At 38.7% G+C, this 63,125-nt stretch overlaps 1 protein-coding gene across 2 annotated transcripts; it reads left to right on the top strand.

Moving 5' to 3' along the window:
- Nucleotides 1-672: 672 nt before the first annotated feature.
- Nucleotides 673-57,235, top strand: ANO9 (anoctamin 9). Of its 2 annotated transcripts, none has more exons than XM_083348977.1 (24): nucleotides 673-891; nucleotides 9,491-9,547; nucleotides 18,096-18,212; nucleotides 18,529-18,680; nucleotides 19,465-19,517; nucleotides 21,333-21,391; nucleotides 21,788-21,870; nucleotides 25,496-25,630; nucleotides 27,301-27,397; nucleotides 32,532-32,592; nucleotides 33,319-33,401; nucleotides 35,695-35,799; nucleotides 37,926-38,090; nucleotides 38,169-38,205; nucleotides 38,541-38,652; nucleotides 39,838-39,895; nucleotides 40,413-40,510; nucleotides 42,344-42,498; nucleotides 42,970-43,122; nucleotides 44,502-44,649; nucleotides 47,445-47,552; nucleotides 47,958-48,051; nucleotides 49,543-49,655; nucleotides 54,984-57,235. In XM_083348977.1, exons 1-24 carry the CDS (start codon nucleotides 886-888, stop codon nucleotides 55,009-55,011), a joined length of 2,277 nt encoding a protein of 758 aa, XP_083205103.1. In that variant the 5' UTR covers nucleotides 673-885; the 3' UTR covers nucleotides 55,012-57,235. The 2 variants fall into 2 exon arrangements, with proteins under 2 accessions (XP_083205103.1, XP_083205104.1); XM_083348978.1 differs by lacking the exon at nucleotides 673-891 and adding an exon at nucleotides 1,021-1,136.
- Nucleotides 57,236-63,125: the final 5,890 nt, after the last annotated feature.

Consider the following 63,125-nt stretch of genomic DNA (forward strand, 5'->3'; position numbering starts at 1 on the left):
ACTACTCTGAGTCCTCGTCAATTCGAACCAAACAAAGGGTGTCAGTGCAGGCCTGGCGCAGAGCGCTTTTGCGCAGGCATCAGAGGTTCAACAGAGCCCTCTTCTTCACCTTCCCTTTAATGTAGTCCAACGCGGCCTTAAACTGGTCCTGAGCCTTTTTACAGTTCCGTGTGATGCGAATCCAGTTTTTTAAAAAAAATAAGTAGCTCCTGATGCCGTCCCCGAAGTCAGATTGATTTTTTTTTTAAAAAAAACTTTTGTTCAGCTAGTTAACCCGGGGGTGTGGAGAGGCGGGAAAGCGCTCCTGCGGTCTTCTATTTACAGGGGTCTTCAAACTTGGCCCTTTTATGACTTGTGGACTTCAAGTCCCAGAATTCCTCAGTCAGGCATGCTGGCTAAGGAATTCTGGGAGTTGAAGTCCACAAGTCATAAAAGGGCCAAGTTTGAAGACCCCTGATTTTACGCTGTCAGGAAGCAAAGGCTCCCGCGGGGCGCACGCCCCCGTCCCTGAGCAAGGCCGCAAAGGGCTCGGTTCGCCCCACCCCCCGCCCGGCTACTTTTTCGTATCTTGGTTAAATCTGGCAGGGCGGGAAATTTAGGGCAAGTCTGTCTCGCTCGCTCTCTGCCTGCGGTAACAGCGGCAGGTGGTGGTTCTGGTGCCGGGAGGCGCATCGCAGCCAATCAATCACACGCGGAAGTGCGGCCGCCTGGAGCGCTCCGTGAGCTGGGAGCCTGAAAGGACGCCCCAAAGCAGGATGCGGCGGAGGGGCTCCCTCCGGCACAGCTCCTGAAGTTCGGTTAGCGGGCGAGGGCGTCGTAGATCCCAGCTAGGAGCGCTGGTCTCCGGGGCCTGTGGCACGAGAGGAGCGCCGGTCTCCCTCCACCATGCCGGTAAGAAGGCAGAAGGGAAGGTGGAGTGCGCGCAAAGGTAGCTTGGCGGGGCGGCAGCCCTAACTGGCTGAGCCACTTCGGGGGACTCCCGCTACCCCGGCCGAGTTGTCCCTTCAATCCCGGTGGATCGGGGCCCAGGGATCGTGCGGAGCGCGGCGAGGTGCCAAACACAAACGATTTGAGGTTCGGTTGAAAGTTTGGCGGGGACGGAAGTGGCGAATGAGATAAATAAGGAACTCCCGCAGGTAAAATGAACCGCGTCGGGCTCTTCAGGTATACCTTCAGATAGCTAAGATTGTGGCCTGCCGGTAGGCACCTGCAAGACGGGAATTGAGCTACGGCCCTATATTCCGCTTTTCCTGGAAACCAATCCACCCTGAACCGTGTCGGAATTACTACATCCGACAGCAGACACGTTTCTTGCGCCTTTTCGGTCTTTCTTCCTTCGCGTCGGATCGAATCCAGGACACATTTTGCAAGAATTTCTTTTCTACGTACTTGTTTGTAAGCAGACTTTTCGAGAGCCGGTTTAGAGTAATGAATGGTTAAGGCATCGCGCGGCTAGGCACTTTCTTTCAGCCTTAAGATAGAAGAAGGCAATAGCAAACCGCTTCTTAGAAATCTTGCCAAGAAAACTGGAGGGACTGGTCGAGGCAATCTCTGAGAAAGAAGAAAAAAATAAGCAGAGTGAAACATTTGTTACAGATACTTTGGTATAAGACAACTGTTGGAAGTTTCTCCCCGCCCTCAAAGTTCATGTTCTAGTTATGGCTGAAAATATGAACAATATTTTACATTTACTTAGAAAATTCTTTACTTAGGTTTCATATTACAACCGGAAGATTTTATAGAAAGATACCATTGGTTTATCATTTAAAACTATCCAACTGATTGATCATTCCCTGGAGAAAAACTATTAATTATGTTTATCAAGACAAATGCCATAGCTTACAGCTTAGAAGCTAGATTTCATTTGAATTGAATAGCTGTGCAGTCCAATCTTGCACATGTTTCCTTAGTTTGGTGAGTGTTACAAAAGTTTATTAGTTGTTTCACTATTTGATTAGCTAACTATCGTGATTTCAGGGAAGGTGACTGTTGATCAGAGGAACATAAAGATGGTTATCCACGCATGCAGTTAAAATTTCCCAAGAGTTTCATACCATTTTAGGCTGAGTTGGTGGTTTACATCACAGGCAGGTTCCTGAGGCTATACTTACTCTCTATTCTGGGCTATCTAATCCTTATTTGACACAGAGCTGTAGGAGCAGTCTGAAATAATAATAATAATAATAATAAAAAACAAAGTTTATATAACTAGAGATCAGTGTACAAAACCCAGTCTTAGTAGTATTTCCTTTTGTTTGAATCATCTTTCTGTTAGAAACATTGGAAATCAAATAGCATTATTACACATTGCATTTATATACCATACTAGGGTATAATTACTCTTCTCACCAGCACTAAGACTATCATATCTGCACTGCAAACATTCAGAGGCTCAAAAGATGGCAACAGAATTAAGCATATATTTGTAGAGCTCGCTTATTGGCTAGTTGTTTTACAGTCATTTGAAGTTATGATTGCCACAGAACAGGTGCTTTAGAGCAGGGCTTTTCAACCAGTGGTACGGGTACCACCTGTGGTACATTGGCACCTGGCAAGTGGTACGTGACCATCCTAGAAAAGTGGTAGTGGGGGAGGGGAATGAGCTGAACCAGTGGCAGCACCACACAAGCCTGGAGCTGCAGGGCTGTTAGGGTTCAGTGAAAGCACCTGGATCAGCACTTCTTTGGGGCTGTCAGGGCTCAGTGGAAGTGCCAGGATCGGTGCCAGGCTCCAGCTGGAGCTCGGTGCTGATCCTGGAGCTTCTGAGCCCAGAAGAAGCACCGATCAACTGCAATGTTGCAGCATCTCCAGGGTCTTGTGATTTACATCAGGTGCTTGGCAACTGATTCATATTTATGACAGTCACAGTATCCCAGGGTCATGTGAAGTGACCAAAACCTGCTGCAACCACCCAGCAGACGGGGGGAATAAAAACCAAACACCCCCACCCCACCCCTGCTGCCCATCCTCAACAGAAATGCTCACAATGAAAATCTCGGACAGGAGGAAGAGTGCCGCTAGGCGGGCACGCTGTGCTTAGCTGTGGCTTGGGGGGCACTTTTTTCAGTGCCATTGTAACTTTGAACAGTCACTAACTGAATTGTTGTAAGTCGAGGACTATCTGTACTTCATCACTTTTTTTTACTTTTTTTTTGGTCATCAAGTTTTTGACACCTTGCTAGGCGACTGGTGGTACTCGGATGTTGCCATATCCTAAAAGTGGTACAATGGGTGAAAAGGTTGAAAAGCCCTGCTTTAGAGCCTATTTATTATAGCCCATCTGGCTGTCACGTGACCACAGATTGGGTGAGTCAGCTTTATGACCTGTCAAGGCATTCCATGGTCATGTGACCAGGATTTATGATTTTTTTTGTGCTGGTTTAGATTATCCTCTAGAACAATATTTCTTAAACTTCTTTGAGGACTCTTTCTTATTTTTTAAAGTTTTGGAGGACCCCAAAAGAGGTTAATGTGGACATTAAACTACTCTTCTCCATGGATTACCAACTATAACAGCTAGCTTCCTGTAATATGCTAACACACAGGGTAAATATGCTAAAATGCATAGGGCAAATATTGGCTCAACTATTTTGCAGTTTACCTACAGATAGATTGTAAATTGTAAATCAGATTATACCTGATCAAATTACAGTGGTTTATAGAACAGTATAATAAATAGCATGCATTTTCCATTTTCAGTTTCACTTTATATTATTTTAATCATGTTTGACCTACCTTCTCATAACTTTCTCATCTATCCTGCCTATAAGCTTTGAACTGTGTTATGAATCTCAATTAATTTAACACATTTTAGCAAATCTTGGTCCTTTGAGTCACAGAGAGAAGGAAATATTTAGTTTTGAATAGAAATTGGGTTCAAATGATAAGCTGAAATTATGAAAAGTTTTCAAGGTTTAAAATAACCTTTTAAAATACAATTATTAATGGAGACTGATGAACGATGGCCAAATAAAAACTCCAGACAACTAAAACACCTACTATATTTTGTACTTTAGACACAAAGTAGGCAAAATATTGAATTGCTAACAATAATACGTTTGCTGAATAATTGAGAAAGCCAAATATTATCTTTAAAGAAATTTATTTGTATTTCATTGATTATAGAAGGGTCTTTGATTGTGTTAACCGTGTCCATCTGTGGAATGTCCTTAGGAAAATGGGAATCACAGAACATCGAATTGTCTCATGCAAAATCCCACACCCAGGATGGAAACAGACTGGCTCCTGATCAGCAAAGGAGTGAGATGAAGCTGTGCACTCTCTCCTTATTTATTATATTTATACTCTGAATATATATAGAGGAAAGCTGGACGGAAGAAGATAAACAATGTGATTTTAATTCGGAAGGAAGAAACAGGAATAACCTGTCCAATGCTAATAAAACTACCCTGATTGCTGAAAATGCAAATGAACTGCAAGTTCTAATAACAAAAACCAAGGAGCATAGCAAGAATTAAAATTAAATACAAATAAGACCAAACTAGTGAGAGCAACATAGCAACAAGTCTAAGGAATGATAATGAAGACCTTCTCATGGACCTTCTGATTTTTAGGATGACCTATCAGCAGTAAAGGAAAGAAATATACTAGCCATTAGTATAGTTTGGTAGAGTGGCCATGAAGGCCTTGGAAATAAATACTTAGATGCTGTGATGTCTCTATGTCTACAAAGATCAGAATAATTCAAGCAATAGTTTTCCTGTGACACTCTGTAGAAGTGAAAGTTGGACTTTGAAGAAGTAGGATGAAAAGAATATTAAAACCCTTGAACTTTCTGTTGGGAAGACTTCTGAAAATAGCATGGATAGCTAAGAAAACAAAAAGTGATTTATATAACACTAATCAACCCAGAATTTTTACTTAAGGCACAAATGACCAGGCTAAAATTATTGTACTTTAGGTGCATTTTGCAAATTTCTTGAGAAGTTTAAAAGGTGAGGAAATGTGGAAGGAAAGAAGAGGACAATCAGCATTATACACCCAGTGATGATGTGTGTATATCAGTGGAAGACTGATTTGGGACACATGATCTGGACAAGTTTTATGAAAGTGAGCATTAAGTGTTAATACTGACTTGATTCAGTCAATGAAAACAGCATGGTGGTTTGCAAAAGAGATTGATGACAATTCAGAGAAACAAACAGAAAATAGACTTTAGCTACAGGAAATCATAAATCTGGCTCACACTGGTCGTACCTTGCTTATAATTCTTACTCTGCTTGATGCTTCGTTGCTACCCCAGTGACTTTTTCAAGTATCAAGTTTTTCTCTTCCCTACACGTGTAGTCTCCCAGCATTCTCTACATCTAGTGCCTGAGTGTAAAAATGGATGAAATAATCATTTAAATGTTGAAATGGATTACATGTCCAAAGTAAGGTTGATAACAATTCAGTTCTATCTTTTGAAGATCCCAACACCACCGCACATCTCACCAAAAGTATCAGAGACATCATCTCTACACATTGTTCAGCTATTCTTTTCTGGCACGGCTGTCAAACTTGATAATTGCATAAGAGACAGACATTCCCAAAGCAACATTTCCTCTGAATTCATAATACTAAAAAAAATTCGATACTGCTATAGTAACTTTTATCTTAATTGTAGTAATTAGTTTAAATGCAACCAGACTTGTTTCTCTAACCATAGATCACAGTGCTGATGATAATTAAATGTAGTTATTTATTTAGAGAGACCTACTCACAGCCAGCTTGCTAGAGGATATCTATCTTGAGATTACACAATGCAGTGGCTGCATCATCTATTGTTTGCTGCAGTGTTCCCCTTACACAGTGCAGTGGAGTATAGTCCACTAAATTTCATGAATCAGAAATTTATTAAAGCCAGTGCACACATAGGGACACAGCAATATTATCCAACTAGATAAGTCGATAGTGAACTGAACTTCTTAGCATACAAAAGACATAGTTTTATAAAGACTAATGCAGTAGTTTGATAAAGACTAATGCAGTAATAATAGCAATTATTGTTCCCTAAACCAGCATGTGATTCTGAAATATAGAAGAATCTATAGAAATATAGAAGAGAATCCCCTAGCAATGAATTGCTGAAGAGAGTTCTTCTAATCTCATTTTCTGTCATGGTATCCCTCACTTCCCCAGCCTTTTTCTTACACTTGGTGCTAAGCTGTGAAATAGTTTGTTTATTTTTTCTTGACATCTTGGTTCTTGTGAGAAGTTAGTTATATAGTACTTCATGATAGTTAAGTAAATCATCACTTAGTGCAAGATGTACACTCAGCCACCCATCCCTAAACAGCTTTCTGTGTTTCTCCTGTTGCAGCTTCTTCATTTGTCAACTGGCCTGTCTTGGGATTTTTCCCGATAGAGTATTTTTCATCAATTCAGTATTTTCCCCCCAAAATATTATTATTATTATTATGTGATCCTCAGGAGAAATTCAAGCCTTATCTCTTTCTTGGGTGTGAATGGTGCAATTTTGCTTACACAAGGAATTTTTCAGAGAAGCAGCTTGCTATTAATCATACAAAAGTCACATTTTCAAAGTGTTCTTGTCCAAAGTATTCTTATTCATAGTTCATGTCATATATTTTTTTGCAGAATTTTCTATTTTATTTCATCCCATTCTACTCTATTGTATTCCCCCATTCTTTTCCTGTTTCCCACACTAATAGCTGGGCAGAATTTCATGCTTGCTGATTTTGCTCTGTACTCAGTAGATTGGATCCCTCTCCCCTTAACGAAACCTGCCATTTCCACTTTTTTGTGTGAATGGAGTATATAAATACTTATTATATGCTGGAACAAAACAATGTCAATGCAAGTTAGTATATTCTCTTTAAAAATGTGCTCTATAGAAGAAATGAATCATTGTTTCTCAGGAATAATTTCTGTTGCATCCTATTTCTATTCATCTTAAAAGAAAAAAAACACAAATGTCCAAACAACAAGGAATATGGGTGTGGGCAATCACTTGCTGAGCATAATCTGAAACTGCTCTATAAGCAACTGGAGATGAGCCTATCAAGAGGCCAAAGAGGCATTACGGTAATCTGGACACATTCTGAATACACGATACATTCCCCATGTAGCCCCTGGAAGTGGCATTCCTAGTCTTTATGCATTCTGTCAGGATTGGCAAATGTCCCGAATGAAGCTCGAGATCAGCCCTCCCAGAATACTGTAGATCAGTTAGCACTAGAGGTGGGAAAAGTTGAAGGACAAATCTTTTTGTCATCATCTGATAGTGTCTCAAAGATCTTTAGGGCTTCTTGAAGGCAAAGCTGTAGAATAATGGTTCTGATTGGATGAATCTGCTCAGTGGGTTAGGACGCTGAGCTTGTCGATCAGAAGGTTGGCAGTTTGGCGGGTCGAATCCGTGTAACAGAGTTAGCGCCTGTTACTCGTCCCAGCTTCTGCCAACCTAGCAGTTCGAAAGCACGTAAAAATGCAAGTAGAAAAATAGGGACCACTATGGTGGGAAGGTAACAGCGCTCCATGCGCCTTTGGCTTCTAGTCAAGCCGGCCACATGACCATGGAGACATCCTCGGACAAGCGCTGGCTCTTCGGCTTTGAAATGGAGACGAGCACCGGCCCCTAGAGTTGGAAACGACTAGCACGCATGTGCGGGGGAACCTTTACCTTTACTTTATTTTTCCTAAGTGGTGGGTTGTGGGTTATGTGATGTTGGCTTGGAAGAAAGCCTCTACATAAGAGATCCTGGTATGCATAGAAAACTTTGACTGTGCTTGGGGAAAAAGTGGAATTAGTTGCCCTTGTGGCATTGTGGTGAAAATAAATGCTCAAACAGAGTGATGTGTAATTGACTATATGCTGGAGATTATATTCATAGTTTCCAATTTACGTAAGAGGATTTATAATGTAGCATCTTATGTGGATAGATATTTTAATCCAATACATTTCATGTCATTTCTCAGAGAATTTTATGAATGCTATTTTGATGTTCAGAAATGCCATTGTTATCCTGGAAATGGCATTGCCTGCTTTTTGCTTTGTATTTTCTGCTCAGTTGTATATCTGCCCCCCAAATAATAAATTGCAAACCAGAGAACCTGGTCCTTTCAAAGGGAAAGTGATTTTTCAAAGATGCAATTTCCTGTTTTATAAAAAATGATGGTCAAAACATTCTTTAGGTAAGGAAAATATATAAAACATTATTTTAAGACTGTTGCTGGGTTCCCACATTGCACTACTACACCATTCATCAAGGCTTACAGAACTTGACTCATAACTGAAGTTCATGTAATAAGCTCAAACTGCACTACAGTCAGCAGGATATATGAATCCAATATGTAGCAAAACAACAACTACAAAAGCTTATTCATTGGTCACACTGTCCCGCAATTCTGAGAGTTCTGATCTCAGTACAATTTAAGAACCCTAGATGAGAGAAAGTTCAATAAAATCTGTTTGAAATTATACTGAAATAGTGATTGGGCTGCACAAATTCCAACAAAAGTAATCAATAATAAACCATACTTGTTTGCTAAGATCTAGTGGGGTTGGACTAGACTCCAAGGTTCCTCCCAACTCTGTTATTCTATTCTATTCTATTCTATTCTATTCTATTCTATTCTATTCTATTCTATTCTATTCTATTCTATTCTATTCTATTCTATTCTATTCTATTCTATTCTATTCTATTTTTCAGATCTGATACTAATAGCCATAGTAGTAGCCAAGACAAGTGTAAGTATAGTTCAGATACTAATAATACTTGACGGTCCTGTTTTGGCAAAGCAATACATCAAGTTATAGTTGCCAACATATAATATAAATATAAAATGATGTAATTTTTTGCTGATACCTTTTCTTCCTAAAATATGTTTTGACATTTGGTTACTATCCTTATTTTTGCTGCAGTAACAACTGAGGGTGATTTAAAAGAAGTTATGTTCAAGTTGTGGGCATACATATTTCTTTCATATCAGATGTGCCGAAATAATTTGTTTTTGAAACACTGCTAAAGTAGGGTAACATTCAATGTTTTGAAAACAAATTTCCTCTGGAGGACACTTTCACATTAGGGCTGTTACTTGCAACACTTTTGTTGTGCCTGCTTCTTTGTTTTTTTTTTTCATTAGAAGTGTTCTCCCTCTAACAAGCAGATCTTTCTGATGCAATCAAATATGGTAGGCTGAATTCTTACATCACACACAGTGTGGTTTCTTTGGTCTGAGTTTTGTAGGTTAGTGCTGTGGTTGCAAATCAAGATTTATGGTATCATGCATTATGTGAAACTAAATGATTGAATGCAATATGTAGATCAGGCTATTGAGATGAAACCAATGATATCTGCTTAGTAAGACTCAGCGAAGACTTAATATAATACCTAGGAGTAAAACTTTGCCGGGGGGAGGAAAAAAGTGGGCAATTATGGTTGGAAATGTTGTACATCAAAACAAAACTATGACATGGATACGGTTAGCATAAAAGAAAAACTTCTTTGACCATTGCTATCTTTTCCAGGATGAAATTCCATTGATGCCTTTATCCCCTTCGCAAGACTATGAAGGACTGATACCAGTAAGTTATAGATCTGCGACTTTGGTTTAGAAGCCTTTAAAAATAATTTTGAAAGTGGATCTAAGGAACACTTTTATTCTAATCTTAAACATAGATTTAATTCTTTATCTGCATATTCATTCATTCATTCATTCATTCATTCATTCATTCATTCATTCATTCCCTGCCTTTATTATTACTACAAGTAATTCAAAGTAGCAAACATATTCAACACATCTTCCTCCTCCTATTGTCTCTACAACAAGAACTCGGTGAGGTGAGGTGAGCCGAGAGAGTGACTGGACTGGAGATTGTATATATTTCAAATTGCATTTAAAAAAAAAATTGCAGTTATGATAGGGATCAATCCAAAATATTCTAATGCAATTATTTTGGCCTCACTTGTTTCACAGCTGCTACTGTTTTTAAACTGAATAGAAATTACTCAACTGGAATGCCTGTGTCATTTAATTCAATTCACTGCTAGGGACTCAAAGAGGGACAATACTTTCAAAGGGCAGCACTTTGTTGAATTTATCATGCTAATTGTTTGGACTTGTTTCTTAACGTTTTATAATGTTGTTTTTGTAATTGTTCATAATTGTTTTCCACAGTCCCAGGCAAGGCAGTTGCTATTCAATGTGTAATGTATTGGGCTTGCTTTGTTGGGGGAACACCACATGGTAATTGCTGGAAGGCTGTTTGAGCAGGGAAGCTAGCTAACGGCTCCCAGCTCCTCAGACAACCAGTTGGTTGCCCCTAGGGTGGCAATAGGTTGCTTCAAACCTATTGGCCGCCACCTAGGGGCCAGGGTATAAATTGCTGCATCTGCAGCCCTGTTTTCTAGTTCAGATCCTGCAAGCAATAAACCATGGTCTTTGCTGAACTCACTTGCCTCGTCCATTCCTGCGCAACGAACCCAGTACACAACACAATGAATGATGGTATTCATGGGAAGTCCTTTAATGAAGATCTGAGGAGTATTCAGTTTTCTTATGTGCAAAAAAATCTACAATTTGCTGTTTCAGATTTACTTTCTACCTGTAAAACCAGGGTTTTTTGGCACATTCTCAGATTATAGTCATTAATTTTATCCAGGAGGTACTTCAGGTTATGGGAGGGATGTTAAACCTAACCCTGTAAGTAAAATATGTGGGAAATGGAAAGAAATAAGTATGTGTTAAGATTTGTTAATGCGAGGGTTAGCAGGCAAACTGTCTGAATGCACTGACTTGGTAGAATTTCCATCTTTTAAAAAAGGTTAACATCTTATTCAACCCAGAATTACACATTGTACACTATATAATGGCAGGGTGGTTATATCATGGCTTATCTTTACAAGGCTTACTAGACAAACCTCTCCTCAACTAGGAATTCTCAAAGTGTAAGTCATGACTTCTGGAGAACTGCAAGCAAAATGAGGGAGCTGCAGTTCCTTCCCCTTTGCTAGAATGCAGAATGTAGACACTGGTGCTCTCCCTCAATGTCCTTTATGCTCACAGCAATAGTTTCTCCTGAGTGCTACCAGTAAGGCAACTCAACCAGAGCCAAGGCCAGGGGTCTTCAAACGTGGCCCTGTTATGACTTGTGGACTTCAACTCCCAGAATTCCTCCCAGAATTCCTCAGCCAAGGCATTCTGATCTAATCTCAGTTTCTCCTTTCCTAGGTGTGGCTCTTTTCCCTGAAAGATTGCACAAGGTACCAAGCCAGCACACTCATTCTAGAAAGCAAAACTATGCTGGCCTCATGACGTGTCAGCCTTCTCTGAGAAGCAGAACAGTGTGCCTGAAGTGGCTGTGCAGGTGCAGGAGCAGGACAGAAACTTTCTAATTGGCAAAGGGGAAATTTATAGATACTTAGACGTACACATGCACAAGTGCAGCCCTGTTGGGGCAAATGAATCATCATGAGATCAAACCAAGGGTGATATAAACACAGAAGTATAAACCTTCCTTCCCCTTCCCCATTCAAGGATGGTAGACAAGAGAAGACAATGAAGGTAGAATATAAGTTTAAGTTTAAGTTTATTGAATTTATATACCGCCCTTTTCCCATAGGACTCAGGGCGGTTTACAAAGTATTTAAAAGCATCAATACAATACAAGAGTTAAAAACAGTTAAAATAATTAAATTTGATCCCTGAAAAAAAACAAAAACCTCTCAGCCTGGGCCGGAAAGCTCAAAGAGCCAGGTCTTCAGGTCCCGGCGGAATGACCGAAGGTCAGGGGCAGTCCTAAGCTCCACGGGCAGCTGGTTCCAAAGGGCAGGTGCACCCACTGAGAAGGCCCTCCCCCTGGGTGTTATCCTCCGGCAGAATGTAGATAACACTTACACACATATCATACAATGGAAGTTACATGGCAAACAATAAATAACAGAAACCTTAGCTTAGCATTCAAGATACAAAACATGTATAAAACTTCCACAACTACAGGAAGTATGAATACTCGGACACATGGCACAATCAAATCCTGCATCCAACCATTCGCAGAGAATTTACCACCTCAGGTCATATATTTGTGTGTATGTGTGTACTGAGAAGTACAGGGCAGATTGCCAATGCTCCACTTTAGGATATGTGAAAGAAGGGTCAAGGGATGGGGCTTTAGACTGGAGCAATTGCTAACATTCTGGACCACTACAACTGCCTCTCCCATAGGGATGCATGAGGACATTTTTCAGGATTTTTTTCTCCGAAGACACAAGCCTGATCAGATATAATTTCAAACTCTTTCTTTGTTTTGCCATCTCCCCTCCCCAAACAACAACAACAACAACAACAACAACACACACTTATTCCTGGTTGGGAAAAGTTATTGTACCATCAGATTCTGGATCATCTTTACATAGTTTATTTCCAAATGTTTGTTCAGTGGAAAAGAATAAAAAGGCTTAGAACTAAGGCAGACATGTCAAACTCGTGACGTCATGTGACGTCGTGCAACATATCGGAGCATTTTCACCATTGCCGGCAATGGGGTGGGTGCGGCTTCTAGATGACACATCCAGCCCACGGGCTGGCAGTTTGACACCCCTGAGCTAAGGGAATTCATCTGGATTTGTTAATGATGAGGGTGTTCAGGCATTGTCTGCTACATCAATTGTGTTAGAGAACTTGGAATTCTGCAGCTATCTGAACACCATCTTTAATTCAATCAGAATAGAGAATTCAGTCAGAATAAAGCTGGAAGGGACCTTGAAGGTGTTCTAGTCCAAACCCCTGCTCAATTAGGAGAACATATATCATTTCAGACAAGTGACTGTCCAGCCTCTTCTTAAAAATCTCCAATAATGAAGCACCCAGAACATCTGAAGGCTAGCTGTTCCACTGGTTAATTGTCCTCACTGTTAGGAAATTTCTCCTTAATTCCAGGTTCCAGTTTCCATCCATTGTTTCTTGTCTTGCCTTCTGGTGCTTTAGAAAAATACCTTTACCTGTGCCTTGAATGGCTGTACATTCCATCTTAAAGATAAGTCAGAAATCACAAAGGTCATAGCTTCGGGCAGTGATTAATTCTTTCTCAAGTTTCAGCTATATTGAAATTACTGGATGTTGTCTCTCCTGTACCTTGATTAAACAAGATTAAAGAACCAATTTATGGGCTATTTTTACACTACCATTAACCTTGGATAGATTTCGAGAATCACTCACAGAATTTTATAGGGCACTGATCTTCCAGCTGGAACATACCCTTAATTGGTAATCCATGTTTCCATTTTTTCCTTACCAAGAAAACTCCCTTAAGATATTGAGGAAAAGAAGCAATATCTATGCAATGCATTTGATTGGTAGCACCAATACTTCCTCAGATAAGTTTCATCTAGATTTAGCACTGTATCCTTTGGAATTATTATTTTAAAATTCAAATTCATTTGTTTTCCCCAGAGAGAATTAGCTCAAGATACTATGACCCAAGGGAAAAAAATAAAAATAAAAAATACTTCCCCAATTTTTCATTTTTAAAAAAAATCCCTAAATAAACCTCACATCATAAACCTTCTAAGTGTTAAGATATCCATTAAATAATAGTTTTCTATTTTAAAAAAATGACAATCATTTTTATAATGTTGCTATGAAAACTACCCAAATGTAATTGCCATTAGGAATCAAGCTTGGCTGCAGAAATCTTTACTTTTTAGCTTGATACTCTTTGTGGCTTTTAAAAATGGCTGAAAAGCCTCAGCATAAATGTAAGAAATCTAACCAGAGTATTTTGCCATTAAATAAAGGCTTTTTAATTACTTACATATAGTACCATATCTTAATTGATCATACGTGAACCCACTAATTCTTATAAAAATCAAGGGAATGTTCACTTTTTTGACATTTTGCAAAGAAATCCTATGTAGCAAGAACTATATTACATTCCCCCCCAAAAAAGAATAGCTGTCAGACAAAAATTTCCACTCTTACGGGCAATTCTTGGATCTTTGAGTGCTATACATCATCCATAATATATTTATTTCTTCTTTAGCAGTTCATCTATCAAAATGAGACCATTATTGCACTTTTTGGATAAACAAGAAAATCCACTGAATGTCAATAAAAATGATGGTATACTGAATGTTCTATTTCAATAAATATAGCATCATCGTAAAAAATAATTTTTTAAATTAAGTATTTTTTGGATTTTTAAAAATAAAGCAAAACAACGTCAGAATGATTTTTATCATTTCCTCAGGGATTTCTATGTATTGGCTGTTTGAATTTTAAAAAAGGTATGAGCAGGACTTGCATAGGTTCAATTAATCTATTCAATGCTTCATTAAATATTTTGAACTATCATGTTGGCTTAGTTTGCTTGACATTCTCATGCTGCACTGATATTTTACTGATTTTACTGATATTTTATTTTGCATTGAAAAAGAGGAACTAATTATTAGGAATGGATGAACTGCTGGCAGGGGGGTTCAAAATCTGCAAGATGGAAGGAGCATTAAGGAAGTCTGCCCCTTTTGTATATGTGTGTGGTGTTGTTCTGTTCACCATCTTACAGGTTTTGTCTCTCTCCTAAATACCCTTCCCAGTAAGAATCTTTAGTGAAGAAAATATGATCTGGAGGAATATAACGCTCAAGGTTGAGAAGCAACATCATGTAGCTCAGTGATGGTGAACCTTTTAGAGACCGAATGCCCAAACTGCAACCCAAAACTCACTTATTTATCACAAAGTGCCAACACGACAATTTAATCTGAATACTGAGGTTTTAGTTTAGAAAAAACAACTCATACATTAACATCTTTTGTCTTAAAAGAAAAACACAATAACAAAGCTTTCAATGATACAAACAACTTTTTACTGAAAGGTAAAAGTTTGCATTTGGCATGCTTTTGAACAATTAACGCGATTTTTGCTGTTCTATGCATGCTGATAATTTGTCTAACCTTGGCTTATACTTTGTAAGTTTGAGAGCAACACATGCAGCACTCAGGTCATATGTTAGTCTGTTTCTGGTGTCAGATTTGATATAATTCAAAGCTGAAAACAGAGCGCTCACTCCAGAGGCTTGTTTTGGCTAGAAAGGGGCTTGAGAAATGGCTTTTTCCTGAGAAAACGTAGCCAAAGAGTGAGGCGTGTGTGCCCACAGAGAGGGTTCCGAGTGCCTCCTCTGGCACATGTGCCATAGGTTCACCACCACTGATGTAGCTTTTTTAGAACATTCATTTTTTTTCTGAAAGGAGCTAGGGTTCCTCATGTGGAAGAAGAAATGTAGCAATAAAGTGAGACAAGACAGATGGAAGGATGGATTATTTAAATAAATGGATGGAGAAGAAATGTTTCACTTTCCAGTGATCTTTTCTAGCAGCCTTTTTTGAAGGGGAAAAAATGAAGAGAGAAAAAACTTCAATAAAAGAAATGCATTTCAAAATATTTTGCAGTTGCAGAATAGCAAAGAAGAAAGAATAAGAAAGGTGACAGTTAGAAAGCTTTGATAAATGGTTCTGATTGGAAACCAGTAATATAGATATTTGGGAGAAATGAAGATATCTCGAGAAGGTGGGTGGGAAACTAGACAGAAATGACTTTTCTGACATCAGAAATAGACTTACTTGTAATCTATACACGCTCCTTTGAGAGTTATTCCATGGAAACTCTTTAGAATTTGAATGGGAATACATATTGTAATGAAGTATTATATTTTGATTATATGAAATGTAATCAGTTATGGATATGTGTATTCAAATTGTTTGATTAGATATTATCTTCTAGAATAATTCCATTCTCCTTTCACTTTTTTTTCAGTTTCTTCCTTGTATTGGTTGTCATTGTATGCTTATTCAGTGCGCTGAATTTTCACAAGATTATTTTCATACACCACCCAAAAAGTTATTGTTTGGTTGATGATCTTTCTTTCTTTCTTTCTTTCTTTCTTTCTTTCTTTCTTTCTTTCTTTCTTTCTTTCTTTCTTTCTTTCTTTCTTTCTTTCTTCTTTCCTTCCTTCCTTCCTTCCTTCCTTCCTTCCTTCCTTCCTTTCTTTCTTTCTTTCTTTCTTTCTTTCTTTCTTTCTTTCTTTCTTTCTCTCTTTCTCTCTTTTTTTCTTTCTTTCGAGTTTGGAAACCTCAGGGCTTGGTTGATTCTAAGCTAGTGAGACTGTAATTATGTATTCTAATTCAATCTGCTTTAACATGTTTTAAATCATAGTGCTTCTTCTTTCTTTGAGGCATAGTCAAAAGCTGACCCACTAACATCTAAATCAAGTCAGCAATAAGCTCTTCAGTAATTCAGACCCTGTGCCTCTTTTTTCTTCCTTCATTAGTGAAAGTGGCAATGGCCCAGGGCAAGGCAGAAGGACATCTTGCTCTGACATTTGGGAGTTACTGTATATGTCACCGCTTGTCCTCTGGTAGCATTCTGATACTCTAGATCAGGGGTGGGGAATAATGGCCTTTTATGACTTGTGGACTTCAACTCACAGAATTTTTGAGCTAGCCCTGTTGGCTCAGGAATTCTGGATGTTGAAGTCCACAAGTCATAGAGAGGGAATCACAAATAAATAGAACTAATAGTTGTTTCTGCAAGAACTTAGTAGGATGTTTACTAAAGATGGAAAAATGGACAGAGCCAGGTGTTGTTTTTTTAAAAAAAGTGGAAATGTTGATAGAAAAGCTGTGAATAGTATGTGGCCTGCTCAAAGGAATACATGTTTCTCCAAATAAAAAGTGGAAAAAAAAACAACTGTGGAAGAACTTGTTTCTGTCAATGAATCAATGTATGAAACTGATGGAAGGAAAAATGATTTGCAAGGAGAGAATGGGCTACAAAACTAGACAACCTGTGAACTGTTGGGTTATCATTTCAGAGGTATTTCCTCACCTAAACAAAGAAACAGAATAACCAAGGGCAAAAAACTAGTAGAAGTGGGAGCAACTTCCAACTTTCTGCTGACTTGATTACGGCTGATCTTCAGCCAGTGGTCCCACCCTAACCCTCTGGAGGCTGAGTAGGCTAGTCCCACCACTGACTGCTGGAGGGCGAACAGCCATAATCAAGTCAGCAGAAAGTTGAAAGTTGGTTCCCAGAATGCAGCCACGTGAGTTGTTATGGGAGTTTCCCGATACTCCCGTGTAACACCTCTTCTCCGTGAGCTGCATTGGCTTCCGGTTGCCCTCCGGGTGAGATTCAAGGTGCTTGGGTCCGGATTATCTAAGGGAACACCTGCTGCCGGCATCAACTTCCCATCGTCCTGTGCGCTCCCACAGGGAGGGCCTTCTCAGGGTACCGCCGGTTAAGGAATGCCGGCGGGTTATTCCCAGGGGAAGGGCGTTCTCTGTGGGCGCGCCGGCCTATGGAACCAACTTCCCACGAAACTCAGGACTGCCCCCGACCTTCGCTCATTTCGCCAGGACTTGAAAACCTGGTTCTTCGAGCTGTTTGGCCCAGACTGAGGGGTTTTAATTTAATTTAGTTTAATTGGGTTTTAGTTTAACTTCAGGGACTGTAATTTAATTAATAGTTTTAATTGATTTTAATTTTGTATACTATGTATTTTAATTTTCCCTGTAAACCGCCCTGAGTCCTACGGGAATAGGGCGGTATATAAATTTAAATAATAAATAAATAAATAAATAAACTTACTAAGTTTCTGTTAGCTTTGTTCATCAAGGAGTGATGAAGGCCAACTATATTTAGCATGATGTGTTGATGAATAAACATTGGAAAGAAAATGAATTATAGGGGTTTTTTTACATGTGGAATTGATTAATGAAATCATGTGGTCAGAAATACAAAACAGAAGTATTAGGGAAGTATTTTGGAGACTGAATTCTAGAGGGAAGGTGCATTCCAGTGTTATTTAAAAAGGAAAAATTAGATTATTGTTTCTTTGTTTATTTTATTTTATTTATTTATTCATCAAATTTTGAAACCACCTGTCTTTCTCAGAGGGACTTTATTTATTATATATGTGCAATGTATGCATAATATATTATACATACACAGTTAGTCTCTGGGGGTTGGGCAGCATATATATTGACTATAGTATTATGATTGTTTCCTTCTGTGAGACAAGGAAAACCACTTATTTATTTTCTACTAGTGGATTCAATTGATTGTTTTTCTCTGACCAGTTCCCTAGTAAATGGGACTTTGTCCTAGTTTGTGATGATCACAAGAGGAACAGTGTGAAGGATCGCATGAAAAAGAAGTTTCTGGGAGAACTGCACAAGAAAGGGTTCATTATCAAGGTAGGACTAACATCCCTTCCCTCTCCAAAGCTGACCCGACATTCCTGAATATCAAGCTGACATGCTGGTTTGACATGCTCTTGTTTACAAGAGGACCACAGCTTTCCTTGCTCAGGATGGAGCTGATGTTGGGTAGCTCACTGACAACACAACAAACTCATGCTTTGATGCAGTGGATGTAATTTGCCTAACAGGCTTTTTCTCGAGCATGGTCATAACGCTTTTGCATCAGTACACAAGTATGAGAGTTGAGGATTCCTCCTAGACTGTTGTCTTATAAACATTTGTATCATTTATTTTTCTATCAAATTGTTAGCCAATTCAGGACCAAAAGCTCTTTTATGGAGTTCATGCACCAAGTGGAATCTTCCGAAAATACCAGTGGCTTCTGAATAATCCTGATAATGAATTGGGGGATCTGCTTCCAGAGCAATTAGATTACCAACAGTCAGCAATCACGTCAACAAGGTAAAGTATCCATCCATCCACCCATCCATTTAGTCCCAGTCTCAGTTCTTTACAGAATCTGCCACCACTGGGGGCAACTGGTGCATACAGTTTGTGCTCAAGCGAAGCTCAAGTGATTAACAAGTCATGAGGTCATAAATTAATGGAAAAATTGTTTTGAAAAAAATGTTTGGATTGGTACAGAGAATATTGCTTTTAACTGAAAGCTTCTAATTGTAGCTGAGGGGTAAGGATTGGTGGAGAGTGACTTTTTAAGCCATTTTGAAACTGCAAAGATATCAACACTATTCATTTGAAGATAACTTTAAGTGATAGATTTTTGTTAAGGCATTTGCACTTACTAGATAGTACGTGGAAACTAAAATTAATTGTAGTGCCTACTGAGCAGCTACAGTATATAGATTACTGTGTAGGATACAGAGAAAGAACTGGATGCTTTTTAAAACAAAGCAAACAAACCAGACCAAAAATTTCAGTGAAGTAGGGAGGTCAATCCTGCAGCTTCTTCACTGGCTATGCCCTGGTGAGCTATTGCCTCTTTTGCCTAATTCTCAGAAATGGATCTATTTGCTCTTGTTTCTCTAAACGGCATAAAGTAGGATAAAGTAGGATCACAGTTAGGGATAGAAGGATAAAAGCTTTCAGGATAAAAGTTAACAGCTTAACAGCTCCATATCAGGGAAAACAAAATACTTTTCTATCATGGACAACAACAGTTGTATTTATTCCTGCCCCTGAAAAGTTTACACTAGCATTGCTGTTTCTCAGTTCTTGTATGTTTTAGGATACGTATTGTGAGCTTTATCCTGCAAAACACAGAAATTCCAAATACCAAAGGTATGAAAATATCTTTTTCTTTATTAGTGTAAATATAATTCATTTGTATTTCTTTTTCACTTTGCAGTGTCCTTTTTGCAAATGCAGCTCTGAACATCAGTCAGTTTTACTGTTCACAGTGAGGCACACCCCACTGTGGGGAGGCTTCATCCGTTATTACATGTAACCATACCTGCAAGCTGACCCATCTTTCTGATGAGTAGTAATGATGTGATGAACTGGAAAAAAAACTTTGTTTTTTTTTAGGAGTGTCACTTCAGACAAACAATCTGATGCTGTTAGGACCCAATGTTTCATTTGTATTTGCAATGTGGTGGATTGGAGGAAGTGTGATGATGTTTGTAGGATGACCAAGGTTCAAGTTTCACTCAGAAATAGCTTGTGCTTTATTACAGGAAACATTTTGTACACTGTGCAAAAGTCTTGGACTGTCATCTAATGATTGTTCAAATCTTTGTGGTGCAGATTTGATAGCCCAATCACTCCCTATGTTCTTTCTCTTGTGTTATTTCTTTGTTGCAGCTCCTGTGGAGGGGGCCTGGATCAGTTTTGTTTCTGAGGAGGGGGGAAACCAAACACACACACATATACACAAATTTACTTGTTTGGTTATTTTTAAGAGAGGTTCTGGGGCAAAAAGAGACGCCAAAGAGGTCACCTATCTAGGGAGCTAGTGTGATGTAATAGTTAAGATATTACACTAGGAACAGGGAGAGCCAGGCTGTAGTTCCCCCCTTAGCCATGAAAGCTCCCTGAGTGATTTTGGGCCAGTTCAGTCTCTTTCAGCCCTCCCTCCCTCTGTTGAAGCAAACAGGAGGAGGGTACACTATATATGCCATCCTGAGCAACTGTACAAAAGACAGAATATCAATCAAATAAATAAATTCCTGCGTTCATTGTTGAAGCCACCTTCCCCTACCTGACATTTCCTGTTTTTGTGGACCACAATTCTCATCACTCCCTCCCAATCAGCAGAACTAATGACTGAGGGCAACAGGAGTGATGATTTGTCATCTGTGGATTGCAGGTTCTCCATCCTCTGATTTAGGGCTTTAGTACTGAAGACAGGTTAATTACACCTGAGAATATTCAGGAAACAAAAGCTAGAATGCAGGTCATATTAACCTGTTTTTAAAGTTGGTGCCAACTGTCTTTTAAATCATCGGAAGCTCCTGAGCTTTTTTCAAAGGCAGATTTAAATGGTTTGTTTTGCAGTAATCCAGTTTCTCTCACTGAGGCACATATCACGTAATCCAGTCTGCTTTTTCCAGACATAGCTACACCTGCAGCTGACTCAACAGCCCCATTTGGGTAAAAGTAATTTCTTTTGTCATCACCTGAGAATTGACAAATAATTTACGCCATCCCAAGCAAACCAAATCATTACCATGGAATTAGCTGTCAAATGACCAGGAGGCAATATTTTATTTCAAGCTGTTTAGGTCCAAAATTAAAAATGTTAAAACGATCTACAAACAATCTGATAGTTGTGATGTCTTGTAGTTGCCCGAGAAAAGGCTGGTGTATTGTATTTCAGTTTAATCTATTTTTGTGAATTGTTTATTTAGCTACGGTGCTGCTGTAGCTCTAGAAGGAAGAATGTTTATCAAAATGAATGAGTAACAGAAACTAGAGAAGAATTAGCCTTAATTGACATGTACATTCTACTATATATGCATGCTGCTTTGAGATACATATGCTTCAAGGAGACCCTTGCCTGCAAGCCTTTGTATTTGAAAGAAATACTCTGGCAGAACTGCACTTTTTTGGGGGGGGGGCAGAAAGGTCTTGATCTTCTTTCTCTTCTGCTATTAGAGAAGCTTCGTGACCTGATAAAGAAGAAAGTGTTTGAAACTGCATTTCCTTTACACGAGGTGAGGAAGCCTGAATGCCAACCTAAAGCTGATGAATACAGATGTTAAATTAAATAGCAGTTGTGAACTTAGGTTGAGGAAGGGAGTTGAGTCTTTACCTTGATTCCTGGATCCAGAGAGATACACCATTATACATTACCTCTGTGTATTAGGGATGGTGGTGGTGGTAAGGAAAGTGTTTAATTAGAAGAGGAGGCTAAAATAAATGTCAGAAAGTACAGTTGCAATGCATTAATATAACCTGTAGAAGAAAAGCTTTGTTTGACAACTGTGTCCGTATACTGTATACCTATCTATTCAGCATCTTGTAGGTGTTTATTGCTCAGGGCTGAAAAATTGTTTATAGAATATATCACCTTTCAGTTTTACCATATTTAATTGCATTATTTTGTCTAGAGAGAAAATTTGGGTGGATTTCTGAAAATGAATTGGGCTCAATGGAGAGATCTCTTCTGTAGGCAACCAATTGGAGAAATCAGGTAAGGGACAGAGGATTTGGAAACATTGATGAATATGCTTTGATATATGACATTACTACAATAAAAACATCACCATGTTAATTCATATAGATTTTTGTGTTCTATTTCCTTATCTAAAGGAAAGGAACATTTAAATAAGATTTAAATGGTATTCCTTTTTTGATTCTGAATTGAGATCATGCTGTCACAAACTGAAATGATGTCCTGCATTTCAGTTAACAATCTGCTTCTCTTGAAGAAGAGATGGTTCGTTGATATTTCACTGTCTGATCTGAAGATTAAACCCTGCTACAGATCTTGCCAGTGTTGCTCAATTTTTGAACATATTTTAATAATCTAGTACTGGATTTCACCAAAGTTCAGTGCAATCTAATAATAATAATAGATTAGATTAGATTAGATTTATTGAATTTATATGCCGTCCTTCTCCCTAAGGACTCAGGGCAGCTCACAACAAAAAAATTAAGAAACATGGAATACAAAATTTAAAAAAGAATTAAACAGTAAATGTAATAGATACATGACAATTTAACAATAAAAGCCAAATTTAAAAAACATAGTCAGTCCAGACCCGCTTGTTGGAATAACCAAGTCTTCAGGTCACAGCGGAAAGACCGAAGGTCAGAGGCTGTTCGCAGCTCCGGAGGCAGTTCATTCCAGAGGGTCGGCACGCCCACAGAGAAGGCTCTCCCCCTGGGGGTCGCCAGACGGCATTGCCTGGCTGATGGCACCCTGAGGAGGCTGACTCTGTGGGAGCAAACCGGCCGATGGGAGGTTGATAATGGCAGCAGGTGGTCTCGCAAGTACCCGGGCCTAAGCCATGTAGGGCTTTAAAGGTTATTACCAGCACCTTGAATCGCACCTAGAGGGTAACCAGAAGCCAATGCAGTTTGCAGAGGAGTGGTGTAACATGGGAGTATCGAGATACTCCCATAAGCACCCGTGCGGCCGCATTTTGCACCAGCTGAAGCTTCCGGGTGCACTTCAAGGGCAGCCCCATGTAAAGAGCATTGCAGTAATCAAGGCGAGAAGTGACGAGGGCACAGGTAACCATGCATAGGGCATCTCGGTCCAGAAAGGGGCGCAACTGGCGCACTAGGCGAACCTGTGCAAAGGCCCCCCTGGTCACGGCTGTTAGATGATCTTCCAAATTAAGCCGTGAATCCAGGAGGACACCCAAGTTGCGGGCCCTTTCTGAGGGGGGCAGTGCCTCCCCCCCATCAAAAGAGATGGAACCTGTTGAACCATACGAGATGCCGGTATCCACAGCCACTCAGTCTTGGAGGGGTTAAGCCTGAGCCTGTTCCTTCCCATCCAGACCCGCATCATCTCCAGGCACCGGGACATCACGTCAAGGGCATCACTGGGTTGGCTAGGGGTGGAGATGAACAGCTGGGTCTCATCCGCATATTGGTGATACCTCACCCCAAATCCACGGATGATCTCACCCAGCAGCTTCATATACATGTTAAACAGGAGGGGGGAGAGAACCGACCCCTGAGGCACCCCACAAGAGAGGGGCCTCGGGGTAGATCTCTGCCCCCCCTGCCGATACAAACTGCGAATGGCCCGAGAGGTAGGAGGAGAACCACCGTAAAACAGTGCCTCTCACTCCCAACCCCTCGAGCCGTCGCAGCAAGATACCATGGTCGATGGTATCAAAAGCTGCTGAGAGGTCAAGTAGGACCAGGACAGAGGAGCAGCCCCTGTCCCGGGCCCACCAGAGATCATCAACCAGTGTGACCAATGCCGTTTCCGTGCTGTAGCCGGGCCTGAAACCGGACTGGTACGGGTCCAGATAGTCCGCTTCATCCAGGAATTGAGGGAACTGATGTGCCACAACACTCTCAACAACCTTCGCTACAAAGCGGAGGTTGGAGACAGGACGATAGTTATTCAACGAGGCCGGGTCCAGAGCAGGCTTCTTGAGGAGGGGCCTCACCACCGCCTCTTTTAAGGCGGAAGGGAAGACACCCTCTATCAATGAAGCATTGACAACTGCCTGGAGCCAGCTCCTTGTCACCTCCCCGGCGGCTGAAACCAGCCTGGAGGGACATGGGTCCAGTAAACAGGTTGTAGCACTCAGTTTACGCATAATCCTGTCCACATCATCCAGAGTCACAGGGTCAAACTCACCCCAAATGATATGATCAAGACCTGCCCTCTCCACTCCACCGGATTCTGCCCAGTCGGAGTCCAAACCAGTCCGGATCTGAGCAATTTTGTCCTGCAGATACTGTACAAATTCCTCAGCCCAAACTTGAAGGGGTCATCCCTCGGTCCCTGGTTAAGCAGTGAGCGGGTCACTTTAAACAGGGCGGCTGGGCGGTTATCTGTGGACGCAATGAGAGTGGAAAAGTAAACATGCTTTGCCGCTTCCATCGCCACTAAGTAAGACTTAAGATACGTTCTTAGCCGTGTTCGATCAGATTTGGATCTGCTGGACCTCCAACAGCTCTCTAGGTGTCTTTTCCGGCGCTTCATCTCCTGGAGTCCCTCGGTAAACCAGGGGGCTACCCAGGATCTGCACCAGGTCAGAGGCCACAAAGGCACAACTCGATCCAAGGCCCCAGCAGCAGCCCTCTCCCAGGCTGCCGCTAGGGCCTCGGCAGAGTCATGGGCAAGGGAAGCAGGAAAACTCCCAAGCTCCGTCTGGAACCTCTCAGGGTCCATCAGGCACCTGGGGCGGAACCACCTGGTCAGTTCCACCTCCCAGTGGCAGGGGGCGGCGTACTGAAAGTCTAGCCGGAGAAGAAAATGATCAGACCATGACGGGTTGGATGGTTAAATCCCCCCTACCCAGATCATTAATCCATTTCCCAGAGATAAAAACCAGGTCGAGTGTGTGCCCTCCGTTATGGGTCGGGTCTTGAATTATTTGAGTCAGGTCCATGGCCGTCATGGAAGCCATGAACTCCTGGGCCAACTCAGACACCTCACCCACAGAGGGCAGATTGAAATTCCCCAGAACTATAAGCCTGGGGAACTCAATCGCCAACCCGGGCAAGACGTCGAGGAGCTTGGGCAGGGCCGATGATAGCTGGGAGACAGGTACGTAATCAGTAGGCCCAACTGAACTCTAGGACCCCACTTCAAAAGGAGAGACTCACACCCGCCTATCTGAGGGACAGTGGCCACTCATGGACAAAGACTCTCCCTAATAATAACTGCCACCATCCCCCGCCCCTGCCTTGGGCCCGCGGCTGGTGAATAATAATAATAATAAAGTTGGAAGGGACCTTAGAGGTCATCTAGTCCAACCCCCTCCTCAGCAGGAAACCCTATACCATTTCAGACAAATGACTGCCCAGTCTCTTCTTAAAAACTTCCAGTGTTGGAGCATTCACCACTTCTGGAGGCAGGTTGTTCCACTGGTTAATTGTTCTAATTGTCAGGAAGTTTCTCCTTAGTTCCAGGTTGCTACCTTCCTTGATTAGTTTCCATCTGTTGCTAGGTTCCCCCCCCCTGGGACTACCTTCCATTGACAGCTTTTGTAAAATAAAGTACTAGCTTGGAAACGTCTTCATCTAGTGGAAGTTCTTTCAGATGCAGAATTAGAGAATTTATGTCAAGACAAGCTATGTTGTTTAGACAATCCTTTTAAGGTATATTGTTTCTTTTTCAGAACATATTTTGGGGAGAAAATTGCTCTTTATTATGCTTGGCTGGGCTGGTATACATGCGTCCTGTTAATAGCTGCTGTGCCTGGTTGTATTATTTTCATTTATGGCTTCATCAGATTCAGTGCTGGTCAGATCAGGTGAGTTACTCTTTTTGCTTGCGAGAATATGGCAAGATGATTATGAAAATGAAGAATGCAGCCACCTTTGAAAGTTTAAAAAGGGAAACCACTATGTTGGTCTTTTGCCATTGGTTCCTGCAGTTTATAGGCATCTGAAGCTGGGGAAGCTGAGTACTGAGTCAGGAGAAGACCTGTGATTCTAAATAAAAATAAAAGGTAAAGGTAAACGTTCCCCCGCACATGCGTGCTAGTCATTTCCGTCTCTAGGGGCCGGTGCTCATCTCCGTTTCAAAGCCGAAGAGCCAGCGCTTGTCTGAGGATGTCTCCGTGGTCATGTGGCCGGCATGACTAGACACCAAAGGTGCACGGAACGCTGTTACCTTCCCACCGTAGTGGTCCCTATTTTTCTACTTGCATTTTTTACGTGCTTTCAAACTGCTAGGTTGGCAGAAGCTGGGATGAGTAACAGGTGCTCACTCTGTTACACGGCACTCGGGATTCGACCCGCCAAACTGCTGACCTTCTGATCGACAAGCTCAGCGTCCTAACCCACTGAGCCACTGCTTCCCTTTCGAAATAAAAATACATAGCCTCAAAAAGTGAAGCAAGGTCAGACCCGGATCATACTTGGGTAGGAAACACCCAGGAAATCCTAGGACTGTAGGCTGACCTGGGAAGCTGAAAAAATATCCCAGAAGAAGATGGTGAACTCATTTCTTATTATTGCAAAAACAAACAAACAAACCTACGTGGACCTGTTTATGAAGTGACCAGGAATTAAGTTGGCTTGAGAGAGTCTTTTCCTTTGTAAGTGGCACTTCATGGTTGGGCAGATCTTATCTGATGTGAAATTATGGATCTTGATAGTATAACATAGGCAATCATTGTCCTTAAGGAAGGCCAACAGTTAGACCCATTCTCCAAGTATTCTAGTTCTGGAGAACTTTCTCCACTTAGTGCTTGATAAGGCATGTGGGATATTGACATCTTGATAGTTATGTGACAAGGACACAAAGGGACAAAACATTTGACCTCTGAATCACGTGTGTATATGTGTGATCTCATTCCACGCATCCGTAGAGATGGCATCATACGCCCTTTACATTCCCAAGAGTGCTACAATCTAATAATTGCAGGAACTTTTGCAGTTGATTTACCTAACAACCTATTCCCCCCCCCAATATTGTTTCACACTACATTATTGCTTAAAGATCAACAAGTCAATGCAGTTTGTCATGTTTTGGTTGTGATGACACTTTGATTTCTTTTTGTTTTTATAATTGTAGTATTTTCTTCAAATACTCTTTTATAACCATTATTACACTTTCTGATGTTTTCATGTTTTAGATGGTTTCTAATAGCATGAGTGATTTTAGATTTTTAACTTATTGTGAGCCCTGAGCTACTTTGGGAGAGGGAATTCTTTAAGCGAAGCCAATAAATATGTTTAAATGGTACTTATCCAAACTGACCAACTGACTTAATATTGACGTACTGTGTCTCAAAAAAATGTAACTTGTACCCAATTGATCACCATCAAAGAAATTTTGCATGCATGGAATAGATAAGCATTGTAGTCAAGGACAACCAATGTTGACCTGTTTAGACACTGTTCTACCTGTGCCTTCTTATTGAATAGAGTGAATTGTAGGAATAATAAACCAGTAAATGTTGTCTCTCTAATTTAGTAAAGAAATCTGTGAGGCCAACACTACCATCATGTGTCCACTCTGTGACCAGAAGTGCCCATTTTGGATTTTATCAGACATTTGCACATATGCCAAGGTAAGAACATAAAACATCTCACTTATCCCTTATGGTGCTCTTAGGATTCTAGCATTCTTCCTGCCAAGGAAACAGAATATCCACAGAATTTGGCTGAACTGAGAGTTCAGTTTCCCTTGTCAAATCAAGAGTCATTTGTCAGATGGGCACTAAATACATTTGAAAAATATATAAAAGAATGAATAAACAAACAGATATTTAATAATAATAATAATAATAATAATAATAATAATAATAATAATAATAATAATAAGAAGAAGAAGAAGAAGAAGAAGAAGAAGAAGAAGAAGAAGAAGTTGGAAGGTACCTTGGAGGTCATCTAGTCCAACCCCCTGTTCAGGCAGGAAACCCTATACCATTTCAGACAAATGGCTGGCCAGTCTCTTCTTAAAAACTTCCAGTGTTGGAGCATTCACCACTTCTGGAGGTAGGTTGTTCCACTGGTTAGTTGTTCTAACTGTCAGGAAGTTTCGCCTTAGTTCTAGGTTGCTTCTCCTCCTTAATTAGTTTCCATCTGTTGCTTCTTGTCCTGCTTTCAGGTGCTTTGGAGAATAGCTTGACTCCCTCTTCTTTGTGGCAGCCCCTGAGATATTGGAACACTGCTATCATGTCACCCTTCACCCTTCTCTTCATTAAACTAGACATACCCAATTCCAGCAACTGTTCCCTATATGCTTTTGTCTCCAGTCCCCCAATCATCTTTGTTGCTCAACACTATATAGTTCCAGGAGTATTTTGATGGATTTAATTCATAGTCTTTAGCTTGACCTCAAATGCTTCTTCGAAAATGTCTTGAAGATAATGCCATGATTGCTAAAAGTCAGCATAACGTTGTTCAAAAGAGACCATAAGGGCTTCTGGTTTGCGCACATGGCGCTTTTGGACATTCAGGGAAAGCTCCCTCCCTGCCGTCCATTCTTTCTTCATTGGAGGACCCTGAAAAGGGTTGAAAGTTGCCCTGGAGGGGCAACCACTGCAAGGAGGCCCTCCTGTGATTGTGGAAGGGTGGCAGCCCTCCACTCGAATCTGGAGCAGCTCCTTTTGGCCTGAAGAAGAAGAGACCGCCCATGAACATGACCGATTAAGCCGTTCCCTGCCAAAAGCCAAAAGCACCATCTAGCACAACTAAGCAATCTGGAGGACTCAGGTGAGACCTCTCCTTTCTTATTCCCCTAACTGCCTGCCTGTGGGACTTTTCTGAAAATTTTCTCCCCCCCTTTTTTTGAAAAAACAGCTTTTGTATACTTGGGGGAATAACATTTTAAGCCTTAAAGCGAAGGGGAAAAAACGCCATCTGATTAAGCAAAGAAACTAAGCAATCTCATTCCTACCTATTAAAAATCTCATATTTTTGTGGGGAATCTACTACCCTATTTTCTGTTTAAGATGTGAACTAAGGAAAAAAGAATGGACTAATTATATAAAAGCTTTATATTAATTTGGGAAAAAAAGCATTTTACAACTTATTCTATATGCTACTGATGATGTCCTGTGGCTAAACTTGGAATTGCAAGTAAACCTTTTGCTTATTCTGACAGCTGACTGAATAACAGAGCTGTCCTTGATATTATCTTCAAAGACAAGTGTGGGAACACCTGGCACTGAAAACAACTTCTAGGAGCATTGGAGGTGGAAAATTACTGACTCTTATTAAATTAGCCTCCATGGAATACTTAGCTGTAAACACTAACAAAATGGATGACTACATCCCACCACTTAACTACAAATTGATATTGGACACAATCTTGGCTATAACTGAACAAATCAAAGCCAAATTGCATGATAAACCTGACAACTCAAAGCCACCAGACCAAACTTTGACCTTAAATGATGAACTGACAACCCAAAAACAAATAGAAGAACTGGAAATTAACACTAAAATAGGAGACTTCAAAGAGCAACAAACGCAGCCTACAGAGAACTTTGAAGTCCAAACTCCAACTTTAAGTACAAAACTTACAGTTCAAAAAACAACACCCGAAGAAAGCAACATTAAGAGCAAAGATATCAAAGGCCTTCAAATACAGTATGTTGAGGATTCAGCTAATCAAATGATAACAACATTAGCTACTACTTTCTACCTAACCCAGATGGAAATGGAACAAGAATTACATCAAACATCAAAAACTGAGCTATTAAAGCAATATTTCAATGATTACAAAGGGGACACCAGCTTGGCAAAACTGTCATTTGGATGGTCTCTGTGGATTCAAATAAGAGTTGGAGGAAGAAAGGGAGACACATTTGAGAATTTAAAGACACTAAGATGGAAGCCTCATTGGCACAAAAGGAAGGCGAGAGTTAGATTTAAAGATTTAGGCTTGTCTCTTTTTTGGGATTTGTAAGGACAGAACTTAAAAAATCTTTTTTGATGGACTAAGGGGAATCTTAAAAAAATAAACTGATTTCATATTTAGGTTTTAGATTTTTAAAGGAAAACAAACTTAAGCTTTTAGAATAAAACTTTGAATTATATTACAGAATTTAGAATCTTATAATATAAGATAGTATTTTAATAAGTGTTGAATGGTTAAGACAAAAAATCTTTTCTAACAATTAGTGATTTGTTAAGATGAAAACTAGACTTTACTGCTAAATCATAAGAATGATTTGTAATGAACAATGTAAGTTTTGTAGACAAGAGAATTATTCTTTATTGAAATAGGGAATTTTAGGTTACCCAAAAAGTAAGCTTTCTTCTGTATATTATAGACCACTTTAGAGTATTTTATTGCAATTAGGTAAAATTTAAAAACAGGATTTTGATATGTATTAGTCTAATTATATTGAAAACTTTGTTAACTGATTAGGTCATATCTAGAAATGTACTAACTTGATCACTTTGACTATGTGAAAACTAAGGGAATCAGAGAGGGAATCTTTATTGATGCAACCTGAACTATTTATAAACAACTTGTTATTTGTTACTTTTCACTACCTAGCCTCCATATTGCTTCACAAATACATGTATATGTAAATATTTAAAAACCAATAAAACTTGGGGGAAAAAAGAGACCATAAGAGACTTTCCTTTATTGGACAACCCGACTGCTAGAGATATAGTCAACCTCAGTTTCAGCAAACGTTTTGATAAGTTTCCACTTGATAGTCTCGCTGCCAAGCTGTTAAAGAATAGTTTAGATGGCATGACAGCAGGGGAGATCCACAACTGGCTAGCTAACACACTCATATTCAGCACCTCGGCACACTCAGCACCTGAAGGCAGGACAAGATGCAATGGATAGAAACTAACCAAGGAGAGAAGCAACCCAGAACTAAGGAGAAATTTCCTGACAGTCAGAACAAGTAATCAGTGGAACAACCTGCCTCTAGAAGTTGTGAATGGTCCAACACTGGAGGGTTTTAAGAAGAGACTCAACAACCATTTGTCTGAAATGGTACAGGGTTTCCTACCTGGACAGGGGCTTGGACTAGAGGACCTCCAAGCTCCCTTCTGTTATTCTGTTCATAGAGTAATCATTAGGGACTTCACACTGAATTTGGGAGAAGTAGCCAGTTGTGTTGGGACCAATATTACTCAACATTTCAATTAATAAAGATTGATTGGCTGCTTATCATAATTGGGAATGACAGGCAATTGGAAGTTCAAGCTAACACTCAGAATAGGAGAATGAGATTTCAGTCTAATGTTTGGAAAATTGGTCTGAGAGATATTTTTTAAAGGGGAAAATTGTAAGGTTTTGTATTTAGGAAGGAAAAATGTGGGGCACAAATATAAGATAGAGAATTTGTGACTTTGAAATGCTACCTTGGAGAGAGACTTAGGTGTGGACATTGATCACAAGCTCTTGATAGTATAACATAGGCAATCATTGTCCTTAAGGAAGGCCAACAGTTAGACCCATTCTCAAAGTATTCTAGTTCTGGAGAACTTTCTCCACTTAGTGCTTGATAAGGCATGTGGGATATTGACATCTTGATAGTTATGTGACAAGGACACAAAGGGACAAAAGATTTGACCTCTGAATCATGTGTGTATATGTGTGATCTCATTCCACGCAGAGATGGCATCGTACGCCCTTTACATTCCGAAGAGTGCTACAATCTAATAATTGCAGGAATTTTTGCAGTTGATTTACCTAACAACCTATCCCCCCCCCAATATTGTTTCACACTACATTATTGCTTAAAGATCAACAAGTCAATGCAGTTTGTCATGTTTTGGTTGTGATGACACCTTGATTTCTTTTTGTTTTTATAATTGTAGTATTTTCTTCAAATACTCTTTTATAACCATTATTACATTTTCTGATGTTTTCATGTTTTAGATGGTTTCTAATAGCATGAGTGATTTTAGATTTTTAACTTATTGTGAGCCCTGAGCTACTTTGGGAGAGGGAATTCTTTAAGCGAAGCCAATAAATATGTTTAAATGGTACTTATCCAAACTGACCAACTGACTTAATATTGACATACTGTGTCTCAAAAAAAATGTAGCTTGTACCCAATTGATCACCATCAAAGAAATTTTGCATGCAAAAACTTGACTACATGCAAGATTTCAGTCTAATGTTTGGAAAATTGGTCTGAGAGATATTCTTTAAAGGGGAAAATTGTAAGGTTTTGTATTTAGGGAGGAAAAATGTGGGGCACAAATATAAGATAGAGAATTTGTGACTTTGAAATGCTACCTTGGAGAGAGACTTAGGTGTGGACATTGATCACAAGCTGAACATGGGGCAGCACTATGAAGCAGCTGCTAGAAGGGATTTGAGAAGACGCCCTAAAGGGAGAAGCTGAAGGAACATGGGGTGCTTAGTCTGAAAAAATGAAGACTAAGAGGTGACATTTATATTTGTATTCATGTATGTAAAAAGGTGCCATGGGGAAGATGAATAGGAACAATTTTTCACTGCTACGGAAACTAGAATCTGAAATAATGAACGCCACTCACAGTTACCTACATTTCACTTAAATATAAGAAAAGAATGTATGATGTCTTTATGATCTATATCACAGCTGAATGGCCCATCCATCAATGTTCACCGGGGAAGGGGGGGCATATGTGATCAAAGAAAGCAGAAAGAAAAAAAGCAACATTGTGAAAAAAGCCACACACTGTTTTTCAAAGAACTCTAGTGATTTACCTCTCCTCTTTTTTTTAACCATTTAGATCACCCATGTGGTTGATAATGAATTGACAGTTCTGTTTGCAATGTTCATGACTATCTGGGGTAAGCTTGCAGAAGATTGATCTGTTTGGAGTTTAATGAGGAATGCTGTTTTTAAATATAAACTCTCTTTTGTCCACAGGACAATCCTTTTTCCTCTTCATTGTCAAAATATTTTTAATCTCTAATTCCACTAACAGAATATGGAATATCTTATGAGAAAGAAATCATTGTATATGTTCCATTGTATTTTTAACATTCCCTTAGAGATATATATCCTCTGCTTACTTTGGCTGATCTCAATGAACCTGGGTAGTAGTTGCATAGGAGACCACTGGGAAATACCAAGGCTGTCACATAGATTAAGATTTTTTTCTTTTAAAGACAGAGGAAATAAATAGCAAGCCACTTCCATATCGCCATATGACCAAAGGTTTGGCTCAAAGGAAACATTATCTTTATATATCCTACATATATACTTTTTGAAAGTAATAGCTGCTGTTTTGTTTTAAGTGCACTCCATGGAACCTGGAGAAGCATACTAGGTTACCTTGTTAGCAATCAACTCTGTGCATTAGGCACAGATATTGGCATAGCTTTTATAAACAGAGTTGCAGTAACTTTTAAATGCCTTCTATAAATTTTATAAAATGAATTGCCCTGTTTTGTTCAGAATACTGGAGGATTCATGCAAAAAATTGAAAATAATGTTTCTGCACTCTCTCTCTCTCTCCCCTCCCTCCCTCTTTCCCTCCCTCTTTCTTTATCTTATTTGTCCTTAATGTACAGCCACTGTATTTTTGGAGGTATGGAAGCGACACAGAGCTAAAATTGTCAATCGTTGGAATATGTGTCATTGGGATGAAGAAGAGGTAAGGCCAGTTCTTTTCTAGTACCTAAGAACTCCTAATATCTCTGGAGGCAAGGAAAACCTCTTCTGTAATAGCTTTAATGCAAGTGCAGCTAGTAGACAGGTGCTGATGTGTAACCTAACATATTACAAAATAAAAATAAAGAGTTAACATTTCTACTTGCATCTTAGACAAAGGGTCAGCATTTTTTTTTAGGTAAAGAGCCCCAATTCCCAATTGAGCCCCATTATCCAATTTGGTACAATGTTTTAAACACAAATAATTGAAATTAAATGAAAATGATCCATGTTTACACGTTCCAAATGCTCAAAGAGATTTCATGCAAAATACAAAGATCTTATTATATCTGCCTAATAAGTAAAATTTTATCATTTTTTCCTAACTGGTAGACAGGTTGCATTGGGCATCAAATAGCAGTGTTGCAGATACTATATTGCTGACTGCCAACTGATATTAATACTAATATCACTTGAAAATGTTGGTAGAAGCTTCAGCACTCTTCTGATGAGGCAGAGATCAGTAAAAGAGCTCTATTTCTGCTGAACAGTAGTCCCAGTTGAGATTCCTAGAAATTTTCTCTTCTCCTCAGATTGCCATTCCAGAATTGAAACAAGGAGTAACTGTGGTAGTTGTTGGGTTGTCTGTCAGCTCAATTTAGGAAGGCCTGTGCCTTTTATTTAATAAATTGTTGACTAGGCATTATTGTTTATTGTATATATCTCCAGCTTCTTAAGAAGATTCTTTAAAGCTTATTTTGTGATTTTTCTGTGACAGTTAGGATTTTTACATAGGCATCATGATTCTTAAATAAAACTGCCTGCAGAGTTGGTCAGAATAAGTTAAACTCTCAATCAGTCCATTTTGAATGTTGGTAATCAAGGTGAAAGAGATAGATGGTCACATATACTTCTCATACTTGCTTTTAGCTGTATCCTATCATTTAGAATAAATCTTTGATCTCTGAAAGAGAATCTTTGATTATTTGGGACAATTGTGTAACACTTTATAAAATAGCTTCACATGTTCAATCCTTGATTTATGAGGCTATTAGAATAGTAGTAGAAGCAGAGCACTTATTTTCATATACTGTAGAAAGATCCGTCTCTGGCATTTCCATGAAAAGGTGTAGAAATAGGAAGCATTTGTCTGTTTTTGTTCCATCAGCCTGGGAATTCTTTTGCAGCTCAACTGCTTTCTGTCCCATTTTGTTTGCAAGTATTTTGCATATTTTAACCCAGTTCTCTCATGTCTGTATTTTGCACAGAGTTAATCCTAAAGAACAAAACTTTGCTTATCACAGAAATGAGCAGATGATCCAATTTATCTCTTAGAAAAGAGATTTCTAATCTTGTGGTTGGGATGAAGGTAGCATATACCTGAGGAAATTTAACATAGATAGTCTCCATCTCATATGAAATAGAGATTATAAGAGTTTTACAATTGCTGAATTATTTGATTGCCTCTGTTAGATTCTGAGGATAATTTACAGAGATAGCTAATATGCTTTCACACAGAGGTCAGAATTTAGGCTGCATAGGCCATTCCTATATAATCATACTATTCTGCTGGTGGCGCTTATTAGTGCAGCTGAATAGCAGTAGCATTTAGACTTATACCACTTCATACTGCTTTACAGCACTCTCTAAGTGGTTTACAGAGTCAGCATATTGCCTCCAACAATTTGGGTCCTCATTTTACTGACCTCGAAAGGATGGAATCAACTTTGACTCTGTCAGGATCAAACTCTAGGCAGTGAGCAGAGTTAGCCGGCAATACTGCATTCTAACTACTGCACTATCATGGCTCTCATCCTGAACTCCATGGATTTTTTTGACTACAGAATTGGGGAATGGGCAAAAGTATGTGACAAACTCTTAGTATGTTGCTGTTTATTATATAGATTTTTTTTTAAATCCAGAAATTGTCCCTGAAGCACAGTATTGCCCTAATTCAAACACTGGTTTCAAGCATTATCTTAAAGCCAAGTCTCATTGGCTATAACAGGCCATCATGAAATAAAATTGGAATAAAGGAAAAGATTCTCTTCTCACTTTTAATAACCTGAGAATTTTAAAGCTTTCAGGCTTTTAAGAAAAGGGTGATTACTATTACTGCTGGGATCACAAAATTGATAGGTGTGAAAAAGCTGAGTCAGAAGATGTAATTTTAATAAAACTTTCTTCTTTATAGTCTCTTTTTCTGAACAGAACAAATAATAATGTTTTCTTTCCACCTTTAATACAAATGAAAACCTTAACAAGGGGTTGCTAAATGTGACTACTTCTTTCTGTAGGAGGAATTAACTTTGGAGCTCATTAATAACCCTGAAAGTACCTCTGACGAGTATCAGCATTCATATATCCGCAGTATAATTGTCCTTGTTTTAGCTCTTATTATGGTATGTGAATACTGATTTTCTAATGTACTTTTCATTCTTATTTTGGGTGCTTATTAATGGTACATATATAAGAAAAAATACTATACTTTTGGGTGTAATTAGAAGCGATTTCTATAAATGAAAAGGCATTTAAAGATTTCTAAATAATAAAAGTGAGCAATATTATATTTGCTTAAATAATAGGCAAAACATTTATTACATCTTATTTCCTGGTCTTCACCTCTTATTGGGAACGAATATGCTAGCTGGACACCAATGGGATATGTGAATAAGATGCAATTGTTGCCTAGAAATTTAAGCACCGAGTTTGTGTGGAGTGAATCTGACAGAGAAAACTATTTTACTTTTCCAATGGGGCAAATATGAATCACTTAAGTAATTCAGGCAAGCATAAAGCATTTATTAAGGGTGAGATGTGCCAAGATTTTTAATAAACTGTGGAAACAAATAATACATTCATTCAATATATGTGATAGAAAGCAAGTGATCAAACAATAAGGGACATTGATTTCATGTGAAAATTGGTGGAGCAGTGGGCTAATGCCTCCTTAAGTAACACCAGCTGCCTGCAATTATTGCAGGTTCGAGTCCCACCAGGCTCAAGGTTGACTCAGCCTTCCATCCTTCCGAGGTAGGTAAAATGAGGACCCAGATTGTTGGGGGCAATAAGCTGACTTTGTAATAATGCCGCTTGGGGGGGGGGGGCGAAAGCCCTAATAATAAGCAGTCATATACATAGAATGAAGGCTATTGCTAAGCACATTTGATTTGTGCTTAGATTGTAAGCCGCCTTGAGTCTTCGGAGAAGGGCGGGATATAAATGGGATTAAAATAAAAAAATAAATAAAATAAAATAAATGTGAAAATTGAATCCAGAAAGCATTGATTCTAGATAATATTCCACAAGTGGCAAATATATGGGTTACATCACCCACTTTCCCAATTAAGTCTGTATCTTAATATACTTGCAGGTATTCAAGGATTTCCAGAATATGCTCTCTATTGTTTAGTTGTTGGAAAGGCTAGTTCTCGCTACCAAAAGAAGAAATGGCTTTCTTTAAAAGAAAACACGGTTTGCTAAACTTTCAAAGGAAGTATGGATGCCATGCTAAAATGCTAATAGCACCTTTATTAAATGGTAATACAGAAACCCAAAATTCCAGACAGGCGACACAATCATCTCGTGCATCACTTAAGGATCCCTAAAGGGATTTTGTGCTGCTCTTCCAAACTTCAGATACACATTAAGATCCCATTTAGGAGCTAGGAAAATATGGGGAAAAAATCATTCTGGCCATTGTGGTATTCTCCAAGAAGTTTCAAGTATTGGAAGCTTTTATGAAAGTAAAACCAGACCTTCCCTACCATATGGAGCTGGAATTTGTCACAGATCAGCTGTTTATTTGCACTGTTCCACAATGCAGCAGGACAACTTTTCTGAAAAGAGAAATTTGGAAACTTTATTTTTAGAAGATTCTTTCCAAAATCTAAGCATAGAAGAACTTTTCACTGATAAGAAGTTTTTTTTAAAAAAATTCCATTTATATCCCGCCCTTCTCCGAAGACTCAGGGCGGCTTACAAGCTTAGTAGTAGCCTTCATTCTATGTATATGCCTGCTTATTAGGGCTTTCACCCCCCCCCCAAGCGGCATTATTACAAAGTCAGCTTATTGCCCCCAACAATCTGGGTCCTCATTTTACCTACCTCGGAAGGATGGAAGGCTGAGTCAACCTTGAGCCTGGTGGGACTCGAACCTGCACTAATTGCAGGCAGCCGGTGTTACTTAAGGAGGCATTAGCCCACTGCTCCACCAAGTGGCTGAGAGAAAAAGATTCGTAAGCTACCTACTGTTCCATCTTCCTATAAAACCAGAACAAATGAGTAAATTTTTCAGAGAGGTAGTATGAATTAGTCAGCAGCTAAACATTAGAGTTTATAGCACTTTAAAGACTAAATAACTTTATTAGTTAATCAATATAGGTCACAAACCATGTGTTTAGATGGAACTGATGTAGTTTCATCATGCTTACCTGAAACTGATGGACCACCTGGCCTTTGGCTGTTCTTCTGATGTTTTCCTTTTTCCTTTCTGGTGCTATTAGTACTTTCTTATATATTTTTTTAGATATGTGTGCTGATTGGAATTGCTCATGCCTTAGTCATCTATCGGGTTGTGGTGACAGTAGTCTTTACTCAGTCCAATTCAAAATTCCTTCAAGAGAAAGCCACTACTGTGGCAGTCCTGACGGGTGCAGTGATGCACTACTTGAGCATCATCATTATGAGCAAGGTACACACCTGCTACTTATTTTGCAGCTGTCTGTTCTGCAGGCACTCTGCACTTGTATAATTTATATTTCTATTGCAGGTGAACAAGTATATTGCACACATTCTCTGTGAACTAGGTAAGAAGCATTCCAATGCTGTGTCCATTCATCCTTCTATCTGAAATATATATGTACTGAATGACTGTAGAGCAATCTGTTTTCATCTGTGCTGTCAAGCTGTAAAATCTGTGGCTCAAGATAGCCAGTCATGAAAGATGAAGCAAACTGTATCTCAATATAACTAGAAAATATCAAGTTGAAGATTTCCAAGTATAGGGGATGAATGAAGACTCACTACAGAGATGTTCCATGCTGCTTGAAAAATATTTTCTTGAAACTGGTCTCATGCATGAGACCAGATCAGATGTTCCAAGGACTATAGCTGACTGCAGTTTTGTGCCTTTTTTTCCCAGAGAGGCCAAGATCATTCAGCGAGCGAGAGAAAAGCTATACAATTAAAGTATTCACCTTCCAGTTCTTCACCCATTTCTCTTCTCTCATCTACGTTGCTTTCTTCCTAGGGAGGTAAACAGTAAGTAGTAAACTTGGGAGAGTTAGATATTGGGCAACTGTAGGTATTAGAGCTGAATCTCAAGATCTAAGTTTTATTAAAAACTTTGCCACCTTTTTCTGTAAAATGATTTGTAAAATGGGAGTAATGATGACCTTTTCTTAAAGTTTATTGTGGGGTCAAACATATAGGTTGGAGATCTCTTTCCTGTTAGAAACGAATCCAACCTTCCTTCTATTAGAAAAGATTGTTGAGAAGGTGATTGTGCGTTAGCTTCAGTGTATCTTGGATGAAGTAGATTATCTTGATTCCTTTCAGTTGTGTTTCAGACCTGGGCATGGGACTGAAACAATATTGGTCATCCTTTTGGGTGATCCCTGGTGGGAGCGAGATGAGGGTAGTGCATCCACTCAGCAGCTTTTATTACCACTGAATGTAGTCTGTTTTTGGACTGGCTACCACTGACTTGGGGATAAATGGCAATATATTGTGCTGCTTTTCTTCTTTTCTCTGTGGCCGGTTCTAGTCAGTGTGGTTTGGAACTAGAGATTCCACCCTCAGCCCCTAGTGTGTGGGATTCCATAGGGTTTGGTACTCTGCCCACTCCTGTTCAATATATACATGAAGCCATTGGTTGAATCATCTGCCTCCATGAGGTGGGATACCATCAATATGCTGAAGATACCCAGCTGTACATTTCTACCCCAGAATTAAGCAATGTTTGGTGTTTGGAAGCTGTGGGGTCTGGATGGGAACCCATAGGCTTCAGCTAAACCCTGGCAAGACTGACTGGGTTTGGGTTTGGGGGCCTTCAGGATCTGGGAACCTACCATCTTCAGTGCAGGATGTGGTGTCATTGTCCCAAACAGAACTGGTGCATATTCTGAAGATCCTTTTGGATTCAGAGCTCCTGCTCAAGGAGCAGGTGGTAGTTGTGGCTAGGAGAACTTTTGTGGAACTTTGGGCTATACACTAGTTGTGTACCATTCCTAAATCAGCAGGCTCTACTCTGTCACTTGTGCTCTGGTCACCTCCCAAATGGATTATTTTAATGAGCTGTCCATAGCTGCCCTGGTTATGACCTATAACACCCCACATAGCATGATACATTTTTAAATGTATCATTCTGTGTATAATGATTATCAAAGCTATTATTAGGTTTTGGAACAATTCATATTTTAATCTCACTTCCTTATTAGGATTAATGGCCGTCCAGGATCTTATGTACGTGTGGCTGGCAAATGGAGACTGGAAGAAGTAAGCTACTTTACTAAGTCCCCTTTTCTACTCCTCTCTTGATCTCCCATTAAATTAATTTCTCATTCATATCTTAGCATACTGGAATGGTTTAAATCTTGGCTCCAGATGAAGATTATTCTGTTACTTAAATCTCACTATAACTTTTGACTTGCACTCTGAACTTTCTATAAAAGTTATCAGAAGGAACCATCCTAATACATGTGTTAATGATAGTAATGGGTAGGTATGGATGCAAGATGCATAAGACAAGTTCATACACTTAGAACTAATTGGGTCGATCATTCTCAATGTAATATTTGGTCAGATGATTTGGGAGAGGATAAAATGGAGAAAATAAGGATCTTGTATGCTATTTGAGAGCTCTTGAGAGGGAAAGCTGGGCAAACATGTAAAAAATGTACAGACGTGCATAATTTTCTAGCTCTTTCCCCATATACCTTTTGCAGAGTGATAGTAGCAAAAAAAAATGACATTGGAAGCACCCTTTACTTACAACATTTTCCCCTTTTTTTAGTGTCATCCTAGTGGTTGCATTACAGACCTTTTCATTCAGATGTTTGTAATTATGGCATTAAAGCAAACTCTCAGCAACCTCGTGGAGTACTTGCATCCGTAAGTAGATCATTGCACAGTTACAGCTCAAGTGAAACTGGTGTGTGTGTGTTTCAATTCTGGGAAAAGAAATGGTGAATTGTACTTCTTTGGCTTCAGGACAAAGGAGTAGTCTTGTTCTTTAAAACCAATATCTAGGAATGTGGGTGGAGCCTCTCTTCTTTTGGAAGATGTGGTGCAGCCCATACGCTTAAATAATTTAAATCTAGGATAGAACATCCTGCGATGGAATTTTTTTTCTTCAACCTGGGTCTTTGCCTGTGAGATAGGCAGCCTGCATTTTTATATCAAACAATTGGAGAACCATGACATGAAGGAGGCTCTCTTGGAGTTGGCGATTGTGGAATAACAACATTCTGTCCTTTTTTTTTTTTTGCTATTGTGAGTCTTCTCCTGTGCACACATATGGTAACTCTATAAACACTTTGAAGTAGGAAGTGAAGGCAAGGGCTTCATTCACATGCTTGTGCTTAAGGGATTATACATATGGTTGCAGCAGTTTGTCCCATTGTGGGAATCCTATTTAAGAGCATCTTGATCTGGTAAACTGCAGGAATCATATCACAAATATTTCTTGAACTAGTATCGGGCAGCTTCTGCACCAAAACAAAACAAGAACAACAAAAAACCGTCAGCAGCCAGAGGGCAGCACAGAGACATAATAATGATGTTCAGAGTGGCAGCTTTTTGTGTGATTACAATTACTATGGAGAGTAGGCACAGTTTTTGTTTGCTTTGCAGTGTAAAGGTACATTAAGCCTCTCTGAAACTTAACCCATTTGATTTCTTTATTCTTCCAGTGAAGTTTGATTGGAAATATGTTGTCAAATTTAGCTAACAACTGAAATTTCTCTGGGACTTTGAAATCCACAAGTGGTTTGGGATCTGGCAATTGCCCACCTCATCATATATAGAGAAGCAAGTTTTTAGAAATTGCCTCACTTCTTAAATGGAACATAGCTAATTGTTTTCAAAGAGTTCCTACATTACACAGGTGAGCATGTTATGGGTCCCATCTACAAAAGAGTTTCATCTGATGGACCCAGGAGGAGAACCTTTTATGCCGTGGCACCCATCCCCTGGAACATCATCCTTCCTGAGGTTAGATTGGCTCAATCATCAGGACCTTGCGGGCACAGGGAGCCTGCAAGATAGTTTTATTGTCTGTGAGCTGTTGGCTGGCCTTTTCCTGCACTTTTTTTTTTAAATGAAGTCCTTGCTGCTCTCTGAGCTTGTTTGCTTTCTTGCAGACATTTCATTACCCAACTAAGTTACATCACACTGAAGAACCAAGTTCAGAGCGCACCAAGGACCCCACTCCTAAGCTATAAGCATTCTCTTCTATTGTTACTTTTTAATGCTTACACAGTTAATTGTTTTAAATTTTATCTATATGCATTTGGTTTTGCTATTTAATGTGTGAGCCATTCAGAGTCCGGTGAGATGGGTGGCTATGTAAATTTAAAGAAACACTAAGGGAAGTGTTACCTCCAGTGTGAATCAAGCCTATGAATAACTGTTTTCTCTGCAGAAACATTCAAATGACTATTTGGAGAGAGATCTGTGAAGTGTTCCAAGTACAGATATGCTAGCCTTTATGAAAAAATATACATTTACCAAAAATTATAAAAAAGAAAGGCAACTGGTTAGCTGAGAATCTGGGAAAATGGGAGTTGTGAGTTCTACATTTGGGGAAGTCACCAAGTTGCAGGATGGGTTGATTATGTCTATTGTTGGCATCTTTAAGAGTGGATATTCATGAGCAACTTAACAGTAGACAGATGTCTTCTTTTGAATCTTACTTTCCTTAATGTTACATGTTTGCCCCTTCAGCTGCCTGACCTACAAGTGCCGTCTGCTGTGCAGAAAGCCCCAAAGAATTGATGTGGAGCAGACATCCCAGGACTTGTGCAAGGAGGAATGGCTGTGGAACTATCAGCTCAATGAAGTCAATGTCTTCACCTTGTTTGATGAATACATGGAAATGAGTAAGTGAAGTTCAGTGAAAAAGCTCACAGAACATTGTAAGAGTCAGCAACTGGCCATGGGGGCCAAACTAAGGTTAGAATGCTGGCTGTTTTGTCAGTCAAAGCCACATGGTAGTTTTGAGAAACATGAGAATGAAATACTATAGCTGTATTGTTGCACTGATTGCTTTCAGTTTTTCTTATCACTATTGCTTTGAAAGAAATATTCTTGATCGCAATGATAATATTAACATCTTGAATACAACTTGTACAGTTAAAGTATTGGATTGTTGCTCATAAAGCTCAAGCATTCTGAACTAGAGCTCCCATAATGATTTTTAATGTCAGATATTTTTCTCAGAAAAGGTATAGACAAGCTCTTGGACTAGAATATACAGTACAAATCCTTTTGTGCCCAACAAATTTAGTATTCGAAAGCTTATATTCTTTCATTTCCTGCCTCTTTTCAGCCTCTTCTTTATATATCCTTAGTGATCCAGTACAGCTTCACCACTATTTTCGTGGCTGCTTTCCCCCTTGCACCATTTCTGGCCTTTGTCAATAACCTTTTTGAGATTCGGTTGGATGCTATCAAAATGGTGAAACTTCAGAAGCGAATGGTGCCCAAGAAAGCTAACACCATTGGTAAGTTGCAGATCAAAGAGATTTTTTTCAGCCCATTTGCTAGGTCTGCTTGATGCATCAAAACAGCAATTTTACTGTGATAAGGCATTCTTTTGATACAGCTGCTTTTAAACAAGGAGATAGAATTTGGGGATTGAGTCAAATGCTTTGATGGCCTTTCAGGTCCAGAGCAATACATCAACTCAACAACTAAAACCATTAAAGTACAGCCTTCCAAGTTAAGATCTAGCTGGGTTTGGCCCAGGGTGGATTTGATTTAAACCAAGTCAATTTAAATCATGATTTAAATCACTAGTAAAAAGGCTTGATTTAAATCAATTCGATTTAAAACATAATTTTTAAAGAGCAACTGTCATCTCTGTCCTGCAGCAGCTCCTCCTCTGACCTGCTGTTGACTCACCGACAGTCCCATTCACTTTAATGGGATGGCTGGTGATGTGGCAGTGACACAACAAGGTAAGGGACGTGGCGGGCATCAGGTGAGTGGATGCCCGCTAACAGGTGCTGCCATGGTAGATCTGAAATGACAGGTGCTCTTTAAATGTAAGGACTCATTCTTGCTGGTAGTTAAAATCTTTAATATTGTTATTTGCAAACAAAATGAAAGCTTCATATTTAGAATAATAAGCTGTCAGGTTAGTAAAACAGTGAGATTTTAGGTTAATAGGTTAATCACACATAGTTGGAGAACTACTCAAACTCTTTTATTTAATTAAAACACTTAGTTTACCAAAAATGTAAATATTGCAGAATATACAGCCTCATGCTCCATAACTAAGCTGCATTTCATGCTTAACAAACTAAATTATTAATGTATCTTAAATAGAAAAGTATCTTTTATAGATTTTTACTCCAGAAGCATTTTATTAAAATAAATTTGATAAAAATAAAAACAAATCTCATTTAAATTTTAAAAAATCCAATTTTTTTAAAAAAAATTAAAAAAATCGATTATTATCTACCCTAGTTTGGCCACAGCAAAAAGGTCCAGGTAGATGCTATTTGAAGAATGAAAATGAGGAATAAAATATTTCCAGTTTTCTCTCTAAATCAGTGTTTCTCAACCTTTTCAACTTCAATTCCCAGAATTCTCCAGCTAGCATGTTAAAGTTGCCAAGGTTGAGAAACTGCTCTAAATAATACAGAGGTCACCACATTGTTCCATATTGCTTTTTCTCTCAGAGTGAGAAAATCCTTGATACTCCAATTAATTAATTGCAGCCTATAGTTCATTTATATTCTATATTTTCCACTAATAATGCTCTATTCAAAGCGGTTTGCAGGAAAAGGACTATTCTTTCCTATGAGGGGCAGTCAGGGCAAATTCTCTTTGTTCCACATATTGACTAAGACTCTTTTGTTTTTCATTCCCTTTACAGGTATCTGGTACTATATCCTAGAAACAATTGGTATACTTTCTGTCATTGGCAATGGCTTAGTTATTGCCATCACCTCAGATTTCATTCCCATGCTGGTGTACCGATATACAGTCAGTCCATGCAAGCAGAAGAATAATACTGGCATTGAGTTAGTATTATCTGAAATTCTAATATGGCTGTTGAATATAATGTATACTTTATTTGTTCTTTATTTAAATAGATATATTTTTCATAGTTTTCCTCTAAGCTTATGGCTAGTAGGATAAAAGATATGGATAATCTTTATTGTTATCATCATATGAATATAACTGAGTTTCATAAACATTATATATTTGTAAGGATTAGTGACCTAGTATTTGTAGTGGACCCTGTTGCTTCTCTTCCTGATAATGATAATAATAATAATAATAATAATAATAATAATAATAATAATAATAATAATAATAATAATAATAATAATAATAGGACCTTGGAGGTCATCTAGCCCAACCCCCTGCTCAGGCAGGAAACCCTATACCATTTCGGACAAATGGCTGTCCAGTCTCTTCTTAAAAACTTCCAGTGTTGAAGCATTCACCCCTTCTGGAGGCAGACTTTTCCACTGGTTAATTGTTCTAACTGTCAGGAAGTTTCTCCTTAGTTCTCGATTGCTTCTCTCCTTGATTAGTTTCCATCCATTGCTTCTTGTTCTGCCTTTGGGCACTTTGGAGAATAGCTTGACTCCCTCTTCTTTATGGCAGCCCCTGAGATATTGGAACACTACTATCATGTCACCCCTCGTCCTTCTCTTTGTTAAACTAGACATACCCAATTCCAGCAACTGTTCCTTATATGTTTTAGCCTCCAGTCCCCTGATCATCTTTGTTGCTCTTCTCTGTACTCTTTCCAGAGTCTCAACATCTTTTTTACATCTTGGTGACATGACATGTTTATCTATGGTAAATAATTGTAAACAACTCAATTCAATGGCTTAATTCACATGATATGTTGAACCACATCGACTGGGTTCCCACTACTAAGCAATCTAGAATGTAGTCAAATAGCTGAGTGTCATGTGCATGTGGCCTCTTGGTGTTAGACTTCTATCAAGTAGATAGATTAAAACGAAGAAAACAATTAGAATTGTTTCTGTTTCTTTTCTGTGCTTGAAAACCTCAGAAAAGGAAGTTTTCTAGACTGGCCACATTTTGTGAAATATGTATGACAGAATATATTTGACTCTTCCTCACAAAAAATAAAACCAGTATTGTCCCATTATTGAAGGCCTTCATTTAATCATATTACATGCATGTCCTCAAAAGTATGGCACAGAGGAAAAATATCTCCCATGTTTGACCACCGAAGAACCCAGTGGCTTTTAAGTGCTTTCTAACTTAATCCAGATGCATACCGATGAAATATTTTCTTCCATGTTTCATGTAATAATGAAATTACAATATTAGGGCAGATTATTGTATTAGGCAAGTAACTTGAATTTGCAATTGGAAATTTGAAACATGGCATATTTATCAATGTTGCTAATAGGAACTTCAAAAGAATTAAGATGTGTAAATATATAGTGTGATGAATAGGACTGGACATGGAAATGGAGCCGTCTTTCAAGATCATTTCAAATCTTATTCCATGGCAGTGGGTCCAGCAAAGAGGACTTACTTTTTGGCCTGTATTCTGCACAGAACAGAGTGGCGAAGCTGATAATGCACAGAATCTCCTCTTTAATGATGCAGAGTGAGATAGAGCTATAAGAGAGGTTCAATGGGGGCATTTTTTATCATTCTTAGCAGTCAGAGTTGCCTCAATTTGGACTCCAATATTAGGACAGGTAGTAGTAGGTTGTCTTGGCTGCTACTTATCAGGTTCATATGGATTATTTCCAGCTTGGACCCGAGGATATGTATGAGGAGAGATGTGAACCACCACTTATTTGGTCAAGCTTTTCCTTTCCTGGTTGTCGAATCTGTCTGTCTGTCTGTCTGTCTGTCTGTCTGTCTGTCTGCCTGCCTGTCTATCTATCAGTCTGTCTGTCTGTCTGCCTGCCTGCCTGCCTGCCTACCTACCTACCTACCTACCTACCTACCTACCTACCTACCTATCTATCTATCTATCTATCTATCTATCTATCTATCTATCTATCTATCTATCTATCTATCTATCTATCTCCTTGAACCCTGGATTTGTTCCTGCACACTTTTGAAGAAAGACCTTTATTGACAAAGTCATTTCTTGACCCAGAAGTCCTTTGCAATTATAGCCCAGTATCAAATATTCCATTCTGGAATCTGAAATATTATTGAGAAAGTGGACTGATTTTCTGGATTAATTTCAGTCAGGGTTTCATCTGGAATATGGTACTGAGACTGCTTTGGTCAGCTTGGTATATAACTTAGGTAGATCATCTACTTCTCCTGGAGCTCTCAGCAACTTTTGATAGTCAACCACGGTATGCTTCTGGGCCTTCTGGCAGAGTTGGGTCATGGGGCTATTGTTTTGCAATGGATCAAGTCCTTCCTCTTAAGACATGCCCAGAAGCTGGTACTGCAAGAGTTGTTGAACAGCTATGTCACTGACTTATGGTCTCCTCCAGAGTTCTATGTTGTCCTCTGTTTTATGTAATATCAACATTAAACTGAAGGAGGCCATTAGACTTTGGAAGTGAGATGCTATCAGTACACCAATAACACCAAGCTTTATTGCTCCTTCCCTTCTAATAGCTGTATGTAAGCATTTGTTATTTAAATGATAGGGTTTGATTTTAATTGCATTAAACTTATTTTGTGGGCATTTGAATTTTTGATTGTTGTTAAGTTACCTTGGATATTAGAATGAACCAAAAGGGGATAGAAATGATTAAATAAAAATCTCTTATGGTCCCATATTAAGTGTGTTACAACCTGCAGAACTGACATATTGCACACTGATTGTTGCTTTGTTGTGCTTTCACAGCTGTTTGACAGGTTATGTCAACCACAGCCTTTCAGTTTTCAATGTCCAGCACTTTGAGAATACTGTGAATCTGACGGGTCCAATGGGGAATGAGATAACCCACTGCAGGTATTGGCTAATCCCTATCAATGATCCTGTGCCTCATATTCAAAATAGAAAAGTACACAGCAGGCCAGACAATGTTTTTGGGTGTAGACTGCCTCCTTTTCTATAATTTATATTCAGCACTGCAGTGACAGGACTGATTTTTACCAAAACTGATTTTACATATATACACGTACTAGGGTTTATTATATGCTACTTCTGTTTTACCCGACTATGCTCAGAGCTCTTTAGAAGTTAAACAATAAATTACATTAAAATAAACAATATTAGAACAAACTTTACATTGGCATTCTAAGAGCCTTTGCCTACTGAAGGAAAAACAGCAATTCTAAAGCAGAGGAAAAAGTATGTCAAGTGGGAAAAATAAATAAATGGTGAAGTTTACCTGTTTCTATTCATTTTATCCAGGTACCCAGATTACCGAAACAGTGATGACTACAATCATTCTATTGAGTTTTGGCACATTTTTGCTGCACGTGTTGCCTTTCTATTTGTATTTGAAGTAAGTGTTTGAGTTACAAAAGTATGGACTTAGTCAGGTGCAGACAGCAAAGTCTATAGAGTTAGTTTCAGGGGAACTATTTATGAGCATGGACAACCACTGAAGAACACTATTGAAGACTAATGTACAAAACCTTCGACCAAAAGGCAACCTATGTCTGTAAGGCTTTCCCATCTGCCCCCCCCCCGGCCTCTCTTCAAACTCCACCACATTTCTTTATCTGAAAAAGCATCTCTTCCTTCACAGGTATTGTGCTGTCTTTCTTTGTGTGTATGAAAGGGAAGTAGAATGGGTTGTGTGTAAGAGTAAGAATGGAGCATGATAGAGAGCAAAACAAGAGTGGGGTGGGGAAAGGGCATCAACACCTGCATCCAAGCAGTGGACTTGAACTGTGATCTTCTTAACAGTTGTCGACATATGGCTTCCAGCGTGAACATCCAGAGCCAATATAGCCTGCCTTAATGGTCTATGGTTTTACTAGATGCTTGATTACTTCAGTAGGGCGTATCACACTGAAAGCGTTTGTCTCCTTCAGCGAAGTGTGATTGAAATCCAGATCAATTCAGTTGCTTCATCATAAACTGATTATTAGTTGAAATCTATCTACAAACACTTGCCTTTTAACAGTTTCATAGCAGGAACTCAGGACTTTATACTGCAGCAGATAAATCAGGATGGAATTTAACCACTTGAACAGAGAAATTGACCAGTGCAAATATCCTGTTTTAAAGAAGCTGCTGATGCCAGAACATTTGCAATGCCCCCCCAAAAAAGCTCCAAATCTGTTTGCAGATAGGAATCCCTTGTTATCTGCCAAATATTTGAGAGGCCAGATCTATTTAGATTAGAGATGAAATTATGTTTTGTTCTAGGATATGAGCATCATTAGAATGAGTTATCAATAGAAAATATTTTATCTCATACCTTGAATCCAAAATTCAGAAGGCACCACCCAGTGGTAGGATTCACCAGTTCGCACCAGTTCGGCAGAACCAGTAGCTAGCTTTTTGTTGCCCAGGCCCAGAATGGACTTCTGGAAGCAGCATCCACAGAGAGAACCGGTTGTTCACATATTTGAATCTGACCACTGGCACCACCTTATTGTAGTAGGATTTACATTTTGTGCTAATCCGTAATGTGTGGTTTAGTTTGGCTTGATGTATGATTTCTAAAGTTTGGGTTTAGGCTTCATGTATAAATTAAACCACTATGACTTATTTGATAAACTATAAACTAACAGTTAAATCAGAGTTGGCCCAAAGAGGGTTCCTGACCATTGCATCTGGATGATCTATGATGATTTCCATATGATGGTTGATTTATAATGCTATTATCATTCTGAACTCATATACAGTAGTAATGAAATTAATCCATGTTCCAGGTAGTTTAGAAGAGCAGTTTGCTTTATTGCGATTAAATATTGTCTACTCTAGAAGATAAAGCAGATTCTGCCTTAAGGAATAGTATAATAATTCTCAGATCCTTTTCCAGCATGTGGCTCTTTGTGTTAAACTAATTGCGGCATGGTTTGTGCCTGATGATCCCAGAAGTGTTAAAAATGACCATCTGAAAGAAAAACGCAAGAAACTAAAGCTAAAGCTCAGGTAAGTGTTTATCAACTACAAAACTCTCAGAGATACAGCATTGAATATGAAGATTGCCAGTTGACAATTAGGAACATTCATCTTTTCCAAATGTATCCATCTTCTTTGCTTTGCCATTGAAACATATTAATTATGTTTATATTAAGAGCCTTGGTGGAGCAGTGGGCTGATGCCTCCTTAAGTAACACCAGCTGCCTGCAATTAGTGCAGGTTCGCATCCCACCAGGCTCAAGGTTGACTCAGCCTTCCATTCTTCCGAGGTAGGTAAAATGAGGACCCAGATTGTTGGGGGCAATTAAGCTGACTTTGTAATAATGCCGCTTGGGGTGTGTGTGAAAGCCCTAATAAGCAGGCATATACATAGAATGAAGGCTACTGCTAAGTTTGTAAAAGCCGCCCTGAGTCTTCGGAGAAGGGCGGGATATAAATGTAATAAAAATATAAAAAAAATATAAATTAGCTAAATATTTGTAACAGTAGCAAATATTTCAGACATGTCAAACTCGCGACATCACGCGACGTTGTGCAACGTATCGGGACGGTTTTGCCATTGCTGGCAATGGGATGGGTGCGGCTTCTGGATGATGCATCCGGCCTGCAGGCCAGCAGTTTGACACCCCTGAAATATTTGATTGTAAAAAAGTTTATTCCCCAAGCACCTTTTCAGAAATAAAGGGGCCAAGACTAGGATTAGTACAGTAAAAAAACTTGTTTGCTTTGGCTATTGGAGTTCTTGCGAGCCCTGAGTTGATGCTGCACAGCAGGGGTGTCAACTGCCAGCCTGCGAAACTGCATCCACCCCAGCAAAAAAGTTGTGAACTGTCACATGTCACGTGACGTTGTGAGTTTGACACCCCTGCTGTACAGTATATTAACTGTTGACTCCCTTGAGCATTCTGCCCTTTTTGAACGGTACAGACAGAACCATGGAATGTGAGGCCTCTTCTTTATGGCTGTGGCTTGCTTGTCTCCTTGTACATTGGCAAGATAAAAGAAGCAAGCAGGCAATTGCCTTGATTACTCCAAGTACAGGTAGTCCTCGACTTAACGACCGATCGCTTAGTGATTGTTCAGAATTACAGCAGACCTGGAACGGTGCGTTATAGTCTGTAAAAGCACTTCTGTCCATCGTAAAATGTCATGCCACCCCTGCTTGGTCACACGACATTTTAGGTGCTTGTCAACTGGCTTGCCTTTGCAATTGATTGTAGTGTCCTAAGGGTCCCATGACTGGGATTTGTGGCTCTCTTTTGCTGGTTTCCAGAATTTTTTACTGAAAAAATAAAAATAAAAAATGACCGTTCGGAAGAATAGGTTTGCACTGAAAATCATGACACTCACTTAATAACTGTGGGGATTCACTTAACAACTGTTGCAAAAATGCTGTAAGATCAGGTCTGCTCACGTGAGTGCCTCACCTTACAACTGCAATGACTTACAACTGGAAATGCAGTCCCAATTGTGTTCATAAGTCGAGGGTTACCTATAAGGCTATGAGGACCCAGTCCTGTCTTGATGTTCAAATGCAGTCAAACCCAGACTGGAATCTATTTTCATTCTTCCTCTGGGATGAACTCTCACCCCTTTGTGATCATTGTTGTAAAGGTTGTAAAGGTTCCCCCGCACATGCGTGCTAGTCGTTTCCGACTCTAGGGGCTGGTGCTCATCTCTGTTTCAAAGCCGAAGAGCCAGCGCTTGTCCAAGGACATCTCCGTGGTCATGTGGCCGGCATGACTAGACGCCAAAGGCGCACGGAACGCTGTTACTTTCCCACTGTAGTGGTCCCTATTTTTCTACTTGCATTTTTACTGTACGTGCTTTCGAACTGCTAGGTTGGCAGAAGCTGGGATGAGTAACAGGCGCTTACTCTGTTACGCAGCACTCAGGATTCGACCCGCCAAACTGCTGACCTTCTGATCAATAAGATCAGCGTCCTAACCCACTGAGCCACCGCGTCCCTTTGTGATCATTACCTCTGCTCAATTTCTGTTGGAGCTTTTTCACATGGTTGAAAGCCTGCTGGGTGCAATCCTGGAAACACAATATAAAGTTCAATCATTTGAACCCTGAAAATCTCACTTTAAATAACTGCCTTGCTATTCTGTGAATCACATCAGTTGCCTCCGTATACCTTTATGGATGTGTTTGTTTCATTTTAAAGACTGACTGGGACTAGGGTACTAAATGTCTTGCTATTCATGGATACTTTTGATCTTAGATAACATGAAAAATAACCAACTACTTATAGCATTAAAATCACTGGCTTTTTAGATCAGAAGATATTTTTTTCCCCTGAGCTGAGAGCTCTACATGACTATTGAATAGAATCTATAACCCAAAAACTAATGGGCAGGGCAGGGCAAAAATTAATCATGATCTTGTTTAGACTTAATTAGAATGCAAATCAGTGAAGATGATTACACCCTGATTATTATGAAACAATTCCACTATTCTTACGTTTTAAATATGTTTCTGATGGATTTGGGAGGGTTCCAATAAGGGCTGTTTTGAGTATTGCCTGTGCTGTTTTGCAAAATTGAACGTAGCGTTGAGTGGAACCAAAGACAAACCAGTTTTAATAATAGAGATGAGGAAGCAGTTGTTGTTGTTGTTTTAAATAGATGCTCGTGTCTATTCATTGTTATTCTGGAAGCCACATTGAAAGTGTGTTATCTTACCAACCAACAGTAACATTTTCGATAACATCAGTACATTCTCAGTAAGGCTCCCATTTCAGAAATGCCATCAATAATTGCAGCTCTGTCTCTTTATCACAGCTAATTATTAATTTGACCAGCAGATTGCTGGCAGGAGAGTCCAAGTGACAGTAGTCGCTTCTTGTCCTCACCACTTTTTTTAGTAAAACAGAAAGGGAGGGCTTGCTTAAAAGGAGAAAGCCAGGAGGAGGAGGAGGAAGAGATTGGATGTTATGTGTATATACTCCACAATACTCTAGAAAGAATAGCAAAAGTTGAATACAAAAGAATGAATAAGGGATAGTTACTAGAGCTACAAGTAGCTGTAGACTACATACAGGTAGCATCAAAACCCGGGTGTCTACGAAGATCAGCTAAATGATTAGCTAAATTGCTCAGGAGGTCTGTTTGCCGCCAACCTTTCCCTGCCTTGCTACCATTTCCTCTTATCTCATTTCCATCCAGAGTTCACCTTCCCCCCCTCCCCTTCCCTGTTCCCTCATTCCCGTCCTGTGTTTTTCCCCCTCTCTTTTGCTGTTTGTGCTAGAGGTGGGGATTGTACATGTACAAACATGAATTTGTTTATGTAAAAAGTGAGTGGTATATACAGATGGGAATTAATGAATTATATCTGGAATACATTATTTCACATTACAATTCATTTTAATTACTAGTTCTGTTTTTAGTTTATATCATGACGTTGTCCTGCATGGAGGTAGGATGGGCTGTGGCTTTTAACAGATCTCTCTTTCTCTCCCTCCCCATCTCTCTCTTCCTCTCTCTATGGTCCTTGATTTATGACAGTTGAGCCCAAAATTTCTGTTGCTAAGTGAGACAGTTAAGTGGGTTTTGTCCCATTTTATGACTTTTCTTGCCACAGTTGTTAAGTGAATCACTGCAGTTGTTAATTTAATAACATAGTTATTAAATGAATCTGGCTTCCCCACTGACTTTGCTTGTCAGAAGATCTCCAAAGACACTGGGACATAGCAACCGTCATAATATGGATCAGTTGTCAAGTGTCTGAATTTTGATCATGTGAGCATGTGGATTCTGCAATGGTCATAAGTGTGAAAAACAGTCACTTTTTTCAGTGCCACTGTAACTTTGAATGTCATTAAATGAACTGTTGTAAGTTGAGGACTACCCATACTACTAAAACTCCTGTTTGTGTGTAACTTTTAACAGGTTGAAGTGGTACATTGTAGGGTGACAATTTTTGAATAAAGTACCTCAAATGGGCTAACTTGAGGATGTGTCCAAAATCCAGGGCCTATCAGTCCCATGGAATTAAAATTTGGCAAATTAAATAAAACATTTTATGATGTAATGCAATATATTATAAAATATGTGCTGTGTTCAACTGTGGTGAACCAGCTTTTGTGGCGTTTGACTGTGCTATACAGTTCAACATGGGTCATCTTCCCTATCTGATGGTGCAGTGGTTAGAATGCAGTATTTCAGGCTAACTCTGCCCACTGCCAGGAGTTTGATCCTGACAGACTCAAGGTTGACTCAGCCTTCCATCCTTCCGAGGTCGATAAAATGAGGACCCAGATTGTTGGGGGCAATATGCTGACTCTATAAACCTTTCACAAAGTGCTATAAAGCACATTAAGTTCTATTGCTGTTGTTATTGCTATATTTTTAAAGAACTTTTCCAGTACATTAGAAGCTCTACCATTATTAAAGATATTGAAGAATCTGGTAAGGAAATATCTCTGAAATGATGATCCATGGGTTTTCTAATGTATAATAAACATAACTCATACATACACAAGTGTGTCATTTGGACACATTCGTGAAGGGATGGGGAAATAAAGTTTTCAGAATTTATTACTGCTGAAATTGGTTACTGTTAGTTAATAAAGGAGAGAAAACTAAGCATTGCACAAGATTTATGTCCATTTCTACATATAGAAACAATATATAATCCTACCTTCCTTTGGGGGACTTATTACGATTTTGGGGCATAACTGGTTTATATCATGTCCAGTTCACAGTGTGGCTCAAGAAACATATAGGAGGCTCCCATATATTTCTTTATTAAATGTACATACTGCTACAGTTCCCATGGTCTCCCAACAACAAAATGTAATAACAATACATTTAAAACAATGCAATTAAAATCTGTGGTAAACAGATTAATCTAGCTTCCAAGTGAAGGCTGTTTCACAGAAATGGAGCCAGTATTGAAAACAGCATGTCCTGACCTCAGGTTTCCTCACTTTATGAAGGAGCCATCGATAATTTTTCTTAGAGTATATTGGGCAAGTCATTTCTAATTCGAGAAGGTGGTCCAGTAAGCATTTGAAGTACTGGTGCCAAGCTATAGAAGATCATGGGAAAACAAGCTGAACATTATATACTGTCTGGTAGGATGATGTCCATATTTCAAACACTTTTAAGGGGGGGGGAGGTTTGGCATTCCAACTTCTATACCATACTCACATTCATTTTTATATCTTTGTATCTCAGTTCTGAGTGATGTACAAGAGTGTCCTAAGATTTCCTATATCAGTGTAAACAAGACAGTGCCTCTTTAGAGTCTAAATTGTTTTGTTGAATTATATATAATTCAAAGACTGCTGAATTCAACTGAAGTTATAAAAACTATGTCTCTGTATTTCAGAGCAATGGATGATTCCACAGACATATAGTAAAATATGGTGGCTATATCACAGGAATAGAAACAAATGCTGAGTGAAATGGTGCTATATGCTTTGAAGATGCCAGCAGAAATCTGCAGCCATGCCTAGTCTATCACTTGCACTGTTCTTGGATTTTATACTTCGTCACCAAAATAGCTTTGTATGGTACAACTGCTTTGAAATTTCAGTGATTTGGGGAAAATTAGACTCATGTGAAGGAAACAATTACCAGAAGACATGTCATCATCAATGTAATGCAGCACTGCAGAAGGCCAGAAGCATTTTCAAATGTTCCATATTCTTCTGTAAGAAGTTGCAGTCAGTAAATCTGTCAAGGTTCCGACAGACAAAGACAAATAAAGCAGAACTCCGAAGCTTGCAATTCCTCAAAGAACATGTTTATTGATACAAAGTATCGGCACTTCAAAAGTGAAACCAAGTCTGAAGAGATGCATAACAATTCTCCAGTACAAAGTTAAGAAATCCCACCCCTAAGGCTATGCAAGCAACTACGTTTCCCCATAAGCTTGTTGGCCGGCTTTTCATGAAATGCATGGCCCGCAGTCTCGGGATCAGCCGATGACCTTGGTTCCCATGAGAGAAAATCTGAGAGAGAAAGTCTGTCAAACACCCTCCCTCCGAGCTATGTGTCAACTAGAAATGAGAAGGAAAAAAATGGCTGCAGCCATGCTCATTCTAAAGTTGACAAAATCATTTGTGACCTTTTTGTCTTGCTAAATTCTACTCAGAAATGTTGTTTACTTTGTTAACTCAGACTGATAATCCAGTACTATGGGAAATCCCTGAACAGTCTCTCACTTCCTGTACAATATCAGAACCAATTATTTACTGATAATCCTTGATTAGGGTAAATATATGCTGCTTGCCTAACAGAGTCCTTAGCCAAATACCCCAATTTCTAGTAGAGACAATATTCCCTCTTTACAGATAATCTGAAACTGTTCTTTATATTTGGGAAGAGCTAATAGAGAAACACTTCAAAATGTCTCTTGTCTTTACTGTACATATCATTTCTAGATTATTTTCCCAACCTTTGCATGCCATTTTGATATATATAGCAACAGGTTTCTTGTATGTCAGTTTTTAAGAGTAATCCAATTTGCCACTAAAAAGGGGCAGCTTTATTAAGATCTAATGCATATATTGTAAGGTCTAAATTATACATGGTTCTTGATCCCACATTCCAATAAGCTGTTCTGGATATGCTCTTATTTGATTTCTTTTATGTGTGTGTGTTTTTTTAAATTTACCTATACTTTTTCATTTACAATTTGGGTTATTTGAGATTCTTCATGCAAGTCATTCTGGAACCTAAGAGCATTTTGCCTAATCCAGAAATCATGTATATTGCTACAAAAATGAATCATCTTAGAGAATCCTATTTATCTCAGAAAGATAAGTTTACATAAATGCTGGGTCCAGCAAAGATGAGAACTGTGGTAAAATTAATACATATAAAAAAGACGATTTATTAGGAATGTAGCTTGTTGGAATCTGGGTGATGTGTGAGATGAGCTTCAGTTGCTGCATTGATTTTGATTTTTATACCATTATGTTTTCCTTCCAATCAAGCGTCTAATAATGCTGAAAACCAAAGAGTAGCTGAAATTTTATCATTGCTATTTATCTATGGATTTAAATTTAAATTTAGTGTCCATTCCATTCATAGCTTATAGATGAATAAAACAAATCAACACTGAAGTCAATATGTTAGTAATACTCTGTTATTATAATCCTTTAACTTAGATTCCCTCATGGTTCCCTATTTGTGAATTTCATTTGTTTTCATTAAAATACTTGTATTACAAACTGACTGTAATCTGTTTAGGTACAGTTTTTCTTTTCTTCAGAGCCAAATTCTCACTTCTTGTAAGGAATTTTAACTATTGATTTCAATGATCACAATTATATTCTCTGGCTCCTGAAGTCACATTTATAATTGGGACTTTAGATTCAAAAGAGCATACAAAGACTAAATAACAACTAGGTACTTAATTGTGTGAATTTACAATGGGTGCCAAGCATCTTATTCCAAAGTTTAATGTTCTGATAAATTCTAAATTTGATGGTAAATTAAACTTGGGCTTTAATTCTGAAAACATTTTGTTCAAGGATGGTTTTTTGTTTTGAAAAGTTAAGAATCTTAAAGATAAGATGAAAAACGTGAATCAGTTATTTCACCAAGAATTTTTAATGCAGTTTAAAATTTCTATTTTTTTATCTTGTGTGCTTTGCAACTTGTTTAAAATAAGATTTTTTTCAAATACATTATTAAATGTATACATAATATGGATTAAAATATTTTATATAATAAAATTTTAAGAAATAAAAATGAAAATTTTGAAGCTTTATGTATAGGTGGTACCTTGCTCAATAGTAGCAACTGTGAGAGGGATCTCGGAGTCCTAGTGGACAATCACTTAGATATGCGCCAGCAGTGTGTTGCAGCTGCCAAAAAAGCCAACACAGTGTTAGGATGCATTAACAGAGGTATAGAATCAAGATCATGTGAACTATTAATACCACTTTACAATGCCTTGGTAAGGCCACACTTGGAATACTGCATCCAGTTTTGGTCATTACAATGTAAAAAAGATGTTGAGACTCTGGAAAGAGTACAGAGAAGAGCAACAAAAATGACTAGGGGACTGGAGGCTAAAACATATAGGGAACGGTTGCTGGAATTGGGTATGTCTAGTTTAATGAAGAGAAGGACGAGGGGTGACATGATAGCAGTGTTCCAATATCTCAGGGGCTGCCACAAAGAAGAGGGAGTCAAACTATTCTCCAGAGCACCTGAAGGCAGGACAAGAAGGAACGGATGGAAACTAATCAAGGAGAGAAGCAACCTAGAACTAAGGAGAAACTTCCTGACAGTTAGAACAATTAACCAATGGAACAACCTGCCTCCAGAAGCGGTGAATGCTCTAACACTGGAAGTTTTAAAGAAGAGACTGGACAGCCATTTGTCTGAAATGGTATTGGGTTTCCTGCCTGAGCAGGGGGTTGGACTAGATGACCTCCAAGGTACCTTCCAACTTTATTATTGTTGCTGTTCTTGTTGTTGGATAGATTTAGCAAGTAACCCTGAAATGATCCCATTCAGATTTCCATGGCCCATAATTACCTGTGTGGAATTTGCTTTGAGATCAAATGCAGCAATGTTTCTGAAATTTTGAAAAAAAGGCTTATTTATTCTTAAAATTAAGTAATAACTAAACTGGTTAATATCTTCTGGATCTCATCACTTTTTTTACATATACCATTTGTTTTTTGAGTGCTTAGAACTGTATAGTACCTCAAGCAGTAAAAGAGGTAGGCTATTAAAACTGTATAAATAAAAAGTTATAAACAGAGTAGTTCATCAATCTGCTGCTGTGACTAAAAAAATGTAGGATATAAAAAAGTCAAATCTTCCAAGGGACAAGATGTTCCACCTTGAAAATGGGTTAATAATTACAAGACAATATGACAAAATGTGTTCTCTTCTAACTTATTCTAGTAGGCCTCAATGCTCTGGCTTTCACACCACTTACCTTCCTTCTGAATGTAAGCTTTTATATTGAGAGGGTGACAGCCGGCATTAGTATTATATTCAGAGGTTGAAATGCAGTCTGTATTGAATGAATGGAGCGGAGTTCATAATATTCAGAGTTTGAAATGCAGTCTGTATTGAATGAATGGAGCGGAGGTTCATCCTAATCACGTCTACTTTCGTATGGCAACTTCTATTAAAGAGTCCATCTAAGAATTTTTATTTGAGCACATTTAGCAGAAGAAACATCCTGGCACCTGCAACTGAATCGCCATGCAAGAACAGTGGCTACTCTGTAGTTCCTCATGTTTTATGTGTGCTGGCAAATGTACCCAATAAGAAGTGGTTTATTTTGAAGGACTTTTTTTTAGTTTTGCAGTAAATCTTTCTTGTATGCAGGATTAGTTTGATGACTCATTAGTGTATATTACATTAATTTATGTTTGAGAGTGCAGAAGCAGAAAAATGAAATTACAGACACCACTAATACTGATTCTGAAGCTTGACTAACGTGTACTATTCCTCTTATTTTAATACTTTCAGCATATTCTGCCTCAAAGTAGTTATTGCTGTGGTGATTTTCAAAAATCCAGAAGTAACAATTTGTTTATGTCTCATTAGTTATTTGAGGTATGGTTTCCAGTGCAATTAATGTGTATCTGATTGTCAGTGTCAAATAGTATAACACTTCATCAGTTTAGACTGTTTCACAAATTAACTCACAAAGTTGCCCATAATGGGGTTTTTATGTATATTTTATTAATTTTTATAGTAACAGTCTTTAGTATTTAATAAGCAACACATTGTCTGAATTTTAACCATATTAGTGTGGCTGCTTGATAGTACAAGACCCAGTCTGGTAGGCCAAAGCCTCCATTTTCTTTTGCTTCTTGTAACATTTTCATTCTGATTTTTTTCCTTTGTCAGATAAATTTCAATATCAATGTATTTAATTCATCAAAAAAATTTGTCACTTTTTATCAGTATTGTTTGAAATAAAGAATAGTTTGGGTAAAATGTTCATTTTCACCGTTGCTATTGGCAGTGTCCCAGTTTTAATATATTGGAAAATAAGAATAAGTAAGATGCCGAATATATTTTAAACAAACTGGGCATTCAGGTAAAAAAGATGCCAATCCCAAGCCCTCTTCTAACTTTTCTTCCCTCCCAAACAAGACCTCCTTCTTTGGAGAGTCTCATAGATTCAATTTGTTCCCCAAAGCAAGGCCATCCAAATATTCCCCCTTGGCCATAATTGGTAACTTTGTTTTCTGATGGTACTTCTGGCATGTCAAGTTGTAACAACAACAACAGCAACAACAATAATACTATTATAGAAAAGAAAAAAAGTCTGGTTCATTGATATTGCAATACCATATGATGTATGAATTGAAGAGAAATAGCTAGAAAATAATATCATGATTTACAAATTGAAGTTGAGGGACTATGGAGGAAGAAATCAACGGTTGCACCCAATAGCAACATCCAAAGGGCTGCCTAGATACATGGAAATTTTACTTATTAGACCTGAATATTCTGACTTGGCAAAAAACTACCCTACTTGGAATTACCTGTATACTCAGATGCTACCTTAATAGCTCTTAGGTCCTTGGTTAGGACCTGAACTGTTAAGTTTTTACCAGTTGCAGACTGAATCAAATTGAAGATTAAATCTTTAATAATGAAAATTATAATTATAATGATGATGATGATTATGGCAATGATGATGATGATGATAATAATACCCTTTGGTCAATTTTTACTTTTCACAATTTGTTTAAGAGGTCTGTGTTCCCACAAGAAACAATTAGCATTCTCATTTGGAAGCAATGTATTGGGGAAGACTAACTGTTTCTATACTGAATTCTACACTTGCCATGGACAGGACATTTAGCAATCTGGTTTTAATAAAACATATTTTCAGAAAGGCTAGTGCCAAAGTTATACAGTGACTGGATAATGGATGTGCCCTACTTGAAGCCCATGGATCATTAAACCTTCTTGAAAAGTTACTGAATATTTTTTTATGTAACAGATTGGAAAATTATGTATCTGGGAGGTAATCATACTCACATATTCAAGAGTAATTATGTCACATTTTTCTTGCCTTACCCACTTATTTGATAAAGTCTGTGATTTAAAGTATGTCCAACATGCCACAAGCCAAAAGCAACCATTGACTAGAAAACTCTGCATGTTAGCATGCTTTTGACACAAACAAAACCACCCAAATATGGTAAACATTCTTGAAAAATGGGTAATGGAAGAGGGAATCACCATTATGGGTCAAGTTGAACTCCAAAAAGGGAGGGAAAGAAATTATAATTACTTAGTTCTGCAATTTACTATCCAGCAGAAAACACATTCGTTACAATATCTTTGGGAATGAGAAAAAAAAATTTCTGTCCCACTCTAACAGCATCTTCCATTATTTCAAACCAGTTTGCATCAAACTCTATAACACGGGTGTGAAACTCGCCGTGTCATGTGACGTGTTGTGACGTATTATGACGTTTTTTGCATTGCCAGAGCTGGGGTGGGCACGGCCTCTGCATGATGCATCCGGCCCATGGGTTTGCAGTTTGACACCCCTGCTCTACAACAAAAAGAAAAAGCCAGGCCCTATTTACCTGCACCCTATATTTCTTTCAGAAAGACAAAAGTACCAGAAACCCAAATGATGATACAATGTTCTTATGATCTTAGTTGATTTTCCTGTCTGCAGACTGTTAAATATTGAAGCAGGAATATTTCTTTTACTATTTAAGTAGCATTGATTGGCAGTTTTAATGCAAGGACATTTCAAAGTACATGCTTCATCTAGAACAGGGGTAGGCAACCTCGGCTCTTTTATGACTCATGGACTTCAACTCCCAGAAATCCTGAGCTATGCTGAACTATGCTGGCTCAGGAATTCTGGGAGCTGAAGTCCATGAGTCATAAAAGAGCCGAGGTTGCCTACCCCTGATCTAGTAGCATATTTATGTAAGTGAGGAATTGCCTGCATCCCTAACTCTAGAGAGCCCAAATAAAGCCAAATGGTAGTCAAATCTTGCCCTTCACATGTGCTGAGAGGAAACAGTGCTAAACTCATCCTTCAATAAAATAATTCTAGATATCTGCTCTAAATGAACTTTCCAAAGCCCACTACCATTGCTTTAGCTCAACCCCATATACATTTACTTTGAGGAAAAAAAAGCCCCAGTAAATTAAATGCTTAATCTCCGGGAACAAAGCACAGGATTAAAATTCCAGCAAGAAACACCTTAGATCAATACCAGACTCTCCCTATCAGTTCGGGCACCTGTGTGATACACCCTGAGTAAATACAAAACGTTTACCTTACTCAGGTGTGCATGACCAGTGCTTGCTAGGAGCTGTAGTTCTTTCGCGCAAAGAATGACAACTGTGGGAACTGCCGAACTACATCACCCAGAATGCTTTGTCGTAAAAGGTATGAGGAACTGCCCCATGACCTACCTACCTAAGCGGCGGGCAGAGTTTCCCCTAGCAACAAAGAAGATAATGAAGACTCCTCCCTGTAACAGCAAGTCAAAGTATTGGCTCCAGTTAGCAGGAAGTCACCTTTGATATAAGGTCGGTTAAACTGCCTGAAAGAGGTTGGTTGAATGAATTAAAAAGTATCACGTCTACTTCTCTGGCCCATTTCTCTGCTTTGCAAGAAAAAAAAGATGGATTTCAGGAGCGGGGATAAGGATTCTTCCATTAGGAGAAGAAAAGAGAGCCCTGCTTTTGTATTCCTGCGTGCAAAACTTCAGCCTCCTCAGAACAAAATACATCTGGCAAACTATTTGGGATATTGGAATCATTATCTCCAATAAACATTGATTTGTTTTTGTAATAGAAAAAAAATCTCACAACAAAACAATTTAGATGGAAAATAATTTGTATTGAGTTATATACTGAAGATGTTCGTGCTATATTTTGGGATTTATCTCCTCATATATAAGCGTTACATCTCAGTCTCTTGTTATCCAGTGCAGTTAAGTGGGAGGAGGATTTGAATCAGAAACCTGCTTTAATATGAAGAATCTTGGAATTCCTAGACAAGGCATAATTTCCTAAAATACTTGGAAGTTATTCCCACTCATTTCATTGAGGCTTGCTTCTAGATTAGCGTAGATAGGTTTATAGCTGCTGTCTACAATCTTTAAAATGCTTATTTCCAAAGTATGTTTTACTGACAAAGTGTAATTTATTTTTAATGTAAATAGGATTGTGTTGATATTTATCCATAAAATATTCAAATTATTGGAAGGGGAGAGTGAGAGGAAGAGAAGGAAAGTACATTTACATTCTTATCAGATTTCTACGAAACCAAGTTAAACTGATTACAGTGATACTTCAAAAGATTTTATACAGTGTGCTTATATTCTTTGACACCATCCTGCAATGCCTAAGGATACTCTTAAGTGTGTATGTTTAAAATTACAACAAAACTCATAACTTCTTATTGAAATGAACAGCACTTGGGTACTGATAATTTTGATTAGAGTATTCTCAGTTTTTGTTAAATAACTTGCACTATTGCTTTTAAGTTTTTTTT

Source organism: Vipera ursinii, assembly GCF_947247035.1.
Source record: "Vipera ursinii genome assembly, chromosome: 1".
In the NCBI taxonomy this organism is placed as follows: Eukaryota; Metazoa; Chordata; class Lepidosauria; order Squamata; family Viperidae; genus Vipera; species Vipera ursinii.

Excerpts from the sequence above, each read along its gene's own strand:
- ANO9 (XM_083348977.1), top strand. Across the intron at positions 38,091-38,168 it reads GCATCATCATTATGAGCAAG|GTGAACAAGTATATTGCACA; the intron begins GTACACACCTGC and ends TTTCTATTGCAG. Across the intron at positions 47,553-47,957 it reads AATGAGATAACCCACTGCAG|GTACCCAGATTACCGAAACA; the intron begins GTATTGGCTAAT and ends CATTTTATCCAG.